This window comes from Sorex fumeus, unplaced genomic scaffold (genome assembly GCF_029834395.1).
Source record: "Sorex fumeus unplaced genomic scaffold, SorFum_2.1 ptg000008l, whole genome shotgun sequence".
NCBI classification, from domain to species: Eukaryota; Metazoa; Chordata; class Mammalia; order Eulipotyphla; family Soricidae; genus Sorex; species Sorex fumeus.
Genome location: NW_026606065.1, coordinates 20,653,601 through 20,725,689, shown reverse-complemented (window position 1 = coordinate 20,725,689; position 72,089 = coordinate 20,653,601). Strand labels below are relative to the sequence as shown.

The window sequence follows — 72,089 nt, the reverse complement described above, 5'->3', positions numbered from 1 at the left end:
ATCTTGGGCACATGGACACCACAGAGTGCTAAGGAGGAGGGCTAGAGAGAGAGAAATGATTAGATTAGATGGCAAATAACACAGGAACGTAAGTGCAAAGTCTGAAGCACAGTGAGTGGTGGCCAAGAGAGGTAATAGTTTGCACCTAAACCACGACTGTCAATCAGCAAATAATGGGAGGAATCGGGGAAAGGCAGAAGAGAAGGAAGTGAGAAGAAAGGGGACCAGAAATGACATAGGGATCAGGTGGCGGGAAATGGGCACTTTGGTGGTGATAGTGTTCAGTCATGGTCTATGTAAACTTGAATACCTTTGTAACCCTATCACCTGAATTATAAATTTAAAAAATTTAATAGCAAAAGTAAATAAATAAAAATAAGTGTGAGCACCATGGTCAGGAAATGTGACCCAACGAGCACATATATGACCACACCAGCGACCATCTGTAAGCACTTGAGTCAGGAAGTGTACAAACATGACATCTAGCGAGTTGCAAGCACTGCCAAGCACTTGCACATGTGTAGTACTACAAAAGGAATGTGACCCAAAGGAGGAGGTATACTGGGGATATTGGTGGTTGGCGAATGTGCACTGGTGGAGGGATGGGTGTTTGATCATGGTGTGATTGTAACTCAAACATGAAATCTTGTAACTATATCTCAACAAAATAAAAAAAATAATAAAATGAATTTTTAAAAAAGTAATGTGAACCTAAATATGCATTTTGACTAAGTTTGAGAGAACCACAACCTGATGTGGGACCTCCAGTGAGCACCACAGTTAAAATGTGCCAGTACCACAACCAGATGTGGGTGTCACCCTTGGTCATTACAATAACCATGACAGCAACAAAGAAAAGAGACAACAGGAAATGAATTCCATTAGGGTAAGTACACCTTCAAAAGAGTTATTGAATGTCTTGACAGGTGTCATCTCTCCTTGGGTACATTAAGGGCCAGCAAATGTTATAAGTATTTCTGGAAGACACTTTAGGGTTGCTTTTCACATTTGTCAAAATTTCATGACCAAGGAGTCATTTTGTACACCTGTCAGAAACTACCCAATTGTCTTTTGTAGGTTTTAACTATTTCCAACCATTATAGTAGTACTTAACCACTACTGAACTCATGTGATTTTATTTTAAATTATAACTCTGACAGTGAATAATTGTATAAACTGAGGGGGAAAACTGTAGTATTTGGACCTCAATTTCCTGATTTAAAGGATTTTTTTTTTCTTTTTGGGTCACATGCGGCAATGCACAGGGTCTACTCCTGGCTCTGCACTGAGAAATTACCCCTGGTGGTGCATATATGGGATGCTAGGAATCGAACCTGGGTTGGCCCTGTGCAAGGCAAACGCCCTAACCACTGTGCTATTGCTCCAGCCCCTGATTTAAAAGATTTAAATAATAATGATGGTTCTGGCACCTGATAACTACGTTTTTATACCAGCTCTGACATTTTCTTACTGTTGTGATTACAAATATGTTAAATAGTACTTCCAGTCTTCAATATGACCTCATCTGTGTGGTGAAATAATAATAATAATAATAGTAATTTCTAACTAATAATGTAGCTATAAAAACTAAATGGCACAAAATATCTAAAAATTATTTTATTAACTGGCATACAGTAAATTTTAGTCTTTATAATGGTACAGTCTCAACAAAATCTCAAAATGTAAGTGGCTATGACAATTGTTCTATTATAATTGTACCATTACAAACTGAGAAAAAATATATATATTTGTCAAAATGTTTTTATCTTTATAAATATTTTCTCAATCAAAAATAGGGCTCTTGGGGCTGGAGCAATAGCATAATGGGTAGGGCGTTTGCCTTGCATGTGGCCGACCCGGGTTTGATTCCCAGCATCCCATATGGTCCCCTGAGCACTGCCATGAGTAATTCCTAAGTACATGAGCCAGGAGCAACCCTTGTGCATCACCAGGTGTGAACCAAAAAGCCAAAAAAAAAAAAGTTTCTTTTTTATAAAATTGAAATAAAATCTCGAGGTGAATATGTGAATATTTAAGATGCCTCTAAACTCAGAGATATTTGAGCCCATTGGTTTTCAAACTTAGCAGCACACTCTTTTTTCCAATAAAATCTTAATGGTATATATTTATATAGATATATACATACAGAGAGATTCACATACGCACATATATAGTATATAAAGATATACACACATATATAGTATATAAAGCAAATAAAAGTTAATTTCCTTGGTTGAACTATAAGCCCACTAAGGCTAAGTTTTGGGAGCATTTGTAATACCAGTCTAATTCTAAAATTGTACCAATTCCTACGGTAGCTCTCAGATTTCTTAGAACCAGAAAGTGTGCTAAGCACAGTTTAAAGCCCACTTTTTTGTAACTGTAAGCTAATCAAAGGACAGAACCTGACAGTGTACATTTTAACCAAGTATCTGCTATAGTATTGAACAATTAGTGCTGAGTAAACATTGTTGGGTTTCTGGCGCAGAAGAATTTAGGGAAATCTTAGTGTAATTTCTCTCACACTATTTAATGTCTTGCTTCATGCTTCAAACACATCACTTTCTCAGTTCAAAGCCAGCTCTTTTATAAGTGCCAGGCAATATGGTTTAAAATAAACCTCATTCAACATCCACAATCCATCCTATGCCTTAGGATACTTATAAGCACAGACTGGGCCACATATAATTTACTATGAAACTACAGCCTAGAGTTATTCTGAGTGTTTCTCTGAATGACTTTAGGACCATAGAGTTACTCCAGGGAGCTCTTCCTGAAATGGACTAGAAAATTGGTCAGCTATCCAAGGAATAATATTGACTGTTCCAAAAACCTCCAGAGTTTTCTTAGTGAGAGTCTATGTTTATGACTTGGAATATACCCAAGTGCCAAGAATTATGGTGTGTGCTAACATTTACATAGGCATTCTACCAACAGATTTTAGTTTTCACTTTAATGATAGATATAAAAAAAGAGGAGAATAGTAGGTGAGAGGGAAAGTATTAAAGATAAGATTCACTAAGACATAGCCGTGACTTGGATTAATACCCTTCTAAATGTCTTATGTCTTTCATTATTAAATTTAAATATAAATTCTTAAAGATTAAAACTTTGATCTATAGTTCTATGGCATTGCATACACCAATAATGTCCCTACTAACAACAAAATTATTTTTATTGAGGCTTTATAAGATTCTCAGTTCTATGTTCAAATTATTGCCAGGTACGATTAAAGATACAAGTTCTCAATGAATAGTAACTATCAAAATTCTGAAGCAATGTTTATAGAAACACAGGAAAGTACACAAACAGAATAGTCAATAATAATGATTTTTTAAAGTAACCTAACAATAAAGGCAAAAAACCCAATAATTTTTTAGTATTGATTTTAGTGGTTTTAAATTAGTGCAATCTAGGAAGAAGTATTGATTAGAAAATACATTTCAAAGCCAGAGATAGTACAGGGGTAAGGCACTTGCCTTGCCTCCAGCCAACCCAGATTTGATCCTCAGCACTCAATATGGTCCCTAAGCACTACCAGGAGTAAATCCTAACTACTGCTGGGTGTGACCCAATTCCCCAGCCCCTCAAAAATAGAAAAGAAAAGTAGTTTATTTTGCTTAAATCAATGCAATAAGGATAAAAAAGTGTTAGAAGGTTATAAAAGCATTTTAAAAAATCTGAAAGCATGAGAAGAATTTCTGAATTCTGAATACTAGTGTCAAATATCCAGAGTAATAAATTATTATGCAGCATCATATTTCAGAGATACCTCTATTTCATATATTTCATATTTCAATATGTAGCATGGAGATATTTATGACAAATGATCTTCAATTGTTTTGAGATATAATACTATCTTTCATTGTTTTGAGATATAATACTTTGAGTAATCTTTGTGCCTTTACAAACTGAGCTCTGAATGTATTCTATGTTTCAACAAACATAAATGATAACAAAAAAATAGTTATGGAAGAGTTGAAGGAGGGACACTGAGTCAATGATTGAGGGAAGGGATATTTTGGTGGAAGGTATGGAGTTGGAATATTGTATGCATGAAATCCTATCATTATTTTTTGCCATATTATTTTTACAGTAATACTGTAAAAATAGTTGTATACCTTTTGATAACACATTCTTTTAAGAAATTGATAGACAATATTATAAAAATAGTTTCCAAAAAATCTTAGCATTTATTACATGAGTAATTCTCCTAGCATCTTATTTACTGCTCCCTTAATTAATTAGATTTATTTGTGACAAGTGACATCACATGGTGAATAATACAAGCCCAGTTTTCACTAAATAAATCATTGGACTCAGAAATAGAAATTTCTGTGCTGCATTTCTAGCTCTAAGTAGTTCTTTGACCTTAAGCAACCTTCTCAACAGGAATTTCACATCACCCTAATCAAAACAAAAAATGTCACTCTTTCGTCTACAGGATAAATTGCATAAGAGTTGTTAAATCATTATCTTCCTTTATATAAATATATTACTCCAGATAAAAGAAAAATGCCCTAAAATTATTTCTACATTAATGTCATATTTAATAAACTTCACTGATTTAGCATTAATAGGATAAGATAAAATAAGCTCAAACAGAATAGAATTCTGATTATCCTACAAAGGATAATCCTATAAAGTTAGTAATTATTGGGCCATGGGTACAGCTCAGAGATAGAATGGTGCTTCAGATGTGGAGTGGGTTTGATCTCTGGAACCTCAAAAAAATATACAAATAAGTGAAGTTAGTAACTCTTACAAAAATATGGTAGAACCACTAAATTATGTACTTTAATGGTATGATAAATGAACTAAGATAATTCATTTATACTATACAGATAACCATATTTTTATATTTATAACCATATTTACTATAAATATTAAATATTAGTACTTTGAGTCATCTCAAAGAGGTAAAAGGAGTTATTATTCTGGGTGGCTGTTACTTCGTAAAGTTCAAAATTGTCAACAGATTTTGCTTTCCTTAATTTCACCCCATGCTTCCATGGCTATTGGATAGGCAATGTTATTAAAGTGCTTTCTTTTTAGCATCACTTGGGCACTTTTTATATTTTTCATCCAAATTCATAAAAGACATATAGAATGTAACATTAGATAAGGCTTCTTATGACATCTGATAAACATCCCAAATCAGATTGTCCTAATTCCTTATCTTTATGACCACTGAGAGAAGAAGAAAGCTTCTAAGCCTAGAACTTTTTATCTTTAACATTTCATCTTCCCCTTCCATTTCCAAAGAAGATGAAATTTAGAAAAGCAAAGCTTTTAACTACAATTGGCTTCCATGCCACAACTCTGACAAAAATTACTGAGAAACAGCATGATTCATTGCCACTTCTCAAGAGTTCTTAAGCTAGAAAATCCTCTGCCAGTACAAGAATAACATGCTTGCATTAAAAGAACTCAATATTCCCTAGAGCACATGTGAGCCGTCAGTATCCCAAGGATATCTATTAAATGGCAGTAGACCAAGCTGAGAAAGAATTAATATATTTTTTCAGTACATTATGGCCGATTCTCTTTCAAATCACTTAATTCTGTTTTACAATGCTCCTTACTCTCTTCAGACTATCACTAGTAAGTGAACTTTTAAACTTTTTTATTTTGGGTTTTGGGCCACACCCTATGGTGCTCAGGGCTTACCCCTGGCTCTGTAAGAATGATCTCAGGGATCATTCTTAGTGGGGCTCAGGGGATCTTATGGAATTCTTTTAAGAAAATGACTCTAGCTTCTTAAAGAAATTTTATTAGCCAAATATGGTTAAAAATGAACTGAGTCGGAGGCAAGAGCAATAGTGTAACTGGTAAGGTACTTGCCTTGCACACAGTCTAACCCAGTTCTATCCTTGGCACCCATTATTGTCCCCTGAGTCCTCTCGGAGTGACGCTTGAGTGGAGAGCCAGTAGAAAGCCCTGAGCACAGTAAGGTGTGACCCAGAAACAAAAAGAATAAAGTGAACTGAGTCTCTTTCACAAAGAGAATCGTTTTTGTATTTTGTACTCACAAACTATGACATAAGGAAAGACTGTTTAGGGGGGCTGGAGAGATAATACAGGGATAATACAGATAATAAGGCACTTGCCTTGCTTCTTATCAACCAAAGTTTCATCTGTGGCACTTCATAGGGTCCCCTAGCACAGCCAGGGGTTCACATCTGACAATTGGGCCAGGAAAAGCTCCTAAGCCCCCCAAACCACCCGTCAAAAAAAGAAAAGAAAAGAAATATTTTTAAAGAAAAGTAGACTGGTAGAATCATATAGCCCTTGTCAAAAATACATCAAGTGTTGAGAACGAGTTCCAGGGACTCGAGCAGATTCAATTCCCAAGCACTGCATGGTGCTCCGAGCATGATCAGGAGCAACTCCCAAACACCAAACCCTGGGAGTCACTGGGTGTGACCCCCAAATAAGCAAACAAAGAATCAAGCAATATGAAAAAACTACCAAGTGACTGCTAGTACCAGTTATTCATTTGCCAACTCTTGGTCCCAGAGCATCCTATCTTATGGACTCTGCAGGCAGCATTGCTGCCGTTTCAGCTGCTGTGGGATCCTAGAAAAAGAAAGTAAGGGTAGAGAATTGCTTTCTCCACATTCCTGTGACCCTGCCCCCACTGATGTTTCTCCAGCTGCCAGTAATACTTCCTTCTCAAGGCTAGAACTGAATACAGCTTCCAGTTTCCCAATATTCATAGAACCAACCTCAGAACACTGACCCTTGACATCACAAAGTATTAGCACAGAGCTGAGCAGCCCCCTCCCCTTTGAAGTTTGAGTTTCTGGCCTGAGAGCAGGCAGGAAGTCTGGGCCCGATCGCTGGCATTGCTTTTCCTCCTGAGCTAGGTGTAACTCCCCCAGCATTGAGCCAGGAACAGCTCCTAAGCACCTCCAGGTGTGACCCAAAGAACAAAGCTCAAATAAATTCATCAAAGTAAAGTCCAAGTTTCTACTTTGCTGCACCTTTCCTTTAAGTTTTATTTTTTATGATAAAAAATTTTTAATACTGAGACATCATGAGGTACAGTTGCAGACTTACACATTTTTGTGCTTGGGTTTCAATCACACAATGATCAAATACCCATCCCTCCACCGGTGCCCATTTCCCACCACCACGGATCCCAGTATCCCTCCCACCCTCCATTCCCCCCATCCCACCACGCAATCCCTATTAGGATACCCATGACATTCTTCAAAGAAGTGGAGCAAACACTCCTGAAATTTATATGGAACAATAAGCCCCCACGAATAGCTAAAGTAATTCTTGGGAAAAAGAAAATGGGAGGAATCAACCTCCCTAACTTCAAACTCTACTACAAGGCAGGAATAATTAAAACAGCATGGTACTGGAACAAAGGCAGAGTTGCAGACCAATGGAACAGGGTTGAATATACTGACATCTTCCCCCAAGCATACGAGCATCTAATCTTCGATAAGGGAGCAAGAAATGTGAAGTGGAGCAGGGAAAGGCTCTTTAACAAATTGTGGTGGCAAAACTGGACGGCTACATGCAAAAAAATGGGCTCAGATCTCTTCCTTTAAGTTTTAGCATTTTTATTTACTCTGTCTTCCCTTTATTCTCTCAGTCCTGTGAGTGGTTGCTGCTTCCAATTTTTCCTACTTTTCCTCGGGATTACCAAATCGTCTTTTAGTTGTCTGGTGAAAAATTTTAAATGAAATTGAAAAATCTTCAAGTTCTCTTTGTTTGGTTAGCAGGTCTGATTTCTAACCCCTCTTTGAACCTTAACTAATATAGGATTTAACAGCTATAAAATGATCTTATATCAACTGAAATTATTCTAAAATAGAATTGTAAAGTAGAGCAGGGCAGAGTAATTACTGTGGGGCTGTCAGAGGTTGACAGATACAGCACAGAGGCAATGGAAAAGGAGAGAAAAGAGGGTTATTATTTCTTTACACAAAGAGAAAAATATTAGGGCTGAAGCAAGACTACAGTGGGAAGGGCACTTGCCTTGCATGTGTGTGACCTCAGTTCAATCATGGCACCACATATGATTCCCCCCAGCCCTGCCAGGAGTAATCCCTGAGTGTAGGATCACATTGCTTTGTCCTTTCTCCCTTGCCACGGGAGCTTAGGTTTATCAGGTTACACCCATCACAATGCTCCCGACTCATTCCCATTTCTTTGTTTATCTGTAACCATTCCTCTCTGCTCTCTTCCCCAACCAGTTAATCAGCTTTTTCCCCTAATCAGACTCTGTTAACTTTTAAGGTCAGATTCCTCAGAAATCTATGATTTTTATATGTATGAGTGAAATATTGCCTTTCTCCTCTCCTTATGTCTTATGAATAGTTTACTTTAAAGCAATGTGCTTTTTGTATAGATACAGGAAGACAGTTAATATTATGCTTTTGTAACTTAGAATTTAATTGGCTTTGACTATTATTCACTCCTGGGCATCTGTTTTCTCAACTTAAGCCTCAGTTGCCCTTGGTTCCTCATACCCCAAAAGCAGGGTTCCAACGAGGGACTGAATGGACCCAGGGCAAGCTGTGAGCTACCCTGGCATCGAAATGGGCCAGGCCAAAGTGCCATGATTCTTAACTTTAGATTAAGAGCTTGATCATGGACAGATGCTGTCATGATCCAAAAGTAACAACGAGACTAGGACCCTGCTAGGGATAGGAAAGACTATCTGGCCTGAGCACTGTAGTCTGAGATTGAGATGGCCCTAGGAGAGCAATTCTATAAACTTAAGGTATATCTTGCTGTTTCCATACAAAATGATTTATATTATGTATCCTTATATGTTTGTTAGACAAGAAGAGGAGAAACACACCCAGGGGATTCCGATCTAGGGTGGGTCGTCCAGCTGAGAGAGGATCTGTCCTAGAAGTGGCTTTCCCCGAGGGAAAGAACTTTACTCCAATTGTTGTGACCACACCTGTGTATAATTGTTACCCCAACCCCTCATGGTTTTGGTATTTAACTAGACTGTAGGAGTGGGCTGGGGGATCAGAATCCAGACTCTAGAAGGAGAAGGAGAAAGAGGATCCAGATCCAGATGCCAGAGCCAGAAGGAGAATGAAGGGAGATCTAGGAAGAGAATGAAGTAGCATGGAGGGGAGGCAGAGGAGAGAGACAGGAATGAATGGAGAGAGGATTGGAATAAACTGCAATTAAGACCAACCAGCCTGGCCCTGGTTCCTTCCTTTGCCTGCCCATCGCTATCGACCTCCCCACGGTGAGGGAAGCAGCCAGAGACTACAGAACGTGGGCAGCGGGGAGAGATAGAGCCGCTGCAGCTGTCTTTTTGAGTTTACACACATGAGCACAGAGCCAGGAGTAAACCCTGGGCACCACTGAGCATGCACTGACCCCTTCCAAAAAAATTCTTAGCTTTTTTCTATTCATGCCACTAATTATAATGTAAAACCCTAAAAATTATAGACAAAAGCAAACATAATAAAGTTCTAGAAGATGAAGAGGAGGCAGACTAAGAATACTGTGGTCCACTCTGATGAGATCCCTGAGTCTTTCTATTGCCAGATGTGTCCCAGACCTAGAAGTGATGACCACCATGGAGAGACCCTAAAGAGCACAAACTAAAAAAAGACCCAACAAAAAAGCCTCCCACTTCTGACCAAAGAACCAGGAATACTTCTGTCTAGTGAGAAATCTTCAGACAATGGCTGCTGTACCGTAGCAAGATTCCACAGAAAATACTGTGCCTTAGTTGCTTATCCACGACAAAAATAAAATCAAAACTTCTGCACTTGCAGTGCCCAGAAAGAATACACGTGGGACCTGAACTTTCACCCCTCAGTCCAACCGGAAGGAAGTATTCTTTCACCTGGGTTACAAGTCCACCCACAACACTACATGGGGAGCAATAGATAGTAAGACATCCAGCCAAAATCTGGTTCCTGGACAAAATCTTAGAGTTTGCAGACCCAAATTTGTGAGCTCTCTTGCCTTGCTTGTGTGAGGCCCTGAGTTTATTCCCATGTACCACCTGACACCCACAAATTTCACCTCAAACACAAAGCTACCAAGCAAGTGAGCAGTGCAGAACGGTGCAAGGAAATGGTAGGATCACCTGACACTGCAACAACAAAAAAACAAGAAGTGAAAACATTCAGATTCAAAATTAAGTCTTAATAAGTTCTCAATGAGGGGCTGGAGTAATAGCACAGCAGGTAGGGCGTTTGCCTTGCACACGTCCGACCCGGGTTCGATTCTCAGCATCCCATATGGTCCCCCAAGCAGCGCCAGGAGTAATTCCTGAGTGCAGAGCCAGGAGTAACCCTGAGCGTTGCAGGGTGTCATCCAAAAAAGAAAAAAAAAAGTTCTCAATGAAAGTCACACACAAAAGAATAAAAATTAAAAATCGTATGTGTGATTATTTAGGCCCATTTGATATTTTTTTCTTTTTTGGGTGACACCAGTGATGCTCAGGGGTTACTCCTGGCTCTGCACTCAGGAGTTACTCCTGGCAGTGCTGGGAAGACCATATGGGATGCCGGGGATCGAACCCGGGTCAGCTGTGTTCAAGGCAAATGCCCTACCTGCTGTACTATCGCTCCAGCCTCATTAGGCCCATTTGAAAGTGCTCTAGTTATCAGAACTCAGCAGGGAAAACCACATGACATGCTTCCCACATGAGATTTGGCATGGTCAATATATGAAAAATTCTGGAGGTAGTTAAGTATCATCCAGACATACTTCATAGTCCTTGTTAATATGAATAGCTGTATTCCTAGCATTTGGAAATATCCTTACTGGCACATTTGGAAATATCCTTACTGGCACTACTCAGAAATACCTTTTTCCATTCTGACACCACTCTTTACTCTTTGTCCTTCACTACACACTTTGTCCTACACACTACTTTGTCCTACACACTACACACTACTGTGTCCTACACAATACTACTTTACTTTTTGTCCTTCTCCTCCCTCTTCTTTGACACATTTTTCCTCCTCCTACTGACCTCCAAACCCATAAAATTTCAGGAAGCTTTTGTTCAGGATTCTCTCAATATTGAGATGACCCCACATCTATGTTAATCCATCTGACCCTCAATGGCTCCCAATTCCATGGGGTAAAACAGAAAATGGGTGAAGTCAACAGCCAGCACTTTCTGCAGCTTAGCGTCTTGCTTATACTATTCAGTAAGACACTAAAGGCTTGCCTGTTATTTTTTATTTGAACTTGTTGCTTTGGTATTCCTCTATAATGTAAGACTCAAAATGTCCAAATTTCTATAAAAATCACTCATCATGCCAAGAACCAACCAAGAAAAACATAAACTGAAAGAAAAAAGAGAGAAAGAATTGCCTAGTAATCATTTTAAAGCATTCATCATAAAAATGTTCCAATGAGCAATTATGAACATGCGCAAAATAAATTATATGACAGTGCCATTTTTTTAAATATCAGCAAAGACATAGAAGATTTTGAAAATTAAAACTTTTATTTATTCATTTATTTATTTTTGCTTTTTGGGTCACACCTGGCAATGCACAAGGGTTACTCCTGACTCATGCACTCAGGAATCACTCCTGGAGGTGCTCGGGGCACCATTTGGAATGAATCCAACTCGGGTCTGCCATGTGCAAGGCAAATGTCCTACCCACTGTGCTATCACTCCAGCCCCCCAAAATCAAAACTTTTAGAAATGGAAAATATAACAAGAAATAAAATACCCAGTGATCAGATTCAACGTTATGGAAGGCAGAAACACAATAAGTTAGAACATATACAGTAGAAATTATTTCATCTGCATAACAGAAAATTGGACTGAAAACTGCAGTTTCTCAGATTTTGAGATAATATAAAAGTTCAAACATTGTTCTTATGAGTCCCAGAGGTTGAGGAGAAAGATGGTGAGACGGGAAAAAGTACTTGAAGTAACAATAGCTGAAAATATTACCAAGTTTAGCAAAAGACATAAATCTAGAGATTATAGAAGCTGAGTGAATTCCAAACTGTTTACACAGAAAGAAGAAAATTCTACAAGATAAATTAGAGTATAACATCTGAACATTAAAGACAAAATTTTAAAACATCAGATGTAGTAAGGTTACTATTCTGATTTGAGGTAACCATGAGGGGATTGTATCTCCATATAGGGAATATATGTATTTTCATATTTTGGTTGTGCATGACATCTTTGGAAATTTTTTTTCTTTTGGTGTCACACCCAGCGATGCTCAGGGGTTACTTCTGGCTCTGCACTCAGGAATCACTCCTAGCAGTGCTGGGGGACCATGTGGGATTCTGGGGACGAACCTGGGTCCGCCACGTGCAAGGCAAACGCCCTACCTGCTGTACTATCGATCTGGCCCCATCTTCGGAGATTTTTGTTTGGTTGTTTTTGCTCAATTTGACTGTAAGCTTAAAACAGGTCTGAAAAACAAAGTGTTAAATTAACAGAGAGAAGGCCAGAAAGATAGTACAGGGCCTTAATTCCATTGATACTTCCACTGATGTGGCTGACCCTTGTTTAATCCCTAGCATCACACATGGTCCTTCAAGCTCCACCAGCAGTGACCTCTGAGCACAATGATGGGTAAGCCCTGAGCACTACCAGATGTGACCAAAAAATAAATTAAAAAATAGCAATAATTTTAAAGGAGAAAAATCCACCTTTCTTATGGAGTAAACAATCTGAATGACATCAGAATTCATAACGGCAGAAGAAAGTGGTAAGACAGGTATAAGTGTAAATTGCAAGTGAAGAGAAAAGAACTTTCCACCCCAAATTCTATATCTAGTAAAAATATTCTGGAAGAGAAACAGAAATCAAATCTTTATCAGATGCTGGACATAGAAATTTTAGTGCTAGTGCTAGAGAGACAGTACAGTGGGTAGGGGCCTTGCCTTGCAAGCAACTGACACAGGTTTGATCCCGGCACCCCATATGGTCCCTTGAACAACCACCAGAAGTGATTCATGAGTGCAGAGTGAGTAAGCCCCGAGTCCTGTGGCCAAAGAACAAAAAGGAAAATGAAAATGACCCATTCAACATCCATCAAAAGGGAGATCCCAGTTGAACAAGGACCCTGAACCTGACTGTTCTCATTCCCCCAAACTTTAAATGAAATGGTTTGTTCCTCAGAATGCAAAAATTAAAGTATGAGAAAGCTATATGTTTTCTCTAAGAAACCCCCTTCAAATAAACAGCTGGAAAGTAAAAGCATAGAAGAGAGATATCATGTATGCATTAATCATATGAAATAAGGAGTAAAGGTAAAGGTCCTCCCGTTGATCGTCGATTTGCTCGAGCGGGCCCAGTAACGTCTCCATTGGAGACTTTGTTGTTACTGTGTCTGGCATATCCAATACTCTCGGTAGCTTGCCGGGCTCTCCGAGAGGGGCGGAGGAATCGAACTCGGGTCGGCCATGTTGGCCGCTTGGAAGGCGAACGCCCTACCTGCTGTGCTATCGCTCCAGTAGTTAAACTAATATCAGGTAAAGTGGACTCAGAGCAAAAAATCATAATCTAAATTAAAAAGGAGTAATAAATATGATGTAGGAGTAATCCACTGAAAAGAAATAATGATCCAAAATGCAATAGTATCAAACAACAGAACTGCAAAATATATGCATCAAAAAATGGCTGAACTATATATGGAGAAACAGATTTGTACTTGAAAATTCAATATCTCTCAGCAAACGTATAGAACAATTATATAAGAAATCAGCATCAATAAGTTCTAATTAATATTTATAGAAAATTTTACACAACAACAGAAAAAAATGGACTTCTTTTTCAAATATTTATGGACCATATACCAAAACAGACCATCTCCTAAGTCATAAAATAAGCTACTACAAATTTAAATGAATTGAAATTATACTTAGTATGTTCTCTAACCACAATGTAATAAAATTAGAAATCATAAACAGAATGATACTATGAAAATATCCAGGCATTTTGAATTGAACAAATAAACTTTTTACATAACACATAGGTCAAAGAGAAAGTCTCAAAGGAAAATTTTAAACCTTTGAGCTGAATAAAAATGAATAAACAAATATTTGTAGCACTCATTGAAAGCAGTGCTGAGTGAGAAATTTATAGCTCTCTACATATATGTATAGATATGTATATGTGTACATACACACACATATATAAACATATTTATGGGAAAAACTGAAGGACCTTTAGTAACTTAGCTGGTAAAGAGCTTTCTTTGCAGTCCTGATGTCTTGAGTTCAATACCCAGCACTGCTTCACATGCTAAATGCAATCCTAGCAGTACTATCACTTGGCATCACATCAGAGGGTGTGATCTCCAACAAACCACACCAAGTATGGACTAGCATCACAACCAATCACCCAAAACAGCCTCAGAGTTATGAAAAGGGAAGAGTGAAATAAATTAAATTAAAACTAATTTCTCTTTTAAGAAACAAAAAAAAGGGAAAAATATAGATTAATAAAACTAAGTAATCATTTAAAGAACCTTAAAAACAAGGAGCCAATAAATAGTACAACAGGAAGGGCACTTGCCTAGCAGGTGGCAGACCCAGGTTCGATCCCCAAGCACCCCAAATTGTTCTCTGAGCCCCACCAGGAGATATTCCCTGAGCACAGAGCCAGGAGTAAACCCTGAGCAGCACTAGGTGTGACCCAAAAAATAAGCACAAGGTGAAACTAAAGACACAATGTGCATATGAGCGGCTCTCCAGCACGGCCACAGCCCCAGAAGCACAAGGACTTAATGCAGAACCCGGCAGCTTGGAGCAGAAAAGTGAATGGACTATGCGTTAATCCAGGCCATCATGTCTGCCCAGAGGGGAAAGGGTGTTGGTCCCTTTCGCCCTCCTCCCTCTGGAAAGAAAGATGGCGGCCACATGGGAGCCTTGTGGACAGCAGATATGAGCCGGGGATGTGGGGGCGACTAAAACCTCATGGGAAGGGGGACGTTTCGGTCCGTCCTTCACGCCCTACCGAGGTCACCAGTTGCCCCCCGCGAGTGGCTCTCCAGCACGGCCACGGCCCCAGAAGCACAAGGACTTAATGCAGAACCCGGCAGCTTGGAGCAGAAAAGTGAATGGACTATGCGTTAATCCAGGCCATCAGGTCTGTCCAGAGGGGAAAGGGTGTTGCCCCAGTCGCCTTCTCCTCTCTGGAAAGAAAGATGGTGGCCGCATGGGAGCCTTGTGGACAGCAGGTATGAGCCGGGGGACTGGGGGCGACTAAAACCTCATGGGAAGGGGGGCGTTTTGGTCCGCCCTTCACGCCCTACCGAGGCCACCAGTTGCCCCCCACTAGCGGCTCTCCAGCACGGCCACGTCTCCAGTGCACAGAAACCAATTTCTTAACTATCTGACTTTCAGTAGAAATACTTCCAGGGTCAATAAGTAAAATAGCAGAAATCCAAAACCAACATTTAATTCTTGAACCCAGCTGTAGAAAGCAAATCACTTCACAATGCTTTTTCAGCATGTCTGATTGGGGGGGGGGGGGGGTAAACTCTAAATAATAGTGGTGAATCTTTTATTGAAACAATGAATCTAATCAAAACAGATAGAGTGTTAACTAGAATTCATCTGCCCCACAGGGACTGGGAGGGGTGGGGGTGGGGTTTTATTGGGGTTCTTCATGGTAAAAAATAAGTTTTGGTAAAGGGAAATGTGTTTGATATTTGCATGACTGAGACCTAAACCTGAAAGCTTTGTAACCTTTCCCACGGTGATTCAATAAAGAAATAAAAAAAAAAAAGACACAATGTGCAAAATAGAACCAAAGAAACAGATTTGCTCGAAGTAAAGTAAAGGCCCTCCCGTTGATCATTGATTTGCTCGAGCAAGCCCAGTAACGTCTCCATTGGAGACTTTGTTGTTACTGTGTCTGGCATATCGAATACTCTCGGTAGCTTGCTGGGCTCTCCGAGAGGGGCGGAGGAATCGAACTCGGGTCGGCCATGTTGGCTGCGTGCAAGGCAAACGCCTTACCGCTGTGCTATCGCTCCAGCCCAAAGAAACAGAAGAAATAACAAAAATTAAATGACTGGTCCAAAAAGAAAGAGGAGGAGAAGGGAGGAGCGGGATGAGAAGAGGAAAGAAATTAATTCCCAATAGCAGATTACACATTCAATAAGAACTCATATCTAAAATATAACAACTCTGGAAATAGTTGCTAATAATAAAAGAATCCTATTTTTTAAAACTTACAAAAGATATGAAGGTTCACTTAATTGATTACTATAAAAACATTAAAAAACATTCAATATGATTAGCAATCAGGAAATTGCAAATTAAAAATCACAATATGGTATCACTACATACCTTTCAGAATGACTGCAATAAGAGTGACAATATTTTCTGTTGTAAACGTTAGTGAGGATGTGGAGAAAGTAGATGACTCACCTATTGCTGGAGTGAATATAACTGTGTAGTCACTCTGGACAGCTGATTGGTCATTTTTTAAAAAGATAACCTTGTGGGGTCATAGCAATAGTACATCAGGAAAGGTGCCTGCCTTGCATACGACTGACCTGAGTTCAATCCCCGGCATCCCATATGTCCCTCGAGCTTCTCCAGGAGTAATTCCTGAGTGCAGAGCCAGGAGTAACCCCTGAGCACCACCGGATGTGACCCAAACACCAAACAAAACAAAACAAAACCAAAAAACCCAACTTGTAGTAACTGCAGAATCCAGAAGTTGCATTCTTGGTCATTTGTCCCAGAAAAATGAATACTGATTGTCTACATTAAAAACCTAAACACGATTGTTGATTACCACTTAATTTATAATAGCCCCAAACTGAAAAGACCTTAGATATTTACCAGCAGATAAGTAATTAAACAAACTGGTGGAGTACCCATATCATAGAATGCTGTTCTATAATAAAAATGTTATAGATCTTTGATACGTGCCATAATTTGAATGACTCTCAGATGGTAATAATAGGGAAGAAAAAGCCAATTCCAAAAGACTGCATACTGATTCCATTTATAAAACATTTTTGGTTTGTGGTTTTTTTAATTTATTATTGTTATTTTAAAAAATTCTGATTGAGGTAATATGGTTTGAAATTGTGTTAAATTTTATGCTCTTGGTGTACAAACTTAATGCACGTATAACATTTTTAAGTGATAACTATAGAGATGACCTAAATATAGAACCGCTTAGTAACTGTCAGATGTTAAAAAATAGGGGTAAAGGTAGGAGGGAACTAGATGTTCATATAAAAGGCAACGAGAAAGATCCTGGCCATGAGGGAGATGTTCTGAACATTGGCTATACCTACTACTTCACAGTGAAGTGTGCTGTAGAGATTTGCAAGAAGTCGCTATTTTAGAATACTAGACCAAAAGGTATGCAAGTGCTCTCTGTTAATCCTTCCAACTGCTTGTGAATCTCCAGTTACTAGAAACTTTCATTCAAAAACATTTTAATTTTGTTTAGGTCAAGAGAAAAGATCAGAGTTCTCTGCAAGTTGATATGAAGGGGAATGACTTAGAAATAAAATGACAGCCCCTTGAGGTCATTAACAATAAAACTTTTTTCTCAAAATATAAATTAGTGATTTGACATTGTATTTTATTTTTTAAAAAGTGCATTAACTCCCAAGTATCTAATGTTTATGATCCTCTGGAATATGGGTCCCCCTTCTGAATTCTGCAGTTCAAATACAAATAAAATTTTAAGCAGCTCCAACTGGGAGTTGCTGAGCCCCATAAAAACAATTACAGTCATAAAGACATGCTGTAAAATCGATATTAGAACTTACTCAACCCACCACCTCCTCCTACCTCTCCACTCCTTCACACACATACACAAACAAAATGCTTGTCTTTTGTGCAGTGTATCCTAGGTAACTGTAGGCTGCATAAAGATATTGATTTAAAATTATTCTTTATTAAGTATATGTCAAGAACAAACCATTACCTTGACTTTCTGAATAATCACAGTATAAAGTAACTCATAAAACTCATATGCCTTGTTTTTCCATCTTTCATAGTTTTAGAAACTGCCCTTTTTGTATCCCTGACAAGGAACCAAAGCTTAAAAACAGCTTAGGACTAAGCAAGCTTTAAGAACTCAATCATTTTCTACCCTCCACACACCTTTATTTCCATCAAGATTATAAGTAACAGGACCAGACTAGGGAGATAGCTCAGAGTTGGAGAATGTGGTAGGCGTTTCAACTAGATACTGAGTTCAGTTCTTGTATGCCATTGCCCCCTATAGCACTGCTGGGTGTACCTTTGATGGTTCCTGAACACCTTAGGGGTGACCCCAGTGGTCCCAAGTCCACTGAGCCTGAGCATCTCTGAGTCAGGTCCAAGCAATGACCCATCCTCCCCTCTCAGGAGCACTGCTTTGGACCACTTCTACCCAACTACTCGCCAACTATCAAAATAAAAAAAAGTACCAAGGCCATTGTTCTGCAACAAACTTGTATTTTTCCTCACTCAATTTATGAAAAGCTAAAAATACCCGTCGAGGTAGATTACACTGAGGAAATGGAATATTCCTGACCTGCCGTCGCAACATAAAGCATCTCAACAGTTTGTTCAGTTTCAAATGTGCTCATTTAAAATACTTGGGAAACAATCATGCAGAGAATGAAGGTAAGACATAGTAGCCCGCCAGTCAAACAAGCCCTTTTTAAGTTTATGCTCCCTAATCCCTTTCCTAGCGTCTCCAAGTTTTGTTTTTTTATTTTTTTTAGTCACTAAATTGTTATAAGTGTGGTTTTATCTTTGTGGATAGCATGGTTAAAATAAAATTATAGAAAGGGACATTGTTCTCTTATGACCAGAATATAGAAAATTGTGATAATAAAATTATAGAACACCCATGCAGAGCTCTGTTCACATATAAAATCTATCTGAGGCATAGGACTAGATACAATTTGCACCAGTCTTTTAAAATATAGCTATTGCTAGAAAATGTTTTCCTCAAGTTATTGGTCTAAAATGCTGTTAACATGTACTGAATTATCTCTATGTTCCTAGCATTTAGCAATATAGCACAACAAATTCTAGCATAACTTTTAATTAAATATGTAAGTAAAAACATGATGGAAAATAGATTGTAGCATTTTTAATTATGTTGTTTTCATAACAAAAGTAAACCTCTAAAAAACAACACAGCTATTTTTGTGATTTTTTTTCCACCACACTTAGATCAACATTCTAGCTGGTCTAGGTGTTCACTTTTTTGGTAACCAAACACTACTATTAATAATACCTTAATATAAAATTAAAATGTTTTCACAATAAGGCAGTTCCTCCACCCACCTCCTTCCCCAATAAAATGATGCTTGTATACTAGCTTGCCTCCTCCTCCTTAAGTAAATCTGCTTTTAGTTTTGTGGCTTGGATCTGAGGTATTTATCTACAGGGTTGGACGAACTAATGAATAGGAGCATAATTCTTTTAAATAAGCAGAACATTCCAGAACAGCCTGCACAACAGCTTCTAGATATTCAATCTTGTGACCCAGAACGATCTGCAAATCGCTGCTTTTATTCATTTACTCACATTCAAGGGAATGTCCTCAAATATTCATGACTGGTAGAAAAATCAAATTCGCTGAAGTTTCAGCTCTTACAAGATGAAAATTTGTCTGAGAGGCTGTGACTGAGAAATTTTTTCAAGTATACAAATTCCTGACCTTAGAAAAGGTTGAGAAAGGTCACAAAGAAAGGTCAATGTTTGACCTTAGTGGTTCTGAATAGTTTTGACTTAAGTCAGCAATCAAGTGAGAGCTTTTCTTTGTGAGATGCCATAGACGACCCAGGAATAAATGATCAGAAAGACAGACAAAATCCTTGGCCTGGAGAGGTAATGCAGTGGGTAATGTATTTGCCTTGCTAGCAGTCTAGCCAAATACCATCCCCTGCACCTCATATGGTCCCTTAAGCCTGACAGGAGTGATCCCTGAGCCCAGAGCCAGGAGTAAGCATTGAATATTGCCAGGTATGGCTCAAAAACAAAAACAAAAAGACATCTTTCCAACAGTGAAAGCCTGCAGAAAGATAATTATTAAGCAGTTATTACAAATGGAAAAAAATGTGACAGAAATGGTAAAGAAATATTAGATGCAAGTTTTGCTGTTTGATGTTGGTATTATATAAAGTTAGATGTCATAGTTTATGCGATCTCATAATTGATTCCTCAATTATGATAACCACTTGCCCTATTTTGTTATTTTTTCATAAAATGTTTTATCATGGGGCTGGAGAGATAGCACAGCGGGTAGGGCATTTGCCTTGCACGCGGCTGACCCAGGTTCGATTCCCAGCATCCCATATGGCCCCCTGAGCACCGCCAGGAGTAACTCCTGAGTGCAGAGCCAGGAGTAACCCCGGTGCATCGCCAGGTGTGACGCAAAAAGCAAAAAAAATAAATAAATAAAAATAAAGGCAAATGTTTAAAAAAATGTTTTATCATAACTGCTCAGAACAACTAAAAATGGCATCTATTAAAAGGATATGTTGGGGGCTGGAGCAATAGCACGCAGTGGGTAGGGCATTTGCCTTGCATGTGGCCGACCCGGGTTCGATTTCCAGCATCCCGTAAGGTCCTCTGAGCACTGCCAGAAGTAATCCCGAGTTTATGAGCCAAGAGTAACCCCTGTGCATCACCGGATATGACCCAAAAAGCAAAAAAAAAAAAAAAAAAAAGGATATGTTAAGGGGTAGAGTTATAATATATTGAGGAAGGTGCTTGCTTTGCATGCAACTCACCTGGGTTCTAGGATATCTTATTATCCCCTCTGCCCTGCCAGGGGTGTCCATTGAATGTAGAACCAGGAGTAAGCCATGATCAAAGCCAATGTGGTCCCTCAAAAAAAAAAGAAAAAGAAAAAGAAAAAGAATATATAATCTCATGTAGGAAAAGCCAGATAAAGAGACCCAAAAATCACTTATTAAACAAGAAATCTGAAGGCAGTGATTGCAGGTGGATTCAACTCTTTAACCATGCCCTCAGAGATCAGGTTCCTCCTTCTACTGTCTGCTTTGAATCTTAGCATCTTGTCCTTCATCTTCATGCCTATTGCCCTCTAACCATCACGCTATCCTGCAAGGAGGGAAGGAAAAGAGGAATGAAGAGAACAGCCATCCCTGCCTGATCCCTTTTTATTAGGAAAGCCATTTTTTCCCCAGAAACAACACCCACAACAGCCTTCCCCTTGAATCTTATTCATCAGAATCAAATCACATGATCAGTTTCTTTGCCTTCTATTCTTTTATTTTCTTTTTGGGTCACACCCGGCAATGCACAGGGGTTACTTCTGGCTCTGCGCTCAGGAATTACCCCTGGCGGTGCTCAGGGGACCATATGGGATGCTGGGAATCGAACCCGGGTTGGCCGCGTACAAGGCAAACGCCCTACCCGCTGTGCTATTGCTCCAGTCCCTCTTTGCCTTCTATTCTTGATGAAATTGGGCAGAAACGAGATAAGAGCAAAGGCTAGAGGAGGAGAATTGACAGGTTGGGGATTTCTTCTCTCCTTTCTCTCGTGCCTTTTCAGCCCTACCATTCTGAACATTTGCTCCCCCACCCACCCAGTAAATGCTTCTGCTGGGCACCCTGCCCCATGACTCTTGCTTTCTTTAGGCTGTTAACCACATTTCACCGTTGCCTTTTCAGGATTTGGAATGATGTCTTACTTGGCAGGTCAGGGTGTCCTGTTGGTATCTTTCTCCCTGCCCACAGCTCTGGAAACGAACTTGTCATGAAAATGTTTTTACTCGACCATGTAAGTACAAGTCTGTCCAAAACCAGGGTTCCTACTGATACATATACAGACTTTTAACGGCAAAAGGAAGTTATTCCCTGCAAGTAGGAAATAAGGGAGACATAGACACAAACAAATTATGACCCATGCCACCCTGAACAAGCTGACAGTTAGACTAACAAAATAAAAAACAGTACTGCTGAGTCTTAAAAGGTCTCAACAACTGATGATTTACAACCAGGGACAGCTTTAAAAATGTTGGAAGGGACTGGAGACATAGTACAGTTTCTAGGTCACTTCCCTGGCATGCAGTCAGCCTGAGTTTGATCTCTAGTCCTCCTATGATCCCTTGAGCACTGCCAAGAGTCACGCTTGAGCACTGAGCCAGGAGTAAAACCTAAGAACCCCTACTTGTAGACCAAAAACATTAAACAATGACCAAAAAAGCAATGTGGGTGATCATTATCACTTTATACAGTCAGCAACTAATTCAGAGGCTTGTCCTTAGAGAAAGCTTTGCAATCTCCAATGTGCCTTCACATAAATTATCCCATCTTCATAAATGGCTCTGAATAAGAGGCCTGGGTTCATTCCCAGCACCACATGAATCCCCATAGACTGTAAAGAGTGACCCCAGGTACAGAACCTGGAGTAACCCAGAGAACTGCCAGGTGTGGCTCAAAAGCAAAGCAAACTGGGGCTGGAGCAATAGCACAGCGGGTAGGGCATTTTCCTTGCACACGGCTGACCCGGGTTCCATCCCAGCATCCCATATGGTCCCCCGAGCACCACCAGGAGTGATTCCTGAGTGCAAAACCAGGAGTAACCCCTGAGCATTGCTGAGTGTGGTACAAAAAAAGAAAAAACCCAAAGCAAACTAAAACAAAAAGAAAAGTCTTTTGCCTATGGCAAGACAGGTACTTATTTATTTATTTATTTATTTATAGGGATTAACCAAGAGATGTTCAAGAGGTCTCAGGGCCACTATGGAATACTCACCCAACAATAAGGACCTGAGAGTTTAGTGCTTAGACCAGAACAATGATGTTCAGCACAATACTGCTGCAGCTACCAGGATACTGCCTGAAGATGTTCAGAGGTCAAATGATGCCAGGGATCAAACTTGGGATTTTACACATGTTAGGCACATGCTCTACCCTTGGAGCCATATTTATGGCCCCCCAAAAGTATTTGCATCTTCATTTTAGAAATAGGTGACTAAAAATTCAGAAATAATATTTGCCTTTTTATGGATTGCACAGTCAAAAAATGGTAGAGGTAGAAAGTCAAGGGAGGGTTTCTGACTCCAAAATTAGTTCAAGAGTTCTTCCCAGTGCTTGACTGAGTTCAGGGCATAAAACCCCACCACCAAAGACTCAGTTTCCCTTCTGCCCCTTTTTCCGCATTCTAACTTTATGTCAGGCACCTCTGTCTGTCTGTCTGTCTGTCTGTCTGTCTGTCTCTCTCTCTCTCTCTCTCCTTCTCTCTTTCCTTATGGGCATTATGATTTGCAATCACTTTACTGAAAAGTTATCATGTTATCATGTTTGTCCTTTTACTTTCAGCCTATGTGTTCCCTTTAAAAATCCCCCATGTTGGATGGAACCCTGCAGACAAAAAATATCATTTATTCCCAGATGCCAACATCTACCATTAGAAGAATGGAAGACTTATGTGTTCCCTTTATTATTTATTTGTTTGTTTATTATTGAATCACCATGAGATGCACAGTTACAAAGTTGTTCAAGGTTGGGTTTCAGTCACACAATGTTCCAACACCCATCCCAATCCCTTCACAAGCATACATTTCCCACCACCAAAGACTCAGTTTCCCTTCTGCCCCTTTTTCCCCATTCTAACTTTATGTCAGGCACCTCTGTCTGTCTGTCTGTCTGTCTGTCTGTCTGTCTGTCTGTCTCTCTCTCTCTCTCTCCTTCTCTCTTTCCTTATGGGCATTATGATTTGCAATCACTTTACTGAAAAGTTATCATGTTATCATGTTTGTCCTTTTTCTTTCAGCCTATGTGTTCCCTTTAAAAATCACAGATAGCACAGCGGGTAGGGCATTTGCCTTGCACGCAACCAGGTTCTATTCCCAGCATCCCATATGGTCCCCCGAGCACCGCCAGGAGTGATTCCTGAATGCAGAGCCAGGAGTAGCCCCTGAGCATCACTGGGTATGACCCAAAAAGAAAAAAAAAATCACAGATTCTGCTTCCAGTGAAATCTGTAAAGAGAAGGAGTCAGATGAACATTAAAACTGTGGCTCTACCACTTACTAGTTGCATGACTGTGGGGCAAGTTACTTTGTGAACTTTGTTTTCCTATTTTATGAATTTCAGATATTAATATCTTAACATCTTAAGATATTGCCATGAAGTCTAAATTATGATTATGCATAGTGATTATTGTTATTGTAGTAGATATGATATCTTACATTCATGAGACTCGTGATTATAAATTATCCTGGATTCTATGACAAACTTTCAAAAGTTTCATATATCATTGATAAATAGCACCAATAACTTTATCAAACAACTTTCAGATAGGAACAAACCTCAAAAATCTGCTCAAATTTTTGTGTTTTTGATCATACCCAAGACCATGAGAGCTAATACTGAAATGATTGCTGTGTGCCAGGTATAAGGTAGTAAGTTATTAATGTTTCTGCACACTTAAGTATTTTTGGAATTTATTTTTAATTTTTGAGAACAAACCTTGAAACCAAAATTATTATTGAATAAAAAGTGAAAGATTTATCCACCAAGGCAATTATTTATACTTCTAGGGTCTGATGAAACTCCAGGTCATAGGGATTTTGCTCTAAAATGTAAACCAAGGGCCAGAGAAATAATATAGAATAATATAGAAGTAAAGTAATATAGGAGTAAAAAGTATAGGAGTACTGTCTTGTCATTAGGCACTTCAGTGGTGGTGCAGGTGCATTTTTGTATATAAAAGTCATAAATAATAGACTATCATAACTATTTCACCCAACCTATAATAATTTTTTTAGATTTTATTTTATTTTTTTGATTTACAATCCTATTAATAATGATTTCCCATGGACATAATTCCAACACCACGCTCAGTATGCTTGAAGATAAAATTAATTTTTTATGTAGGAGTATTGCTATTTATTTAGCCACTGATTAGGTTGATTGAATTTTGCATGAACTCCACCTTACTTTTTTCCCCCATTTTTTATATTATTTATTGAATCACCATGAGAGCAGTTACAAGGCTTTCAGGTTTAAGTCTAGATCATACAATGAAACACCCATACCTTCACCAGTGCCCACTCTCCACCACCAAAAACCCCAGTATACCCCCATCCCACACCCTCCCCCCACCTGTGGGGCAGATGATTTCCAAATCACTCTCTCTATACTTTGAACACATTCAACAGTTCGATACCACACCCACCATTATTATTTGGGATTTTACCCCAACACTCAGATCTGCCGAAAAGGCAACCATAGACAATTTGTTTTTTATTGCTGGTCATGAATAATATATGATGTCACGTGGCTGCAGTAGTGGCTGCGCAATTTTGAAATTCTGAAATTTTAACAATTAAATCTGGAGAGATTTCTTGCCAAAACCTGCTAGGTTCCAAGATCCGTTCCTGAGTCTCTGGGATCATGGCCATTAAGCAGCTTGATCAGGAGCCAGAGAGGCGGTTCATGGGCAGAAACTCACGGTCTTGTTGGGGTGGGGAGGAAATGGCCGGCTCCACTCCCATCTCATGAGGCCCCACGTGTCTCGTCACTACAGGCCCAAACCTGACTGTCCAATGGTCTCTGGCGGATGGTGGCCACTGAGTCGCCAAGAGGGAGCAGGCCAAGGCACAAAACCTATTCCCACCTGGAGTGGCCTGGAACTGGTAACCTACTCAGGGACCGGATGTATTTCTGCCAAAAGCCATTGGGTTTCGAGATTTGTTTCTGAGACTCTGGGATCATGGCTGTTACATAGCTTGATCAGGAGCCAGAGAGGCCATTTGTGGGTGGCGACTCAGGGTCTCATTTGGATGGGGAGGAAAGGGCCAGCTCCACCCCCATCCTGTGAGGCCCAATATGTCTCATCACTGCAGGCCCAAACCTCACTGTCCAATAGTCTCTGGAAGATGGCAGCACCGAGCTGCCTAGGGGGAGCAGGCAGAGGGACAATACCCTTTCCCCCCTGGGGTGGCCCGGCAACAGTAACCTACTGCGTGGCCCACACGCATTTCTGCCAAAAGCTGCTGGGTTTCAGGATTTGTTTCTGAGTCCCTGGGATCATGGCCGTTAAGCGACTTGATCAGGAGCCAGAGAGGCCATTCGTGGGTGGCGACTCGGATCTCGTTGGCACGGGGAGGAAAGGGCCGGCTCCACTCCCATCCCGCGAGGCCCCACGTGTCTCATTACTGCGGGCCCACACCTGACTTCCAGTGGCCTCTGGAGGATGACGGCCACTGGGCCTCCAGGGAAAACAGGCCAAGGCACAAAACCTATTCCCACCTGGGGTGGCCCAGCACTGGTAGCCCTCTGCAGGGATGGAACGCATTTCTGCCAAGAGCTGTTGTGTTTCGAGATTTGTTTCTGAGTCTCTGGGATCATGGTCGTTAAGTAGTTCAATCAGGAACCAGAGAGGCCAGGCCTCCAATTATATAGCTGAGCCAGAAGTGGTTTGTGGGTGTGTCTCCCACATATCTAACTTTTGGCCGTTTACTTTCTTGGTAAACTTTGCCCCAAGTTTTTGGGGTCTGGCCAAAGGCACAGCAGCAGTTTTGGGGTATCTGGAAGTCTGAAGGCGCCATCAGGCTGCTGATGCACTCACCTCACAGGTACAGATTGACCTGCTGGCGGCACCATACCCCAGATAAAATAATTTTAAAAGAAAAAAAAAATCAATTGTTTCTGCTATTACTTTAAGTATTTTCTCTACAAAGATTTTATACTTTCCCTCAGCTCCTCCTGTGGAGAAATCTCTTTGTATCAAGTCATAGAACCAGCAGGAAACAGATGGGACAATTGAGAGGACTTTAATAAAGGACTTATTTAAAAGTGAGTGAATTTCCTTGGACCAGAAACAATCAGGAACCATTACCTCCCCTAGATTTGACGAGTAAGTGAAACCACAGAGAGAAAAGCTATCATATTTTGTGTTGTTTTGTAGTCCATCTCCCCCACCCCCAGCCATCCCCACTCACACACACACACACACACACACACACACACACACACACACACACAAATCTGCCTTTTTCTTTATTGCTATTTCACCTTGACCAGTGCTCACACATAAGGTTATGGTTGCTGGGTGCTGTGGCAGACCACAGTGGGGCTTTCTCACCCTTTGGTTGTGATATTTGCACACATGCTTACTTAGTTGTAATAATCCTGCACGTTCCAATTGTGGTGCCACACAGGTGCGTGTCGGGATCTCACTACCTCTCAGTTTCAGTGCTTACTCACATCTGTTGTGTGCTGGAGATGACATACTTTATGGTGGCACAGGCAGCCCCAGACTAATCTCACAGGGAGCCTGGAGGCAGCACAGCCAATGGAACTCTTGTCCTCACACTGGCAATGCAAGTGTTTTTCGCCGCTGAGCCAGCCCTGAACCAAGAAGCTGTATTTTTAACACAGGGCTGATCCCAGGAGTCGTGGTCTTGTGACCTGAGCAAAGAGGACACGAAGGGACAGTCAATGACAACTTGTTAAAAAAAAAAAAAAAGGAAGAAGAAAGAAGAAGAAGAAGAAGAAGAAGAACAAAAAGAAGAACAAGAAGAAGAAAAAAAAGGTGGAGGAGTTAAGATCCCAAGCCTATATCCTGCCAGTCATCAGATCTCCACTGGCAATCCTGTTAGCCAGACTCAAGCAGAAGGAAGCCGACTTTAGTGTTGTTCGTCTACAAGGACACAAAGCAGGGTGAAGGAGAAGAGAAACAGAAAATATCAAACCAGTCCTGGTTGAAAAGCAAAAGTGCTTTTCAACCAGGAGTGAATGCATGAAAAGCATGAGCTTTTCCCCTGCTATGTCTTTGCAAAAAAGTTCCCTCCTTAAAAAAAAAAAAAAAAAAAAAGAGGGGCTGGAGCGATAGCACAGCTGGTGGGGCGTTTGCGTTGCACACAGCGGACCCGGGTTCAATTCCCAGCATCCCATATGGTCCCCCAAGCATCGCCAGGAGTAATTCCTGAGTGCATGAGCCAGGAGTAACCCCCGTGCAAAGCCGGGTGTGACCCAAAAAGCAAAAAAAAAGAAAGAAAGAAAGAAAGTCTCCTGAGGGTTTAGAGCATTCGCACAGTGGGTAGGACACTTGCCTTGCAGACAATTAACCTAGGTTCCATCCTAGCACCACTTAAGATCCCCTGAGCCAGGAGAGATCCCTGAACACAGAGCCAGGAGTCAGCCCCAAGAACTGCCAGGTGTGGTTCAAAAACTAAAACCAAAAACAACCAAACAAAGTCACTCTTAAACATTAGTTGAAGAGAGAATTGCAGGCAGCCAGGCCTTCTCAGCAATCAGTGGTAGCAACAAAGTTATCATGTGCCTCCAGCCATTTATCAAGGACAGAAAGCCCTGATCCAGCCTGGAGATGTCACTGAGTAAGAAACAAAACACTGGCTGCACAGGTTGAGATCTGGAAAAATCATCAGGGCCTTGTAGGAGACAACCAAGTGAGACTTTGTAGAAAAACTGGATGTTTATTCAGTAAACCTTTTTGGGGCACTGAGAAAATTCTATTTAGTCTGGAGTACAGAGAAAACTGACTATGTACCAACTCTGTCAAATTTTACCTGTTGTTTCATTTGAAGATCAAAGAGTTGAAGTTTCTATTTAAAAGTTATTATTTAGGGGCTGGAGCGATAGTACAGTGGGTAAGGCGTTTGCCTTGCATGTGGCTAACCCAGGTTAGATTCCCAGCATCCCATATGGTCCACCAAGCACCACCAGGAGTAATTCCTGAGTGCAGAGCCAGGAGTAACCCCTGAGCATCGCCAGGTATGACTCAAAAAAGCAAAAAAAAAAAAAAAAAAAAAAAAAAAGTTGATATTTAGCCATTCTGGCATATCTAATCAAGGAAATTTGTTGACTGACAGTGATAAGCCAATAAAGTTGTAACAAGCACTGAATGAACATGTCTCTCAGCTTCCACATTCCCACACAGACCCACCCACCCAACATTCATCATCCAACAGTTGAAGTGAGACTTTTGAAATACGTTAGGTCACGTTACTTTCTGATTAGAATTCTCGACTGATTTCTCATTTCATCTACAATAAAATCCAAAGCTTACCACATCAACAAAGCCCTTACAGAATTTCCCAAGCACTGCATCGTGGTTCATCAATGGGTCATGTCAGGTTTCCCCAGAAACCCATAAATAAACTCACTCCCTATTTTCTTCAGGTTCAAATGTCACATTCAGAAAGAACTTTCCTTTACCATGCCACATAAAGAAATCCATTCACTTTTCACTCTTTTTCCTTTAACTCAACTTCATATTCTTCAAATCTTTATTATCAATGAAAATAGAAAATTTTGTCCTTTGGCAGGGAGGGGGGTGGGCACAGGGATGGGCTACCACCCAGCACGCAACCCAGCAGTGCCCGTGGTGCTTCAGGGATCACAAGCAGATGTGCAGAGCTGGGGATCAAACCCAGGTGAGCCACATGCAAGGCTAGAGCCTTACCCACTGTACTATCACCTCAGCCACAATGCAAAGTGGGCCGAGAAAGAACTTGAATGGCAACCAAATAGCAGGTTGGAAGGTGCCTGGCTCTCAAGTCCTCAAAGCAGCCATCTAGTCTAAGTCACAAGAAGGAGCTTCTATACTGTAAGAACGGGGGGTGGGCGGGGGGAGTGCGGGCTGCAGACCAGTGGGTGCCAGAATGCATCATACAAGCCTTTCCTGGGTCAGTCCTCTGAGGTTCAGCCTCATCTGCCTCCCTAAACAAAGTGATCATAATTTCTGTCAGAGTCTTTTATTTGTAAGAAATAGAGATGCATCTAATTGACACAAAACAGTGCTAGTTGAGGAAGGGGTGTGGGGAATGGGGGGATCATGTCAGCTCCTACACAGGAGGAAGTCCACCCAGAAACTCAGGAACCATTTTAAACGGTTTTAGAGGGTGAGACTAGTCACTCTGATCCCAAAGCTGCAGACCTGCTATCAACTCATTTTTTTTTTCATTCCTTTCATTTCATTCCTTCATTCTTCTCATTCTTTCCATTCCTTGTAAATGCTTGAGCAGGATCTGGTTGAATCAGCTCAATACTGTTTAGAGAGCCTATTGTCTGAGGCCCACTCCTGGAGGATTAGTGAGCTGTGGATAGCTGCCCTTGAATCTAATTCTTCCTCTAGTCAACCAAGGATAGGCTGCGGGAAGAGACTCTGTCACTCCTCATGACTTTGTTTCCTATAATAATTAAAGACTTGTGGTGATTACCTTTATTGTAAGGGTAAAGAAGAGAAAGATGTTTTTCATGATACTTGAAATGGAAGTTTGATGACCTTCACCTAAATCGTTGCAATTGCTTGTTGATTATTATCTTTCCACCAATAATCCCATTATCTCTTCACACAGCAGCCCTAGCAATTCTTTGAAAATAAGTCACATTATCTCCAACACCATGCGGCCTTCTTGTCTCATTTCTATGAAAGGAGAAGTTCAGGGAGGAGAGACAACACAGGGGTTAGGGCATTTGCCTTGCACACAGATGGCCTGGGTTCCGTCCCTGACACTGCATAGGGTGCCTTGAACTCTGCTGTCAGGAGTGATCCCTGAGCACAGAGCAAAGAGTAAGCCCTGAGCATCACTGTGTGTAGCCCCTGATCCCAGCATTGAAAGAATTAATAAAAATAAAAGTGTAATTTCTGAGAAGCAAACATAGGGGATCCCCTCCTCCCACCCCCCACCCCGCCTTTACTCTGCCCAGCAATCTGATCTTGTTGGTTGTGTTAGGACAGAAAGCTCACTGCCACCCGAAAGTTTTCATTACACTTACCCTGCCTTCTGTCTGAAATGCTATTATCAGAGAGTCCAAGCTAGTGTAATCTTTGTGCTAAACACATCCCTTAATACAATGTCTTGACCCCACACCAGGCTGTCTTCACCAGGGCACCTTGGAGGGGGGCGGGTTGAGTTTCCCTCGCTGCCCCAGCAGAACCCTGACAGGCAAAAACCTCCAGAACCCAACCATAGCCATGGTCAATTCCACTCTCCACATGCTTGGATGAGCCTCACGCGTGAAGGAACCAGCAGAGGAACCCAGGTATGCAAGACCCGGAGCTGAGATCTCCAAACTTGCTCCTCCCCCCAGACCCCCTTTTTCCAGTAACTTGGCAGCCACACCCACAAACTGCCCTCCCCCACCTGTATAATCTTATCAACTGCCAAGATCCAGAGACTATGAAATAAAGCTTCCCACACATATGTGGTGGGAAGGTGCATGGTGGTGGAATTGGTGTTTGAATATTATCTGCAATGAACTATTGTAAACAATGTTATGAAAATAAAATAAAAACATTTTAAAATCCCTTGAGTAATACCTAGCCCTACCAGCCCTTTACAAACTGCAAGCAGAGCCAGACAGATCAATCAGCAGTTAGAGCATTTGCCTTGCACCCAGCTGACCTAGTTCGATGCTCTGCATTGCATATGAACTCCCGAGCACTGCGAAGAGTGATCCCTGAGCACAGGGTCAGGAGTAAGTTCTGAGCAATGCTGCCTGTGATCCCAAACCAAAAATAAATCACAGTATCACTGTCATTCTGAAATTCATCAATTTGCTCAAGCAGGTGCCAGTAACATCTCCATTTGTCCCAGCCCTGAGATTTTAGCAGCCTCTTCTTACTCGTCCTTCCCAACGATGCCATATTAGAGGTTTTTTCAGGGTCAGGGGAATGAGACCATTATTGTTACTGTTTTTGGCATATTGAATACACCACAGGGAGCTTGCCAGGCTCTGCCCTGTGGGCGAGATACTCCAGTTAGCTTGCCAGGGTCTCTGAGAGGGACAGAGAGTATATATAAGAGAATACAAGCAAGTATGTTAAAACCAAACACATGTGTGTTGCTTTAGGTACCTTAGTGGGCTAGACTATGAGAGGTCGCTCTTCCGGAAGCTTTGTTTTATAGTCTCTGGATCTTGGCCATTGATGGGATTACATATTACAGGAGGCAGTTTGTGGGTGTGACTGCCAAGCTACTGGAAGATGGGGGATCTGGGTGGAGGAGGCCCAGTCCCTATCCGAGCAGGCTTGGAGATCTCAGTCCCGGGTCCCGCATACCTGGGTTCCTCTGCCAGTTCCTTCATGTGTGAGATTCACTGGAGTATGTGAAGAGTGGCCTTGAGCATGGCTGGGTTCTGGAGGTTTTCGGCTGCCAGGGTATTACTTGCAGCGGGAAGGGAAACTCAACCCGCCCCCCTCCGAGGGGCCCCAGTGAAGACAGTCTGGCTCGGGGGCAGGATTAATTAATTAATTAAAAATAAATAAGCAAATAAATAAAAATTGCAAATATGTACTGAAGCTTAAGACACTAACCTTGCATCCCACCAGCCTCAGTTCTATCCCTGCATGGATGGTCCCTGAACAACACAAGGAGTGACCCCAAAATGCAGAGCCATGAGTAAGCTTCATGTTTCCCAATCTCCCTAATCCCCTTATCCTTCTGTATTTTTTTCTCATACTTCTTTCTGGCTTCCAGCACACATTATCATTTATTAGGTTATATTGTCTCCCCGTTTCCGACAGAAATTCCACAGGTCAAGGATTTTGTCTCTTTTGTTGACTTTATAAAAATAAATAAACAAATCTAGCACTTAGAGTCTGTACTAATAAAATGCCTGCTGAAAAATAAATAAAATTTCTGTGAATTATGTGAAGTATTTTCCGTCCTATTTTTTTTCTACTTAAGAATTTTGGTGCATTCTTTCATATAACGTTGAATTTTCTTCCATTCATCATGCTTTTTTATTCTTCAAGGGCCACACTCATTAGTGCTCAGTTCTTACTGCTGGTGGTGCTCAAAGAAACAAATGAAGAGCTGGGGAGTCAAAGCAGGTCAGCCACATTGAGGCAAGCATCCTACTTGCTGTACTAGCCCTCTGGACCTAATGGTGTATTTTAAATTGATATGTGTTGAAAATTCCATTTGACCTATGAGAATGTCAGTATAGTTTCAAAATGTGAAATTTAATAACTTTTACAGTTAATGAAAGTTAGCAACAAAATAGGTATATTTGTTCATTTGGGGAAGCATTGTAGCACGGTCCCGTTTTCATCGATTTGCTCAGGCGGACACCAGTAACATATCCATTGTGAGACTTGTTGTTACTTGTTGGGCATATCAAATATGCCATGGGGAGCTTGCCAGGCTCTGCCATGCAGGCTGGATACTCCTGGTAGCTTGCCGGGCTCTCCAAGAGAGACGGAGGAATCGAACCCGGATCAGCCCCGTGCAAAGCAAACACCCTACCTGCTGTGCTATCGCTCCAGGCCAGTCTTGGGGAAATCTTTTTAAAACAGTGTTAACTGTTTCAATGCACCTATGTATAGCAGCCTCACCTTTTTTTTTCCTTTGTTTTTTCGATAAGCATTTGTGGAATTGAATATCTGCTAAATGTGAGGGCTGGCAAGTTTCTGTCACAAATGAAGTGTTGACTTTTTGGCATATTTTGTGACCACTCAGGGTTTTTTTTTTTTTTTATTGTTTATGTTCAGATTTTCAGCTGCAGGTTTGGGTTGGGGTTGCCAGAAGTCAGATTGCTAAACAAGCAGTGTCACTATATTTAGAATTTAAATGTTAGACTACAAAATAGAGTATCTGGTTTTGCCACCTTACTTGACTCTGTGTGCAAGGATTAATTTGCAGTTAAAAAAAATTTGAGATGGTTCTGGGGATGTAGTTCAGTGGTAGAGACTGCTTCCATATCTGGGTTCAATTCTCGGGATCTAAAAAAACAAGTAAGACATGTATATGAATATTTTTGGTATGATTCAAAGGTTTTATTACTTTAGAAACTATATTCTTTTTCTGTCAAAACCTTTTATGTATGCCTCTAAGTTAGTTTGTATATGCTTTTTTGCTAGGGGACTGCTATAAAGCACATTATTGATAATTAAATAATGACATTTTCTATTCCTAAATCAAGGTAAGAAGTCCAACTAAATTGTGCAGTAACATTTAGATACAATTTTGTAAGAAAGTAAAAGAGCCTGGTGAGGTATGATTATTGAAAAATGTTGTCGGTAATAGTCATCTGATTATGTGTCTTTTACTGCAATATTATTCTGTAGAGCTGTTCCTCATAAAATAATAATATTTCATCCCAGAATGAGATGTTTTTAAATTAAGAACAAAACAATCTCTTCCTCAGGTTATAAAGTTCTTGGCAAGCCTTCCGGCACTGTACAAATGTAGAACATTACTATCTCATTATGTTATTTCACAATGTCCTAAATACTTTTTTGTTGTGGGGAAAAAAATAAAACTTAGAAAAGACCCACAAAGTACAGAGAGAACTTAACATCTTTAATGAACAACTCAGATTTGTTACAAAAACTGAAAATTAGTTTCTCCTTAAATCTCTAATGCTTTCATTTTCATTTATTGAATTTTTTTATAAGGGATTGTGATCCTATAGGATTATAATCCTCTATAATCTCTAGATGAAGTGAAATTTTCTGAGGTATTTCACATCAGATAAGTAGAAAATAATAAGTTTCAGTCCAGTTATATAAAATAAAGAACCCAGATTTTTAAAAAAATTTTTATTAGTGAGACACCATGAGGTACAGTTGTAGACTTACAAATTTTTGTGCTTGGGTTTCAATTATACAATGATCAAATGCCCATCCCTCCACCAGTGCCCATTTCCCACCACCACGAATCCAAGTATTCCTCCCATCCTCCATCCCCCCATCCCACCCTGCATCTGTGGCAGGGCATTCCCTTTTGTTCTCTCTCTCCTTTTGGGTGTTGTGGTCTGCAAAAGAGGCAATTAGTGGCAATCATGTTTGGTCTATAGTCTACTTTCAGCATGCTTCTCCCATCATGGGAGGATCCTCCCAACACCCTTTATTTGGTGCTCCCTTCTCTATCTGAGCTCCCTTTTCCCCTAGCATGTGTGGCTGGCCTCCAAGCCATGGAGCAAAATTCCTGGTACTAATCTCGGCCATTCTTGGGTGTTAGTCTCCTATTTTGTTACTTTATGTTCCCCAGATGAATGCAATCTTTCTATGTCTATCCCTCTCTTTCTGACTCATTTCTCTTAACATGATACTTTCCATGTAGTACCACTTGTATGTAAATTTTATGACTTCATCTTTTCTAACAGCTACATATTACTCCATTGTGTAAATGTACCAAAGTTTCTTTAATCAGTCATCTGTTCTCGGGCACTCAGGTTTTTTCCAAATTCTGGCTATTGTAAATAGTGCTGCAATGAACAAACAAGTGCACATGTCTCTTTGATCAGACATCTTTGCCTCTCTGGGATATATTCCCAGGAGTGGTATTGCTGGGTGAAATGGGAGCTCGATTTCTAATTTTTTGAGAATTGTCCATACTGTTTTCCAGAAGGGCTGAACCAGTCGGCATTCCCACCAACAGTGAAGTAGGGTCCCTTTTTTCGCTGCCACATCTGCGCCAGCACCGGTTGTTTTTGTTCTTGTGGATGTGGGCCAGTCTCTGTGGTGTGAAATGATATCTCATTGTGGGAACCCAGATTTTTATCTTCATTTCCACGACTATAACATTACAGTTAAATTTTTTTAATGAATAAACCCACAAATATTGCAAAAAATTGGAAATATAATAAAATAGAGGATGGGGAAACAAAAGAGAAACAAAATGGAAAAGCAGAAAGGAGAGATATGGGAGAAAATACCAAAGATAATGGCAACTAGAAACCCCAAGATAACAACTATTCAAAATTTCTGAAAGCAACCAGGACAAATTCGATCAAGAAAACGAAAGGGTATCTATAATAGAGAGAAAAAAATGCCTGATGTCAGCTATTCAGAAAAGTATTGGGGTTGTTTTGCTTTGTTTTGTTTTGTTCTCTATAGGTAGAATTTGGGGTCTATTGGTGGTTGAGTGACAGAAAACAACAGAACCAAAAGACTAACCCTGCACAATGCTAACTCCAGGAATTATAAGAAGAACAAAAAAGGCAAGCATAGTACACTATGAGCTTAGGTCCAAATAGCATCCTTGTAATTATATAACACAGATTATTGATTGAACTAACATAGTAATACTATGCTTTTTTTCGGGGGGGGGGGTGTTACACCCAGGAATGCTCAGTGGTTACTCCTGGCTCTGCACTCAGGTGCTTGGGGGACCATATGGGATGCTGGGGTTTGAACCCAAGTCGGCCTCATGCAAGGCAAACGCCCTACCTGCTATACTATCTGTCGCTCCAGCCCCAAACATAGTAATACTACGTTTTTTATGTGATGTGAGAGATGGAAAATATCTATTTGAATGTGTTTATGTCTGTGAAAGAAAAAAAAAGAAAAGAAGTGAACAATATTATCACCTTCCTTGGTAGAAAAGCTACAGATAATGTCTAAAACTAAAAAATTACTGGGCAGAAGGTATGGTGTTGCCAGCAGGTCAATCTGTACCTGTGAGGAGAGTGCATCAGCAGCCTGATGGTGCCTTCAGACTTCTAGACACCCCAAAATTGCTGCTGTGGCTTTAGCCAGACCCTAACAAACTGGGGCCAAGTTAACAAAGAAAGTAAGCAGCCAAAAGTTAGGTATGTAGGAGACACACCCACAAACCACCTCCAGGTCAGCTATATAATTGGAGACATGGCCTCTCTGTTTCCTGATGAAATTGCTTAACGACCATGATCCCAGAGACTCAGAAGCAAATCTCAAACCCAGTGACTTTTGGCAGAAATGCGTCTGGTCCCTGCAGTAGGTTACCCTCGCTGGGCCACCCCAGTTGGGAATAGGTTTCATGCCTTGGCCTGTTCCCTCTGGCAACTCAGTGGCCGTCACCCTCCAGAGGACAGTCAGGTTTAGGCCCGCAATGACGAGACACGTGGGGCCTCATGGGATGGGGTTGAGCTGGCCCTTTCCTCCCAACCACAACAAGACTCCGAGTTGCTGCCCACTAACAGCCTCTCTGGCTCCTGATCAAGCTGCTTAATGGCCATGATCCCAGAGACTCAGGAACAAATCTCAGTACCCAGCGGCTTTTGGCAGAGATGCATCTGGTCCCCACAAGAGATTACTGGCACTAGGCCACCCCAGATGGGAATAGGTTTTGTGCCTTGGCCTGTTCCCCCTGGCGGCTCAGTGCCACCATGCTCCAGAGGCCATTGGACAGTCAGGTTTGGCCCCACAGTGACAAGACATGCAGAGCCTCACAGGATGGGGGTGGAGCCAGTTCTTTCCTCCCCACCCCAACGAGACCCCAAGTTGCCACCCATGAACGCCCTCTCTGGCTCCTGATCAAGCTGCTTAATTGGGGCAAAAAAAAAGAAGAAAACTAAAAATCATAAAGTAATATCAAAAATTTAGAATTTTCAAAAGAATATTTGAGCAATCTCAGTGTTCATTATTAAATCTTTGATTTGAGCTTTTTTAAAATAACACTGTGTCTAATATTAACATTTTTTCAGCATGTATACTATATTCACAAATCTTAGTGCACTATATTTTCACATTATTGAGTTCAAATATTTTGTAATTTGGGGATTTATTTGGGAGGAACATTCATGCTGGTACTCAGGTTTCACTTCTGGCTCTGTGCTCAGTCACTCAGGGTGGTACTCAGGCGACTGTAAGTGGTGCCAGGGATTAAATCAGGGATAGCTGAATACAACGCAAGCACCAAACTCCCTGTGTTATCTCTCCAGCCCCATAAGTTACCACCTTGATTGTGTTGTCTTCTTTGTTAGATGTTTTACTTAAAGTTTATAGCTTGAATTTTCAAATATTTGATTTTCTTCTTTTTTCTGTTAACTATTTTTATTTTAATTTCATGAAGTCATAGAACATATTTTATTTTATTTTATTTCAGTCTAAGTAAATTTACTGATTTTTTTTGTACCTAGTATAAAGTCTGTCTTAGTGAATGTTACATGTGAACTTGAATGGATTATAGATTTTATCACTGTTGCCTGGAGTTTATCATAAATACTAAGTAGGTCAAGTTTCGGATGTGCTGCTCAAGCTTACATATCATTACCAATTTTCAACGACTTTCCAAGAAAAGAAAGTTTGATATTTCCAACTGAAGTTGTGAATTTATGTGTTTCCTCTTTTAATTTGGATATTTAGAAACTTTTTAGGTACAATTTAAGATTGTTCAATCTTGTAAATGAATTGGCCTTTTTCTATTTTTAGAGAAAAAAAAAAACCATGGAGATGGAGTGGGCCATGTTGTGTTTCTTACCTGAAATGGGGTTGTCCAAGGCCAAGCAGTTCTCAGAGGCTCAGGGTACTCACCAGTATGTGCTCTACCACTTGAGCCTATCTCAGGCACACTACTGAACTGATCTTTTAACTCTACATATCTTTTTTTTTTCCCTTTATTTTATTTTATTTTTTTTAAAGTTGTAGATTTACAATTTTTTGTGCTTTGGTTTCAATTATACAATGATCAGATACCCATCCCTCCACCAGTGCCCATTTTCCACCACCATGGATAATATCCCTCCCACCCCCATCCCCCCATCCCCCCTGCCTCTGTGGCAGGGCAATCCCCTGTGTTCTCTCTCTCCTTTTGGGTGTTGTGGTCTGCAAAAGAGGCATTGAGTGGCAAACATGTTCAGTCCATAGTCTACTTTCGACATGCATCTCCCCTCCTGGGAGGATCCTCCAAACATCCTTTATTTGGTGCTCCCTTCTCTATCTGAACTGCCCTTTCCTCTAGGATACCCGGCTGGCCTCTAAGTTATGGAGTAATCCTCCTGGTGCTGATCTCAGCTATTCTTGGGTATTAATCTCATACTTTGTTACTTTATATCCCCCAGATGAATGCAATCTTTCTATGTCTGTCCCTCTCTTTCTGACTCATTTCGCTTAGCATGATACTTTCCATGTTGTACCACTTGTATGTAAATTTCATGACTTCATCTTTTCTAAGAGCTACATAGTACTCCATTGTGTAGATGTACCAAAGTTTCTTTAACCAGTCATCTGTTCTTGGGCATTCAGGTTTCTTCCAGTTTCTGGCTATTGTAAAGAGTGCTGCAATGAACAAACAAGTGCAGATGTCACTTTGACTATACTTTATTTGCCTCTCTGGGATATATTCCCAGGAGTGGTATTGCTGGGTCAAATGGGAGCTCAATTTCTAATTTTTTGAGAATCGTCCATACTGTTTTCCAGAAGGGCTGAACCAGTGGACATTCCCACCAACAGTGAAGGAGTGTCCCTTTCTCGCCACATCCACGCCAGCATCGGTTGCTTTTGTTCTTTTGAATGTGGGCCAGTCTCTGAGGTAACTCTACATATCTTTATCCCTGGTAATATACTCGTCATAATTTCTGGTCTTTCTGACAGTAAGAAAACCAACCTAATTTTATTTTTTCTTTATTGTGTTATTTTTTTGTATCAGACAGGTAATATCCTTTTTTAAATTTTTTAATTCAGATAGCCCATTACAAAGCTGTTCATGGTCGAGTTTCAGTCACTCAGTGTTCTAACACTCACACCTCCACCAGTGTACATTTCCCACCCCAATGTCCCCAGTTCCCCTGTCCCCAGAAATCTGCCTCTATGGCAGACACTTTTCTTCTCTCTCTCTCTCTCTCTCTCTCTCTCTCTCTCTCTCTCTCTCTCTCTCTCTCTCCACCCCCTCTCTTTCTCTCTCCTGCCTCTCCTCTCTCTTTGTCTCTTTCCTTTCTCTGTCTCTCTCTCCTCTCTCTGTGTCTCTCTCCCCTCTCTCTGTCTCTCCTCTCTCTGTCTCTCTTTCTCTCTGTCTCTCTTTCCTCTCTCTCTCTCCCATCTCTTTCTGTCTTCATTCTCTCTCTCTTCTCTCTCTCTCTCTCTCTCTCTCTCTCTCTCTCTCTCTCTCTCTCTCTCTCTCGGCATTGTAGTTTGCAATACAGACACTGAAAATTTTTCATGTATATCCCTTTACCTACATTTTTTTAAAAATCCCTTCAGTACAGAGAAGGGAAGAAATCATTATGCTGTCATTGAGTCGGGTCACAGCACAGTATTGCTAGTTTCTCTGAAGGAGTTATTTGAAGAGTTCTGTAGGCTTTTCTCTAAGCATGAATTTTCTACAAAACAATTTAGAATTCCAGCAAATTGCCCAAAAGGTCATACTACTTCTACAATTTTGTCAAAAACCAGCATTAATGTAAGTATGTATGCAGTAGTCAAAATACTTTACTGAGGAATGTTACTCAGACTTTATATTCCTCACTCTCACTCAATCAGCCAGATGAAGTCACAGATATGTAAATTCCCAGTAGGTAGTAGTTGAATCCACACTAAATCAAAGTCTGATTTAACTGGTTTCTTTTTATTTAACAGAGTATTCTTTTTTTTCCTGCTTTTTGGTCATGCCCAGCAATGCACAGGGGTCACTCCTGGCTCTGCACTCTGGAATTACCCTTGGCAGTGCTCAGGGTACCATATGGGATGCTGGGAATCGAACCTGGCTCGGCCGCGTGCAAGGCAAACTCCCTACCACTGTGCTACTGCTCCAGCCCCTTAACAGAGTATTTTGACGACCAAATTACTTGCCTTCTGGTGGTATACATTTATACTTTCTAAAACTATCTGCTGGGAATTAAGTAATTCATGTATTTTCAGATATGATTTTTTATTTTTCTGGTAGCTAAACTTATAACTAACACTTTTTAAGTTAGTTAAACTCTAACACTTTTAGATACTGGCCATAATGCCTGCCATATGCCTGGCATAGGTTGGGAAACTTTATTTATGTCGTATTTTTAAAATGTCACACTAAGAGTCTCACAATTATCTCTATAGATGCTATCATTTTATTTTATGAAGTGACCACATACAAAAGCATTGTAAGCAAAGGCCGTGTCTCCTCCTCTTTTCTAACTTTCTTAACTCGAATTTCAACAATTGTGACATGTTATTTCTATATGTATTTCTTCAGAACAATGGATGACTAGTAATTCTTTCAGTATTTTACAAAGATCGCTGAGCTGGTGGTCTGAACATCTTGATCTTAAGAATCAGCTAAGTTTAGAAGACTTTGTGAAACTCCCACAAATGTCCAACTTTAGTTGGGCCACTATTTAAAAATCAGATTGGGAGACAGAGGGATAATATAGCGGATTAAGTGCTTGACTTGGCTCAACTGACCATCGTATGAATTCCTGGCACCCCTGAGACCCACAAGGAGTGATCGCTGAGCACAGGTCCAGGCATAAGCACTGAGCATTAGAGGATGTGCTCAAAAAGCAAACCAAAAAATTGTCTCTCCAACAACTTCTCCAAGACTCAAAAAATCCTCAAAGAGAGAATGTACTTTAGAAATAACTTAGCCAGGTATATGCTTTTGAAGTGTTAATGATTGATAGGTTGTGACACAGAAATCAGTAAAACACGAATCAAATATTTACACATACCTCCCATGCAGTGTATTTTCCATTATGGTAAGGTATTGAGCAATGGAAAATTTCTTAAATACTTTTACTGGAAGAGACTAATTAGGCTCAGTTTTTTGTTACCATTATGTAAAGTTTGTACTAGAGCAATAATGGTATTTGAAATGCTCTGTTTATTTCATAGGCTAAAATACCACATTAAGAATTATTTAGCAAGTTGCTCTCAGACTCAGAGGTTTATAATTTGTCTAGAACAGAGTACTTTTCTTTACAAAAGATGGTTGTTTTACCTAAAAGACCCCTTCTGTCGTTGTTAATATTATTCATAAATTATAACTCAAAATATCAACACTGTTCTCATTAATTATAGGCACTCTTCCCTGAAGTTGTCCTGAAATAGGAGTCAGGGACAAGGTTCATATTTTTAACTTAGCCAATGACTTAGAGACAGTGAAATGTCAAACCATTTTAGTTCTCTCAAAATATGGGAAAATGTACCATTCAACCAAATACCCTGATTCTGTCTGTGAGCACATAGAGACCATCATATGTTTTTCAGTTCTCTCTTCAGTGTGTTAAGATAGAAAGCTTTGGAAAACTCCCCATTTATTTACGTAACACTTTCAAATACTGACATATAGCAGGCATTAGGTTGGGAACTTTCATTTATTTTATATCACGGTTTTATAGTATCAAACTAGTATTCTTACAATTCTCTGTAAATATTTATGAAAAAAATACAAAACGTTTATTACACTCTCGAATTTCCTCTTTTCCTTTTAAATGTTCAGTGTGTTCCTTCTTTCATAATTAATTCCACATATTTCTCAGGTCCAGGCATAAGCACTGAGCACCATTTTTAAAAAGTCCTGACCTCCCTAAAGTAAGCCACTTGCCCTGCATGTGAACAATATGGGTTCAATCCCCAGAATCCCATATGGTCTCCTGACCACTGCCAGGAGTAATTCCTGAGTGCAGAGTCAAGAGTAACTCCCTGAACATCACTGGATGTGGCCAAAAAAAGCAAAGCAAAACAAAATAAAATAGCTTTTCTTTTTTGAAGTTTCAATGATGACTTTAAAATGCTGGAACTTAAACATTTAATGATCAAGTCGGTATTTCCCCCAACACACCATTTACTGTGACTCTGATCCTACCTCCTTCTTGGCCTTTTCCTCTTCAGAATCCTGGTCTTTCAAACCTACCTCCACATGGAAGTTTGACATCCCTAATTTCTGTTACCTTTCTATTACTGCCTTTTATTTGTCAATATTTAGCTCTATCGCCTTTCTTCAGTCTACTATACAAAGCACCCCATGGTTTTTTAGTGAAAAACTAATCTAAGTCAGGGCTGTAGCTCCATGTGAAAAGGCATGCCTTGCATGAGTGAGCCATGAGTTTAATCTCTGGGACCACAAGAAAAAAAAATAAGAAGAAAAAATAATTTATATATATAATAAGCTTTCTGACATCCAATATTTTATTTGAATACATTTCTTGTATAGAAATTAGTCATTAAATGAAAATCTCTATCCTAAATTCATACTGATATTTCAGAGTGGGCTGGAGCGATAGCACAGTGGTAGGGCGTTTGCCTTACAAGCGGTCAACATGGCCAACTTGAGTTCGATTCCTCCGCCCCTCTCGGAGAGCCTGGCAAGCTATACGGAGAGTATCTCGCCCGCAGGGGAGAGCCTGGCAAGCTACCCGTGATGTATTCGATATGCCAAACACAGTAACAAGTCTCACGATGGAGACGTTACTGGGCCCGCTTGAGCAAATCGGTGAACAACGGGAGTACTGTGACCGTGATTTCAGAGTGCTTTATCTTCAAACCATACTTACTATTATTCTTTAGTGGATTTTGATTCATAAAACTTGCTCATATGGAATATTATTTGACACTTTCTTATCCATTTTTCCGCTATTAGGAGAATTTCCATTAAGATTTTTCTTTTACACTTTTTTTTTAATGGAAATTGTGTTTTACAGAACACAAGAGCTCCAGAAAATAAATAATTCCATTGGCATTGTATAATCACAGCATTTTTCTGCTTCTGTCCTCTCTGCCCTGTGAAGAAATGAACATATCCCAAATTAAGAATATATTCTTTGCCTTTTCCAGGTGGAATCCTGACGACCATGAGCTTCCACAAGCATGGCTCCGGTATGCAGGCACCAGGACTATTCTTTTGAACTGCATGGGGATGCTGGGCCAGGCAGTTCCATCCTGGCTCCCAGTCATTCCCTGATCCCAGAAGTCACGCCCTCAACCAGCCCCCAGAGCCATCTTGCCTCACACAGCAGTGAAGAAACCTGGCCATTGGGCACAACACCCGGAGAGTTCTCTGGGCCCCATACCAAGCCGATATCACTGGGAGGTCCCAGATGGGATAGGTGCTGTCTCTCCGGCTTCTTCAGATGGAGTCCTGGAGACCATGAGCTTCTACAAACATGGCTCCAGTATGTGGGCACCAGGACTATTCTTCCAAACCGGACATAAGGACTGTTCTTTCCTGATAGGCAAAGTGAGCAATGGAAAGTAAATGATCTAGCATCTGTCCCTGGAAGGCAGGCTTGAATGGTGGTGGGAGAATTTAAGCAAAATATAATGCCCAACTGAAATGCATCTGGACTGTGCATTAAACTATGGTGCTATGCCGCTCCTGGGAGGGGAAGGGTGTTTGTCCCTCCACCTTTCTCCCCTGATGGCAGCGGCATGGTGGGCGCCATCTTTTAGAGCCTAATGGACAGCCAGGTATGAGACTGCGTTGATGAGGAATGCGGGACCTCATGGGATGGGGGCTGGAACATGCTCTGCTCCCCACACTGACAAGGTCCCAGGTTGCAACCCACAAATGCCTCCTCCGGTTCCTGAGCGACCATGATCCCAGAGGCACACAAACCAATCTCAGAACCCAGTGGCTTTTGGCAGTAATCCCTCTAGACTTATTACTAAAATATCAGAAATCCAAAATCACGTGGCCGCAATAGCGGCCGCGTGACATCATATGTTCTTTGTAATCAGCAATAGAAAACAAATTATCTAATGATGTCTTTTTGGTAGGTCTGAATGTTGGGGAAAATTCCAAATAATAATGTTGGGTCTTTTGTCATAATATTGAGTGTTATCATCGTAGAGAGAGAGAGAGTAAAGTGGAAATCTGCCACACAGGTAGGGGGAGGTGTGGGGGATATACTGGTGTTCTTGGTGGTGGAAAATGTGCACTGGTGAAGGGATGGGTATTTGATCATTGTATGACCAACCGAGACTTAAACTGAAAGGCTTTGTGACTGTTCTCGCGGTGATTCAATAAATAAAAATTTAAAATAAAATAAAATAAATAATAAAATATAATTAAATTTCAAAAAAGGTTATATTCTTTTGAATATTCTTCTGGCTTGTCTCTTCTGTTCTAGCTCACTGAAGTAAAGCTTCTCTGGCCATGTCTTTGGAGGAGGGGGCGGGGGGAGGTCTCTACTGCCCCTAGCAAAGCGTTCACACTATTTACACACACATCTATTTTTTTTCTTTTTTTTTATTTGGGGTAGGGGGTATACCCAGCTGTGCTCATGAATGACTCACCCTACCAGACTTGGGAAACTATATAGGGTGCTAGGGATCAAGCTTGGGTTTGCCAAATGAAAAGCAAGCACCCTACCAGCTGTACTATCTCTCTGCCGCCACCATTTCTAAAACCTACACACTATAAGTATTTTCTGATTCTCCTAGGCAGCTCATAAACTCTCCTTACCTGATCACCTTGTAAACTGATCTTCTTGCACAAACCTCTCTATCATATTTCATAGGTATGTCTACAGGTCTGGCTTACTCTGTGAGGTACTTGAGAACAAGGATTGTATCTTACTCAAGGAGTACCTAGAATTATGGGGAATCATGTCTGCCATGGAGGCAGGGGGAGGGTGGGAAAGGGGGGGTATACTGGGGATATTGGTGGTAGGGAATGTGCACTGGGGAGGGATGGGTGTTTGACCATTGTGTGATTGTAACCCAAACATGAAAGCTTGTAACTATCTTTTTATTAAAAAAAAAAAAGGAGGAGGACTTAGAGATGGGAATTAATTAAAAACTCCAGGAAGAGCCTAGGACTATTATTTGCTATTTATGTATAATTGCATACCTATATTTTGTTTTGTGTTTCTAAGTCTCATTTCCTAAGAAGAAAATTTCAATCATCTTACTTATATGTTTCTGACCACAAAAGTGTATGTCTAGTATGTCCAGACACCTAATTTACTATAACACCCATGTCATTAAATTCAAATTTTGACATCTTGGAGCCAGAGAGAGTATAAAAGTCAAGACTTTTATCAACGTTGTGGTTATGATCATGACAATAGTTCTAATCCTGATGCTGAATATGGTCCCCAAGCACGATTAAAAAAAGAAAAATTAAATTTTTGCATCTTGATTATCAATTTGTTTCAGCTTTGCTACAGTCAATACCATAACCCAATGTGTCTAAGAGCACCATAAATAAGATTGTTTAGGGGCTGGAGCGATAGCACAGCGGGTAGGGCATTTGCCTTGCACGCGGCCGACCCGGGTTGGATTCCCAGCAACCCATATGGTCCCCTGAGCACCGCCAGGGGTAATTCCTGAGTGCAGAGCCAGGAGTAACCCCTGTGCATTGCCAGGTGTGACCCAAAAAGCAAAAAAAAAAAATAATAAAAACTAAAAAATAAGATTGTTTATAATAAAATACAGAGAAATGTATCTTTCTTTTTATTTCATAAATATAAATTTATTTTCCTGAATGTTCTGAAAGGAAAAATGCTCAGCTGAACGAAGTCTTCATTCCATATTAAGAAATTATTTTTAAATGGCATAATGCAAAAATGGATAGAGGTGGTCAAAAGATTTAATAGATAAACAAGTTCTGGGAATAAAATGCATATTGTGGTAACAATTACCAGTACTGTTCTATATATTTGAAAGTTACTAAGAGAGGAGAGTAGATATTTAAAGTTCTGATCACAAGAAAAACGTTCTAATTCCATGTAGTTATAGATTAGTTAAACTTATTGTCATGATCATTTCAGAACATATAATTACAGCAAATAATTTTCTTGGACTTAAACAGGCTTCCATATTAATGTCAATAATGTAATGTCAGACAATGACATAAAATTACAAATGGGCTCTTGAGTAGCTAGATGTTGGAAAGACATTTATATATTAAAGCTGGAGAGATAGTTCAGGGGTTGAGGAGTTTATATTCATCCAACACCCAGGACACATGGTCCCAAAAACATGAAACCAGGAGTAGATTCTGAGCACCACGGGGTGCCATACAACTTCCTCCCCCTCCAACAAAAACTTTAAAATACTAATTCTTTTTTTTCTGGGGAGAGATAGCCTGGTGACAGGAGCATAGACTCTGAAGCCATTTTTATTTTTTATTTTTTTAATTTATTTTTTATTTTTTTATTAGTGAAACACCATGAGGTACAGTTATAGACTTATAAATTTTTGTGCTTGGGTTTCAGTTATACAATGGTCAAGTACCCATCCCTCCACCAGTGCCCATCCTCCCCCACCACGGGTCCTAGCATCCCTCCCACCCCTCATTCCCCCCGTCCCACCCTGCTGCTGTGGCAGGGCATTCCCCCTTGTTCTCTCTCTCTTCTTTTGGGTACTGTGTTTTGCAAGAGAGGCATTGAGTGGCAATCATGTTTGGTCTATAGACTACTTTTAGCATGCTTCTCCCACCCTGGGAGGGTCCTCACAACACCCTTTATTTGGTGCTCTCTTCTCTATCTGAGCTTCCTTTTCACCTAGCACATGTGGCTGGCCTCCAAGCCATGGAGCAAAATTCCAGATACTAATCTCAGCCATTCCTGGGTGTTAGTCTCCCTTTTTGTTGCTTTATGTTCCCCAGATGAATGCAATCTTTCTGTGTCTATCCCACTCTTTCTGACTCATTTCGCTTAACATGATACTTTCCATGTAGTACCACTTGTATGTAAATTTCATGACTTCATCTTTTCTAACAGCTACATAGTACTCCATTGTGTAAATGTACCAAAGTTTCTTTAACCAGTCATCTGTTCTTGGGCACTCAGGTTTTTTCCAGATTCTGGCTATTGTAAAGAGTGCTGCAATGAACAAACAATTGCAGATGTCACTTCGACTATACCTTTTTGCCTCTCTGGGATATATTCCCAGGAGTGCTATAGCTGGGTCAAATGGGAGATCAAATTTTAATTTTTTGAGAATCGTCCATACTGTTTTCCAAAATGAAGCCATTTTTAAGCCATGGGATAGCCACTAGTTGTGACACAATTCTGGCAAATTTCTTGCACTCTCTGGGCCTCCTTATTCCTACCTTCCAGGTAGGGACGATGATCACATTTACCTCACAGAGTTGTTGTGAGGACTAACTGTTTTAATATAATGCACGCATTCAGAACGGTTCCTAACACATATTAAGGACTCTGTCAGGTCAGGAAAATAGCTCCAAGGGTAGGCACACATGCCAAGCATACACAGGGTTCTGGGCTGGATTCTCAGAGATGCATGTGCTGGGGAGATCAAAAGAAAGAATATCCACACCCAAAAATGCTGAATCATTTTGTTTAGGATCAAAGGAGGTGACTCAGTGGGTAGAGTGTACTCGGTTGCCTTGCTTGTGTGAGGCCTCGGATTTGCTCCCCAGCACAGCACACAAAAGTAAAAAAAAAGCAAAACTATGTAATGTGTAAAAATCTCATGTGTGCACTGTGCAGCTGTGTAAGACCCTACTCGGGCGGTGTAAGACCCTCACACATGCAAGGATTACACATGAAAAGGATGTTCTTGGCCTCCCCAGGTGGCTCTCTCCTTCCGCCTGCATTCGGTGCTCTCAAGCCGCTTCTCCACCCAGGACGGCTGTTGCCTTGAACGGACAGAGGAAGAACAAGGGCTAAGCTGGTTGCTGATTAGTTGCCTTTTAGTCAATCTCTAGTCTCTTCCAGCTATCTCCAACTCTCTCCCTCTCTCTCTCTCTCTCTCTCTCTCTCTCTCTCTCTCTCTATCTCTATCTCTCTCTAACCATGCACTTCTTTCTTCTCGCTGTATCTGTCTCCTCTATCTTTCTCTCTCTGCTGTCTCTCTCCTGTCTCTGTAATGGTCTCTCCTTCTATCAATCAATCCATCAATCCAACCATCCAACCATCCAACCATCAATCCATTTCTCCAATCCATTTCTAACCCTTTCTCCCCTGTAGCTGCTCTGTTTTATCCTCTCACCACGCCTCCCTACTGGAAGCGTAATCAAAAAGGTTTTTCCAGACTTTCCGACCACCTGCAGCCCACAACGGCAAAACAGCCTTTAGATGTGTTTCTCCTCTCCTAAGACCTGCAACTTAACTAGCATCTTTCACTCTCCTAATGTTTACAATTCTGTATGGACACAGTTTTAGGCTTCTAAGGTGACTCTCCTGGGGGACATCTTACCATTCAGTCTACAGTGCAGTGCTCAGATCGGATCAATCATTCCTAACCCCAGCAGGGTCCAAATCATGTCTTGGATCATGACAAAATTTGTCTGTGACCAAGCTCTTAACTTATAGTTAAGAATTGGGGCACTTTGCCCAGGCCCATTTTAATGCCAGGGTAGCTCATAGCTCACCGCTTGCCCTGGGTCCATCCAGCCCCTCGTCAGGACCCTGCTTTTGGGAATCTAGGAAGTAAAGGCAACTGAGGCTTCGGTCTAGAGAGCAGATGCGCAGGAGGTAATATTATCTGGAGTCAACTCCCAAGCCACTTCCTGTATCCATACAAAAAGCAATTGCTCTGAAATAATAATCATGCAAAGGACATTAAGGAGAAGAGGAAAAACAATATTTACAAGTCAAGAGTCTGATCAGGAGACAAAGGTAATTGACTGGTTGGGGGGAAATCAACAAATACAAGCTCCCAGAAGCCAGCCAGGAAGGGCAAACCAAAGTTGTCCTATACAATGTAAGTATTGTCTGATGTTAATATTAACAGTAATTTGTTTTAAAGTCTCCCCTTTCCTCCCGTTCCCCCCCTTTTTAAAAATTGTTGCTTCTGCAAGGACCAGAGATCACTTGTACTTGGTTGCAGTACTCACACACTGGATTGTGGCACTGAAGATGCTAAATAGCGGAGACACTGGACACCCCCTCATTGCCTGAGACCTGAAGGGTGATGCCAGGGATTGAACCCACAGATTCATCATCTACTTAATATGGACCCCGGGATCCATATTAGTTAAAGAAGAGGCAGAGAGGTGGTGCAGTGGTTAGGGCATTTGCTTTGTATGCGGTTAGCCGGGGTCCTATCGGTCCTATCCTTAGTACTACATAAGGTCTCCTGAATCTCACAGGGATTGCAGAGCATAGAGCCAGGAGTAAGCCTTGAGCACTGTTGGGTGTGGCCCAAAATAATGAAAACAAGAGCATTTACCTACTCCATATTATAAATGGTACAGGCCCTATTAAGGAGTTGCAGGAATCCTATCAACTCACTTTGTTTCATCTCACTCTGGGTATACTTCTAGAAGTGCTTAGATTACTGTTTGAGAAGTTGTGAACGATTCTTGTAAATATGTATGATGCTCAATAGCTCCACTTTACAACAATATAAAAGTATTAACTTTGTCCTCTTTTAAGATTTTACAATCTTTCAAAGGCTCACACATGTAACTGCTGACTCTGTGAAAACTCTGACTTACTTATAAGGCTTGATGTTATTGGGGAAAGCAGATCAATGGGACAAGCAGGTCACGTGCTGCACCAAAGTAGACTTTGATGTAAAGCCTTTAACTGTGTCAATGGCACAATGTGAGTAATAAGATGTGAGTTGAAAACTCACCTTCTAAGAGTCTTTTGTAGTTTAACTACAGTGTTTTGAATGTGTTGTCTTAATTTGTACTCAAGAAAAAAAAACTGATAAAAAAATAGATAATAATAGATGAAAATTTCTATTTTTCATGTTGGAGCTTTTTGAAAAAATTGAAAAACTGACAAACAATCACTAGACCAAAAGGAGACAGTATCAAATTTTCAACCAAAAAGTTGCCATCAACAAAAATAAATATTTTAATATTAGTAGAATTATTTGGGTCTCTTCAAAATAACCCAGTTAGGGAAGGAGATAAAGAGAAAAGAAGTCGACTGGTTGTTGATAAATGGTGAAATTAGATAATGGACATTTAGAGTTAATTAGACACTTTTCTCTACTTATGTGCATTTTAATTTTTTTCACAATTAAAAAAAGCTCTCTATTTATTAAGGTATTTTTTCTGAAACCAAAATGTAGTTGTAAATTATGTCTATTCTTTCACTGCCGTCTGTGCAAGTGTGCGCCAAATTTGTTCCTAGGTAAAATGGTAATAATAATACCTCCTTCAGAGAGAAGATATAAAAATCAGGTGAGCCATAGGTAACTGCTACATAAAATGATTGCAAAGTGCATTATTCTGACTCCCAGCTGTTTCCATTTCCACAAAAAGCAAATGTCCTTTCAGAACAAAGTATTAATAAATTGCCTTGATCCTTCAATAAGTAAAAGATGCCAAACCATGTTCTAAGCATAGAATACAGAAGTGAACAAAATGAAGAAGCTAGCCTTATTTTGCTTAAATTCTAGTGGAAAGAAAATATGTATGTATGTGTGTGTGTGCGCGCACACACACACACATGTGTGTATACAAACAAATACCACAACTAAAAGAGTGCTTGTTAGGGAGCCCCTTGGCTGAGTGTGCAAGCATTGCAGCTCAGTTTCGTCCCCAATAAGTGCCACATCAGGCATATGGGTGAACTCCAGTAATAGCAACAACTTCAACAGTGAAGGGAGGTTATTTTAATGACTTAATTTAATAAATATATTAAATGCTAACATAGAAAAATCTTGCAGGATCAGGGGAGTGAAGAATAACTGGAAGGGGATAGCTATTGTACGAAGGATGGTCATGGAAGTGGTCAGAGATGTATAGTTGAGGCTCTCCACTGCCCCTGAAAACCAAATAAGATTCCAAGAGTTCCAGAAATAGAACATTGACTTTTGTAAGTCATTGGTAAAACATATGCACTTAAAAATTAAATTACATAAGCTTAAAATGAAATAGATTTGGTAAAGAACAAAAGTAAAAAATGCATAGACACATCACTTCCTATTTTAGTACATTAACTATTATCAACGTGCTTGAGGTTAGTCTTGTCTGTTGTGTCTTCATTGCAGAAATCACAAACCCAGGAAGGATGTCTTGAGCAGAGAAGTGAATGTCATTTACATCTTAGTAGTACGATCTGTCTGCTCTGGAGACTGGACTGGCTACAAGAGGGAACCACAGAAGCAGAAAGATCACATGGGAGGCAATAATCCAAGCGAGAGAAGATTGTGACTATCAACTTGATGTTAAAGGAGATGTTTAAAATGGTCAGCTCTGGGAACAAAGAGATTGTGCAGCACCTATAGCTGAGGTAGGTTTGATCCCTGACATCCCATATGGTCCCCTGAGCCTGCAAGGAGTGATCCCCAAACACAAAGCAGGAGTAAGCTCAGAGCACTGCTGGGTGTGGCCCCCAAACCCTCCTCCCCTCAAAAAATAATAATGAACAGCTCTTATATATATTTTGTTGTACAAGTCAACAAGACTTGCCAAAAGATTGAAAATTATAAAATAAGAAAAAGAAAAGATAGGATGAATCCAAGGTTTGGGGTCTGGGCAATTGGAACACTAGCTCGGCTGTTACTGAGACAAAAGATCAAAATGGCACTTATGAAGACTTTATGAAGGGGAGAAAAGAATTGGTTAGCACGGTTGGACATATTAACTATAAGATATCTATTAGACAGTCAAATGAATTAACAGAGTTGAATGTTAATATGATGAATTCTGGGGGAAAGTTTGGACTATCTGTATAGATCAGGTTAAAACCTTGAGTCTGACCTGAATCATGATTCTGTTAAAGAATTTACATAAGAGGGGCTGGAGTGATAGTGCAGTGGGTAGGGCATTTGCCTTGCACGAGGCCGACCTGAGTTTGATCCCCGGCATCCCATGTGGTCCCCCAAGCACCGCCAGGAGTAATTCCTGAGTGCAGAGCCAGGAGTAACCCCTGAGCATCTCTGGGTGTGACCCCCCCCCCCGCAAAAAAAAAGAATTTACATAAGAGGAGCCAGAGTGATAGTATAGCTGGGAGGGCATTTGCCTTGCACGCAGCTCATCAGGGTTCAATACCCAAAATCCCATATGCCCCCCCCCCCGCACTCCAGCACCGACAGGAGTAATTCCTGAGTGCAGAGGCTGGAGTAACAGGTAGAGTGCTTGCCTTGCACCCAACCAATCCAGTTCAATCTCTAGCACCCATATGAGCTTCATCAGGAGTGATCCTTGACACAGCCAGATGTCCCCTCATCCATTCACCGCCCTCCTCCGCCCCCCCAAAAAAAAGAGAGAGGGGAAACAGTAAATAAATAGATTAAGCCTGGAATGATAGTACAGCAGGGAGGGCATTTGCCTTGTTCTCTGCAGACCCAGGTTCAATCCTCTGCACTACATTTGGTTGCCCAAACTTGTCAGAAGTGGTCCATTGAGTACAGAGCCAGGAATAAACACTGAGCACTTCTGAGTGTGGCCCCAACGTCAAAATAAATAGCACTATAGCACTATCCTCCCGTTGTTCATAGAGCGGGCACCAGTAATGTCTCCATTGTTACTGTGTTTGGCATATTCAATGCCTCGGGGAGCTTGCCAGGCTCTGCTGTGTGGGCCGGATACTCTCGGTAGCTTGCCAGTCTCTCCGAGAGGGACTGAGGAATCGAACCTGGGTTGGCCAGGTGCAAGGCAAATGCCCTACCCGCTGTGCTATCACTCCAGCCCCCTGGAAGTCATAAGGGGACACAAAGATGTTGACCTTTGACATGTGGTTGGTCTGGAAGGAGCGGTCCAGGTATTCGGACGTGTCCAACCTCCAGCGTCTGCGGTCCTTCCAGGGGCTGAATGAGGATCAGCTCTCCCGTCTGCCGGTCCGAGCACTGCATCACGGTCTGCTGTCCATGGGGCAGGGGTTTTGCTCACACTGGAAGGGAGAAGTCTTCAAGTAGTTGACATTGCTACTGCCCTCGGGACACTGTGGGCTGACGCACTGGAAGCCTCCTCCAGTGGTGATGCGCGTGGTCCCTGAGGGGCACACCTGCTGTGGACTCATACACTCATGGATATCTTCACAGCTCTTCTCGTCCCCCAGGATGCGGTACCCAGAAGGGTAGCTGCAGCGGGAGGATCCAGGGGCGGTCACGTAGGTATCATGCATGCAGAGCCCAAGCAGGCCTCCTGTCCACAGAGCTCGCACTCGTTCACATCCTGGCAGACGCCTTTGCGGGTGGAGGCGCAGCTCAGGTGGAATCCCGCCTCACAGCTGAATAAAAGGAGAGAATGAACAAAAGTGAAAGAGAGAGAGAGAGAGAGAGAGAGAGAGAGAGAGAGAGAGAGAGAGAGAGAGAGAGAGAGATCTTAACCCTATAAAAACAAGAACAACGGGTGCAAAATGGAGTCACTTGTGCTAAGGATCATAGCATCAGTCATAAAGCTTAATGTCCAGCTTAACTGGCTAGAAATTCTATCCAGTCTGGAATTTCCCTGTCAACGTTGCAGCTGCAAGATAATCTACCTGGTAGGTCCCTCTTGTGCCTCAAGGGAAGGTTATGCCCTACAATAATCCACACCCTCCCTTATCTTGTCCCCCCTATGCATAAAACATTTTATTCAAAAATGCTTTTTAAATGATCAGCTTTGTAGTCCGAGGTCAAGGGTTAGTCACTGCTGATACTATCTTTTTCCTTGTTTTGTCCTCTAAAGACCACAGATAAATGAGATCATTTGATAATTTCATATGCTCCCTTGGACTTCTTTTGCATTTGTCATACCCTTTAGTTTCTTTATCTTCTTATTTTTTAAATTTTTATTAATGAGACATCATGAGTTGTAGACTTACAAATTTTTGTGCTTGGGTTTCAATTATACAATGATCAAATACCCATCCCTCCACCAGTGCCCATTTTATCTTTTTAAAAAAATTTTTTATTAGTCAATTACCATGGGGTACAGTTACAGACTTACAAACTTTCATGCTTGCATGTCAGTAGTACCCTTCAGTTTCATCACGTTGCCCAGAACAGTATAATTTCATCTTTCTGCATAGTTTTCCACTGTGTGTATATACCACAACTCCTTTATCCTTTCCCCTTTTTCCTTTCATTTCACATTCAAGCAGTTGGGTCAAGATAGGAGATTCTGAAGATCAGAGTAGAGGTGACATAGACACAGTGGCCGAGAATTCTTGGGCATTTTAGAGATGGCAGAGTGTAGTAACTGGGCATCAATCCCCATGACCTTTAACGTCATTATAACCATATTACCTAAGCTATCCTAAAATATAATTTTTATAGAGCCATTAAAAAAAACGTAAATGCTAGCAGTATTTTAGCAATGTTATCTAAACTACAATACAAACAATGTTTTAAATTTCCTGACCTCCAACTGCTTTCTAAACCCAGCCCTCTATCTTATCCCAAATCCCTATCTCTCTGGGGCAGCACATCAGGTATCCTCATGGCCTCACCTTGAAAGCATGGGAGGGTAAGGGGGTGCACACCGTGGTGCTTAGGGCTTACTCCTGGTTCTGTGCTCAGAGAACACACCTGGCAATGCTTTGGAAATTAAGTCTCTCAGATGTTAAAATGGGGCCAGGAGGGGCTGGAGTGATAGCACAGTGGGTAGGGTGTTTGCCTTGCACGCAGCAGACCTGGGTTCGATTCCCAGCATCCCATATGGTCCCCCTAGCACCACCAGGAGTAATTCCTGAGCGCAGAGCCAGGAATAACCACTGTGCATCGCCGGGTGTGACCCAAAAAGCAAAAATAAATAAATAAATAAATCGATATGTTCAACCGGGCCCAGTAACGTCTCCATCATGAGACTTCTTGTTACTGTGTTTGGCATATCCAATACGTCACAGGGAGCTTGCCAGGCTCTGCCGTGTGGGCGAGATACTCTCGGTAGCTTCCCTGGCTCTCCAAGAGGGGCGGAGGAATCGAACTCAGGTCAGCCATGTTGGCCACTTGTAAGGCAAACGCCCTACCGCTGTGCTATCGCTCTAGCCACAGTAAATAAATAAATAAATAAATAAATAAATAAAATGGGGCCAGGAGTTGAAACATTGTCTCTGCTACAGGCACATGCAAAGCAAGCACCATACTCTGTATTATCTCTTCTGCCATGAATTTTTTTTTTAACAATCCTTAAGTCAAATAAGATGTTTCATTTGCTCTGATATCACTACTAATAACTTTTTTGAAATCACTTATGAGGAAGTGGCTAAAAGGGAATATTCCTGAGCTGTAAGATCAACAAAACTGTTATTTATGCCCCAGTTTGTTGTTTTTCAGAAACGCAAATGTCCTCTCTAAGAAATAAAAGTTGCTAAAAAAAAAAAAAAAGAAAATTTGCTGTTATTCTGCTCTGATTGCATCTTTATGATTCAGTAGCATAATTGGTAAGGGAAAATTCTATTATAACCCTTACTAAATGCCAAGTCAGATGTTGGAGAGGCAATAATATAAATAACACAATATCATCCTAAAAATAAAAGAAAAGCACAAAAGTCCAAAAGAAAAGTCTGAAAAGTCTGCGACTGAAGAGATAATACAAGGGTTAGGCCCTTACCTTACATGCTGCCAACCCCAGTTGAATACCTTGCACCACATGCAAGGCCCTGAGCAACTCCAGGAGTGACCTCTGAGCACAGAGCCAATAGTAAGCCTCGGACACCACCAGGTTTGGCCCAAAATAATTTTTTTTTAAAAAGGGGAAAGGAATTTTGTTTCTTGTGGGAAGATGGGAGGGGAGTAGGAATATCACTGTAGACTATGACTACTTTGAGATTATACTTAATCAGAGCATAAAAAGATGATTCTCAATGATATTTCTAAAGAAAAACATGTCAGTAGCACCCCTACACAGAAACACAGTACTACCCAGAGAAAATTAAATGAGGAGAGTGATTACCTGATCTTAGTGACACTCTACTCCAAAAATTTCAAATGGAGTCTAGAAATTGTTCTTTCGATGCAGAGGGTAATGTATAATAATGTCGGTGGGCAGAGCTTAGGAATTTGTTGAAGATAACAATTCATTGAAAATCACTAAATTAACATAATGCTTTGCCTTCATTTTATTAGCTATCCTGGGTTCCATAACACTAGATTCATGAAACACTCAGCACCGAGCAAATAAAAAGAAAAGATCCTGATCAAATAAACTAGAAGAAATATTGCAGTCTTTGTATCTAACATAATTTCCCTTTCTTTCTTTGGTGGGGAAGGGAAGAGTGCACATCAGGTGGTGTTTAGGGCTATTGCTGGTTCTGTGCTCAGGGCCCACTCTTAGCGGTGCTCGGGGATCCATATAAGATGCCCAGGGATTGAACCTGGGTCAGCCCCATGCAAAGCAGGAGCCCTACCTGCTAACTATCACTCCAGCCCAACTTCACAATTTTCTCTGATATATTTATTGCCTTATACCCCACTTTACTTCAATTTTTTTAAGGTTATTAATTTTTTAAAAAAATTTTTTTAAATTTTTATTTTTTGCTTTTTGGGTTATGCCCAGTGATGCACAGGGGTTGCTCCTGGCTCTGCACTCAGGAATTACCCCTGGCGGTGTTCAGGGGACAATATGGGATGCTGGGAATCAAACCCGGGTCAGCTGCGTGCAAGGCAAACACCCTACCCACTGTGCTATTGTTGCAGCCCCGGTTATTAACTTTTAAAAAGTCAAATTTACTTGACCAAAGGGCACTTCTTTTACAATGATCTCATTGGAAAAGATCTATTAAGATCCTGATTAATTTTTTAAAATGTAGAATATGGACAAATTTGAGCACAATCACAATAAATTCATTTTTACATCATTAGACACTGAATTCTCCTAAATATAATAAAAGTTCACAAAATAAGTAGGAAAAGAATTTTCAACTTAATTCTTTTTTCTCCTCTTCCTTTACTTCTATGGAAGTTGTTGCTAGACCAGGAGTCTCTCTCTCTCTCTCTCTCTCTCTCTCTCTCTCTCTCTCTCACACACACACACACACACACACACACACACATTCTTTATTTTCATGCTCAACAGGGGTCACACCCCTTATTCATGGTGTTTGCATATGTGCTCAGCAGAGATCTGATGCTTTAGTTTTGATGCCACCCACACCCACACCCAGGTGCTCTACAGCCAGAATCACTTATAGTGCCATGCACAGAACTGACAGGTAACACAGAAGAGCTGCCAGGAACATGTTTGACGTATGGGCAACACCTGGGGTCAAACTCATAATATCAAGCTTTCAAGATGCTTTAGCCAACGAGTTATTTCACAGTCCCTTTACGTTTATTTTCAAAACATGAACAACAAACTCACTAAATTTATTGTATGTCCTGCTAAAAAATTATAACATACTAAAAAACCACAGACAAACAAACAAACAATAAAACCTTTAATGGTTTTATATCCTCAGTAGTTGATATAGGCAAGAAACTGAGGTGATAGTGCAGTGGATTTACAGGGTAAATAAGTGTCTGAGCACCAACACCAAGTGTGTATTATCTATTCATCAAAATAGAAAAAGAAAGGGAAGAAGGGGTAATCAAATAAGAAAACAAATTAAAAAAGGCTATACAGGAAGTTGTATTTCTAGTCCTTTAATTCATCTGATCCATCCATGTGATCAAGTACCCGTTGAAGCCTTAAAGCTATCTCAGGCTCTTCCTTTTCAGGGGTTGACGGTGGCCTCCCAATCAGTACTCAGGAAACCTGAGAACCAAACTGATGATCCTTGGCCAGTTGGACCATTGTTTCCATGCAAGGCCAGAAGATGCGATGCTGCTCAGATCTTGCAGAACCAACAATATCCAGGCCATCCAGGAGGTGCTAGAGACTCCCAGGGCTGCACCCAGAAATGCTCAGATGTCCATGTGATGCCAGGAATCAAACCCCAGCCAGGTGGGTGCTAGGCATGTGCCCCCTAAGGATTCAAAGATCAACTTAGAGCATACCTGTTTTCTCTGATATTAGTACAAGTTTATACATACTTTTAAAATCAATTGTGTTGGGAAGATCCTGTAATCCAACAAACACAAAACAGCAGCCTCCATAAAAATTATTCTCAATTCAAGGTTATCCTTCAAAAGTTTTGGATTTCTACCAATTAGGATGTGGTGAAGGATGAATCCTTCCAGTTTAGTTAGTGCCAAGCTCACCAATTAACTCTGCCCCAGAAAGGGAATTTGACACACTTTCCCTGACTCAGGGAATGCTACAGGAGGTTTCGTCTAAGAAATCTCTAATTGATCCACTTTTAACTCCAGCCCATGTTTCAGTTCAGACATTGAGCAACATCTTAGCTGCTGCAGCCCTAATCCCCTGCCCCTACTACATTTCTCCTACATACATAGTTACCAGCAGAATATGGAGGAGATCATTATAGATTTGATATGAATGTAAACTCCATATAACACCAAATGGGTGATATATGACCATTGGCCAGTATGATTTTCTTATTGTTGAATCACTATGAGATAGAGCATCACAAAACTGTTCATGATTGCATTTCAGTCATGCAATGTTCCAACACCCATCCCCCCACCAGAGTCATTTCCCAGCACCAGTGTCCCCAGTTCCCCCCCCACCCCTTAAAGACCCCCACCCCCACCCCAGCCTGCCTCTATGGCAGGCACCTCTCTTCTCTCATTCTCTTTCTCTTTCTCTCTCTCATTTTAGGCATTATGGTTTGCGATACAGATGCTAAAGGTTACTGTGTATCTCCTTTTGCCTGCTTTCAAGGCTTAGTTCTTGTCCAGAGTGATCATTTCCAATTAGGGTTGTCATAATGGACCCTCTAAGAGTTCTGCCATCTTACAGACTAAGGTTTAAATAGTCCTTATTCCGGTTATTTTTATCAGTAGATCCATATTAAATTTGTTTTACACAAAACCTGGCCATGTTACTTCCTTCTTTAAGGTTCATCTTATCTCTAGAAAATAGGCATGGATTATACTTGCCTATAAAAATATTGATTATATTTACATTTAGTGTTAATAGACTAAAGAATAATAAACACCAAAATTATGTAGAAAATTCAGAACTTCTGTATTACTCGTAATCCTACAAATTTAAATACAGGTAGATACTCTAAAGTCAAGGCCCCAAGTAGGTAACCACTAGGCCCTGTATTGCTTAGGATGCCCTTTGCTTGATCCCACATATGTTCTTAAGTTGACAGGGTTGTCAATATGAGAATGTCAAAAGATTTTTTTGCTCACATATCTAACTTTTTATGGAAAATCACAACACCCAACTGATCCCTGATCCCTATCACTATCCCTAAAAAGATCCAACGTACTAGCATTTTCCACATAAATAGTATTACAAATCCTGGCATGTGATATGGATATACATAGAGATACCTCAGAACATTCAATGACTTCCCGGGTTTGTTTGTTTGTTTGTTTGTTTAAGTGGCATTTGTACAACTGAACATTGCAGACAGTTTGGTAGTAAATTTTATCTCCTGTCCTCAACCATTGTGAAGCCATGTGCAAATAAGCATTAAAATGTGCTTTAAATTCAATACAGAATATTCCAGACAAAGGATCAGGCTAACTGACCTGGACGGAACATATTCTGAATATTTAGGTTAATGGCTATTGAATAAGTCTCCCAAGCACTGATCAAGCAAAGAGGAAAAGGTGAAAGAAGAGGTTGGGGAGAGGGAAGAAGAGAAAACTAAAGAGGTGGCCGAGGTTCAGTGGCCTAGGCTAAAGTCAAAATATTTTGAGCAGATCAGCATTTAGTCACACACAGGTTGTGATGTCAGCAGGTCATGCACAGGACAGTCTGCCCTGAAACAACTCTGACCAGGGCTGCTGAAATCCTGGCAGGCCTGGGAATGCTGTAATCAAAAGCAGCCCTTCTCAGGAAGAGGAAAAAAACCGGTGTCTGGAGCAAAGTTCAGGTAGGTAGAATACGGATGCCTTTATTGCAACATCATTCTGATACAGAACAGAGTAGAGATATAGGCCATTAAATTAGATTTTTTTTATTGCTAGCTATAAATAAAGACATGAAATAGAGGCTTAAGGAGTTTCTTCACTAAGCAATAAAATCATTAAAAGTTCACCTTGGTGTTTATAGTGTTTATAATATTACCTCATAATTACACGACTTGTTTGTTACAAGCTCTCAGACTGGGTTGTCCCAACCATGAAAATTCAACAGCTTCATCATAGAGAATCTGTTTGACAGAAGTTGCTAGATTAGCTTAATAAAACTATGGCTATTCTGACTAATTCTTGTAACGTAACAAACTATCCCAAAATGCAGCATTGGGGGTGGGGGTGGGCAGGTAGGGCTTTTTTGTGTTTGGGGCCACACCAGGCTGTGCTGAAAACCAGGACTAAATCCTGAGCACTACTGCATATTGCATGAAAACGACAGCAGCAGCAATAAAAATCCTATCGTTTGTTTACAATGTCAGATTTCAGTAATGCAAGAAGGGCTCAACTGAATAGTTCTACTTACAGTCCCATATACATCTGCAGTCAGATTATAGGCTCAACAGAAATTATTTGAAGGTTTATTTGGGAAGACCGTGACAGTGACAGTTATTTGGATTGACTAGCCAAGAAAGCCAGTTATTCTGCTGGTTAAGAACTCAGCTGGGACTGATGATCCAAGCGCCTACCCATATGGTTCTTTCTCTCAAGAAAGACTGGGTCTGTTACTGGGTCTTCTCACTGAACAGTAGCTGAATTTGAAGATTAAGTGTCTTAGGAGAGACCTAGGAATGTAGGGAGCAAACATTCTCAGAGACTAAAAACCAGCAGAGGATTTTCTGTCCTAGCCTTGAAATTCAGTGAATATCACTGAGACTGTCACTGTCACTGTCCTCCCATTGTTCATCGGTTCGCTCGAGTGAGCAGCACTAACGTCTCTATTGTGAGACTTAGTCTCTATTGTGAGAGTTAGTTGTTACTGTTTTTGGTGTATCGAATACATCATGGGGGAGCTTGCCAGGCTTTGCCATGCGGGTGCAATACTCTTGATAGCTTGCCGGTCTCTCTGAGAGGGGCGGAGGAATCGAACCAGGGTCGACCCTGGTTGGCCTCGTGCAAGGCAAATGCCCTACTGCTGTGCTATCGCTCCAGCTCCCTTACTGAGACTAAACTTTAGTCATCTTGGTCTTGTAGTTGGCAAAGGACAGGAGGGCATTGCAAATGCTTTTCCTGGCTTCTGCCACATTTGTCAGCACTGCTGCTCTTCTCTCTTTGAGGTCTTGCTTTATCACTTCTCTCCACTGCTTTGCGAGCTCAGACATTCGCTTGTGGCTGCCTGAGGCTCGCACAGAATCACGTTGGCGAATGAGCAGCTCGAGCATTTTCGAAAACAGATGCCTTTTTTTTTGCTTTTTGGGTCACACCCGGCGATGCACAGGAGTTACTCCTGGCAGTTTTCAGGAGACCATGTGGGATGCTGGGAATCAAACCTGGGTCGGCCACATGCAAGGCAAACGCCCTATCCGCTGTGCTATCTCTCCAGCCCCGACAGGTGTCTTTTTGTGGTTATCTCTCTCTCAGCATTCCTCACACAATCATGGAGGTGCTGAACCAGTCGATCGTATTCTTGGTCAATGTTGTCAACAACGGCATCTTCCCATGTTGCCTCAATAGTGCCAAAGAACTCCCAGTTGGTGTTCGTTCTGGGAATTCTCTTCTTAAACTTTGGCTGATCTTCTCGGTTTTATCTTGGCATTAAAATCACCGACAATGATCTTGTAGAAGGTGTGGTCTTCTTTATAGAACTTCTCCAGCTCCATGTAGAACTTCTCAATTTCTTCTTCTTCATAATTGGATGTTGGTGTGTAGAAAACGAAGATAGAAACTGCCGGCAGTGAGCCACATCTATTCAAGTGTAATTGTCCAATTCAGGTTGTTAGGCATTCTAATGAATCAATGCTCATGGCCAAGTTCATGTTGACAAGGACACCAACACATCATAAGACACTTAATACCCATCTACCAAGATTACTGCACCATATTCGATGGGATTCAAATATTGTTTGAACCATGGGAACACCTGCAAGGCTGATTAGAGGCCACTCTAAAAGCCTCTATCTCTCTCAGAGAGTCTGGCAAACTATCGAGAGTATCCTGCCCGCACAGCAGAGCCTGGCAAGCTATCTGTGGTGTATTCGATGTGCCAAAAATAGTAAATACAATGGGTCTCATTTTTCTGACCCTGAAAGAGCCACCAATACGGCAGTGTTAAGAAGGATGAGGAGAGACTGATAAAATCTCAAGGCCTAACTAGGCTGCCAGAACTAAGAACTAAAATGACTATCTGTACTTTCAATGCACATACGCTGGCATGAGATGCATCCATCAAGGACCTGGTGTTGCAAGTGTGAAAGATCAAGTACGACATCATTCGTCTGACCAAGACGAGAAGGCATCAACCACATTATGCCATTTTTGACACCAGAGAAGAAATGATCCTCGGAACATGTGACAAAAGAGGCATCGGTGTTGTTGATGTTCTCTTCTCTGAATCTTCCTAAATTAAAAGAGTTTCTGGCTGAGAGAGAGAGAGAGAGTCATGCAACTTAAACTGAAAGGCTATTTAGACTGAAGACAAAGGACTTTAGAAGATTGGAAAATTATTGGGACCAAGAGATAGTACAATGAGAAAGCACTTACCTTGCACATGGCTGACCTACGTTCAATTCCCAGCACTCCAAATGGTCCCCTGAACCCTTCAGGAGTGATCCCTGAACACAGACCAGAAATAAATCCTGAGTACTGCCAGATGTGGCCCAAAGGGAAAAAAGGAGAAAAAATAGTTTGTGGGGAATGGGGGGTTGGGGAGGGACATTATTAAGATGAAAGCTATTTAAAACATGTAATGGGCTTTAAGCATACCCATGTGATAGAAAGTAGATACGTGTGTGTGTGTGTGTGTGTGTGTGTGTGTGTGTGTGTGTGTGTGTGTGTGTGTTGTCAGGAACTTGGGGAAGACCAATAGACGAAGACTGCTAATGGGTACAGATTTCTTTGGGCAGTGATGAAAATGTCCTAGTAATGAAGGTTCAATTCCTCAACTATTGTTTTATCCCATGGGCCCTAGGGCCTGTTTTTATTCTGAAATATTTCTAAGATCCCATAATTGGGCTTTATGAAGTTATATTACACCATCCTTGTGGGGTTGAGAGATGTAAGCAGGAAAGAATTGTTCTGAGGAACAAAGAACCAAAAATAAATCTGGAGCTGAAAGTTCCGCTTCTCCACCCCCATGTATGGCTCATTCTAGTCACACAGATGATCAGAGTTCATTCTACTTTAAATATTTAAGAATTTAAACTTATGTTCTCACACGAAATTTCAAAAATCGAAAGCCATCTTGAGTAAGCCACTAAGAGACGTAAAAAGGTAAAGGTAAAGGCCCTCCTGTTGTTCGTCGATTTGCTCGAGCGGGCCCAGTAACGTCTCCACTGGAGACTTTGTTGTTACTGTGTCTGGCATATCGAATACGTCACGGGGAGCTTGCCAGGCTCTGCCGTGCGGGCGAGATACTCTCGGTAGCTTGCCGGGGTCTCCGAGAGGGGCGGAGGAATCGAACTCGGGTCGTGCAAGGCATACGCCCTACCGCTGTGCTATCGCTCCAGGGCTGGAGCACAGCGGTAAGGCGTTTGCCTTACAAGCTGCCAACATGGCTGACTAAGAGACGTATTGATTTATAAACCATACTCTCTAATCAGTAGAGTGAAAAGTAATAGTGATTTAAAAATAGAATACACGGGGTAGTGTTTTGTTTAGTCAAGTGTTTAGTCAAGTGTTTTGTTTAGTCATACGACAAGTCAAGGTGTGTCCAGTTTTTATGTGTACCTTCTTCCCTCTGGTCTATGAAAATAAAGACACTTGTATTATTCCTTTGTTTAAAAAAAAAGGTTTTATAAACATCTCTTTGAGTTTGCTTCAAGGTATTGTTCTTTATTTAGTTGTTTGGTGGAATGGAGCTGGGAACAATTGAGTTGAAAGAAGGTTATTTATTTCCTATGTTTAACTTCCTTAATCTCCTTAGAGCTAGCAGTGGTTTTGAAGTTCTAATAAGTCAATTAGTGCCTTAGGCTAAACAAAGTTGTTTCCTTCCCTCTGGGATGCTTCAATATGAAAATGAAGATGTGTGAAGGGATTATCATCAAGGACAGGAAAGGAGGGGAAAGGGGGAAAGAAGCTTAGAGAGAATCCGATAAGTGACAGGAATTTGGGAGTGGAAACTGGTCCAGCATGTTCTTATAATTAGCAATTCATCCTTAGCAGTGCTGTAAATTTCACACTGATGTGAAACAGTGAAAAACCAAGCAACATGCTCCAAAAGTTGGGAGACAACTCAGACTTATTACACTCGAGAGGCTGGGTGGGTCCCTGACAAGATCTGGGGTCCAGGATGATAGGGTATCTGGTGGCAGATGTAGTGCTTACAGGCAGCTGGCAGGAGAGTACAGAGCAGAACGTCTCAAACATGCTATTTGCAGAGCAAGATTAAAACTATGTCAAGGACACTAATCATTTTCTGGATACATTCTGTGGTTACAAAGCAAGCCCAAGACTATCTCAAGAATATCCCAAGCACAGCCTGTGGTCATCTCTTGTAGCCCAGGCTTAAAAGTCCTTGGCATTCCTCGCTCTATCAGTGGTTGGTTTGTTTGAGATGAGGGCAGGAGCTTACTTCACTCTTCAGGAGAAACTGTTGAATTTCAAGTCCTAGGAATCTCAAACAGGCTTGTTGGATTTATGTTGTATAACAAAGTCAAAACGACCACCATTTATTTTTTATTTTGGTTTGTTTTGTTTTGGTTTTGGGACCACACCCAGTGATGCTCAGGGATTACTCTTGTCTCTGTGCCCAGGAATTAGTCCTGGGGGTGCTTGGAGCACCATATGGCGTGCCGGGGATTGAATCTGGGTCAGTCATGAGCAAGGCAAGATCCCTATCTGCTGTACTGTCTATCCAGTCCCGAGTCACCTCCATTTCTCTATTTCGGAGGAGGAGGGAGACTCACACCTGGCAATGCTCAGGGGCTACTCCTGCTTCTGTGCTCAGGAATTACCCCGGCAGTGCTGAGGGGAACATATGGGATGCTGGGGATTGAACCAGGTGGGTCTTGTGCAAGGCAAACACCCTCCCTGCGGTACTATCACTCTGGCCCCACCTGCATTTCTATGTTTCTTTGTTTAACTCCCCCCTACCTAATAGGTTCCCGATTACATCCTGCAAGTTAGTTTTTTTTAAAATTTTTTTAATGAGTCACCCTGAGATACAGTTACAGATTTACGAACTTTACTGATTATGTTTCAGTCATACAATGATCCCTCCACCAGTACCCATTCTCCACCACCAATTTTCCCAGAATCCCTCCCATCTCTGCCCCCTCAACCCACCACCACCCAGCCTCTGTGGCAGGCACATTCCCTTTTACTCTCTCTCTCCTTTTGGGTGTTATGCTTTGCAATATGGGTACTAAGTGGCCATCATGTTTCGTCCATAGTCTACTTTCAGCACACATCTCCCATCCCTCCAAGCATCGTTTACTTAGTGGTCTCTTCTCCATCCCACCTGCCTTTTCCCCCAGCAAGTTAGTTTCTAATGGTGTCTCCAGTGTCAGCTCTGTATCCCCTGAGCTGGTCTCTCTGGGTCACAGACATATGATTACCATATGTGTTGTCATTTTGATGTACGCAGGATAGGGAAGGCCCCCTTCAAAGGCAATGGAGAAATTTCCCGGCAGAAATAGCCCCAAAGTTGCTGCAAGAGCCTGATAAGACCCTCAGAAGAAAACACGAAAAAAACAGGAAGTAAGGCCCGATAAGACCCTCACCCATCTACAGCAACAGACCCAGAGAAGCTCCTGAGGAAATAAAAGACCAGGAAAGGAATTTCAAAGAAGACCACCACTACTCCCAATACCCTTGGTAACCGCCTTAGCAACAGAGTTTGACTTAGGTAAGAGCCCCACATATGGGCAGGTTGGAGAAACCTTATAAAGGTCACCTTGAACAAAGGAAGGGTGCGCATCTGCTGCCCGAGCCCATGTGCTACTTGCGCCCATATGGCTGAGCACATGTGGTGCCTGAGCACATGTGTTACCCGCATCGCCCCGCTTAAGATGTGTACTTTCATGTTTTCCTGTCTAATGCTGGGATGTGTGTAGGGGCTCTCTTCGCCCTTGGAGAAGTCCAGGTTCTCTCTTGAGCATGTTACTCTCCACTCTCTTCCACTTTCTCTCCCTCTCTCCCTTCAAAACCTCCAAATAAAAACTATTTAATTTCACTGCTTGTCTACTCCTGCGGCTGGAGCCATAGCACAGCTGGTAGGGCGTTTGCCTTGCACGCAGCCAACCTGGCCAACCTGCGTTCGATTCCTCCGCCCCTCTCCGAGAGCCCGGCAAGCTACCGAGAGTATCTCGCCCGCACGGCAGAGCCTGGCAAGATCTCCGTGACGTATTCCATATGCCAAACACAGTAACAAGAAGTCTCACAATTTGTTGTGAGATGTTACTGGTGCCCGCTCGAGCAAATTGATGAACAAGGAGAGGAGAGTGACAGGACAGTCTATTCCTGAAATTCCTTTCTGCAAGGTGAGACAAGAACCCAGTAACCCTGGGTCCGAGGTGGCAAAGGCAGGTTGGGAAAAAGTGGCCATCTTTCTCCTCCCCACTTCACATGAGTCACCGACATCAATCTGAGGGTCTTTGTTCTTTTTGCTTCTTCTGTGGGGAAATGTTCTTTCTCACATGTCCACAGGGCTCCCTCACAATCACAGACTGGATTCTCCAGGAAGTCTACCCTCAAATAATATTGCTATGGGGAAAATTGTTGATAAGAGTGGTCTTAGAAAAAGAAATTCATCCTAGGTTCGCCAAGACTTAATACCTAACATGATTTGAGCCTCTTCCAAAAAGTGGAACTTTAAACCAGTAGCACTGTAGCACAGTCCTCCTGTTGTTCATCGATTTGTTCAAGCAGGCACCAGTAATGTCTCCATTGTGAGACTTTACTTGCTGTTACCATTTTTGGCATATCGAATACGCCATGGGAAGCTTGCCAGACTCCGCCTTGCAGACAGGATACTCTCCGTAGCTTGCCATGTTCTCCGAGAGGGACGAAGGAATCGAACCCGGGTCTGCCGAGTGCAAGGCAAAAGATCTACCTGCTGTGCTATCGCTCCAGCCCCCCAAACCAGTAAATTTGGATTTTCCTGGTTAGCACTGGTGGGGAAAGTTTAGGTGATAATAAAACCCCTTACATTCTCATTGGGGAAGAAAGTCTTGCCTGAAGCCTTCTTGCCTCCTTTTCTCCTGCACCCCCTCACTGATGACCTTTGCTTTTGCTAATGACCTTTACTTGGGGGGTGGGGTTTAAGCTGGTCACACCCAGTTGTGCTCAAGGCTTACTCATGGTTCTGTGCTCAGGGGTAATTCCTGGAGGGTTCAGGGAAACATCTATGAAGCCAGAGATTGAACCCAGGTCACAGCCAAAGGAACCACAAGCAAGACAAGTGCCTTACAGCCTACACTATCTCTCTGCCTTGCCTCCATTCTCCTTTTTCACTCCATCGGGGGCAGAGGATAGAGTTAGTGGTAGAGCACATGCTTCATTTGTGGGACTGGAGAGAAGAAAAGATATATTCATTTGCTAGTTGCTGCAATAAAACACGACAGACCATACACGTAAAATGTATTTTTTCACAGTTCTGGAGCCTGGAAGCCCTGGAATAGGATGTCAGCTGGATTGGTTTCTCCTGACAGCTCAGTCTCTTTGACTTGGAGATGTCTGCTTTCTTCCTGTGTCTTCATACATTCTTCCTGATGTATGGTTATACCCAAATTTCCTCTTCTGTTTTTGGAGAGGAGGAAAATTGAGTCACACCCTGTGAAAGCCAGAGCCTCTTCCTGACTCTCTGCTCAAAAGTGATCCTGGTGGTGCTTGGTGGACCATATATATTACTGGGAGATCAAACTAGGATGGACTGCATGCAATGCAAGTGCCTTGCCTCTCATGTTCTCTCTCCTGAACTTCATCTCTGTATAAGGACTGTATCTGCACATGCCTAGCCTCACTGAGACTCTACATACAGGTTACCTTCTCCAGGAAGCCCTCCTCACCATCCTGAATAAAATAGCATATATATATATATATATATATATATATATATATATATGTTTTTGAGTCACACCCAGCAATACACAGGGGTTACTCCTGGCTCTGCAGTCAGGAATTACTCCTGGTGGTGCTTGGGGGATCATATGAGATGCTGGGGATCGAACCTGGGTCAACTGCATGCAAAGCAAATGCCCAATCTGCTGTAATATTGCTCGAGTCTAGCATCCCCATTCTTAACCCTCAAACACAGTCTTTAGCCTTATTTGCCTTTAGATTAACTACTATCATGTCTTCATCTTAACTTATTTCTTTTCTTTTTTTTTTAAATTTATTTATTGAATCACCGTGAGAACAGTTACAAAGCTTTCAGGTTTAAGTCTCGGTCATACAATGATCAAACACCCATCCCTTTACCAGTGTATATTTTCCATCACCAAAAACCCCAATCTACTCCCCATCCCACCCCTCCCGATGCCTGTGAGGCAGATGATTTCCACATTATACTTTGATTACATTCATTATTTCAACAAAAGATGCACCATTATTATTTGGAATTTCCCCCAACAATCAGACCTGCTGAAAAGGCATTGTGAAATAATTTGTTTTCTTTTGCTGGTTATGAAGACCATATGATGTTGTGGCTGCGCGATTTTGGATTTCCAATATTTTACCAATTAAGTCTGGAGGGATATCTGCCAAAAGCTGCATAGTTCCGAGATTGGTTTGTGTGCCTCTGGGTCCATGGCCATGCTGGAGAGCTGCTCATGAGGGGCAACTCATGGTCTTGGCTGGGCAGGAAGGATGTACCGATTCTGTCCCCCATCCCATGAGGCCGCAGATGCCCCGTCATTGCCGGCTCATACCTGGCTGTCCAATAAGCTCTGAGAAGGCAGCCACAGTGCTGCAGGGGGCGGGGGAAGCGGAAGAGACAGACACCCTTACTCTCCCGGGGGCAGGGGGGGCGGGGGGCATGGAGCTGTAGCTTAATGCATAGTCCATTCACATTTCTGCCAAAAGCTGCTGGGTTCCGAATTAGGTCCGTGTGCCTCTGGGGCCATGGCCTTGGTGGAGAGCTGCTCTTGGGGGTCAACTTGTGGTCTCGGCGGGGCAGGAAGCTTAACTCATTTCTTGAAAGACTTTCTGTCTAAATACTGGCATATTCTTTGGTATTGTGGGTTAGATCTTATGAACTGGCGGCAGGGAGTAGAAGGCTAGAAGGGCCAAGCAATTCCATCTGTAGTCTAACCAACTAGGTCTCAGAGTTAACAGCAAAGTACATGTCAAAGTTATCACAAGCTCACCATAAAATAAGTGAGCATCAGCCCCACGGAAACTGCAGCAGGCTGTTCAGAGTGAACGCTATTTGACAGCATATAAGAAAAGGAACGAGAACCTTACAGGCGTGCTTTCAGTATTCTGGCCAGTTGGCAGACTTAGTCTTGTTTCAGTAGGCACTGCAAGCTTACATTCTAACTACCCTCTTACCACCACCAGAAAGCCCAGAAGCCCCTGCCCACAACCAACATCTTCTGTCAAAGAAATGGTCCAGCCCCTAGTTCCCAGTATCACAAAAATACATAATACTGCTGAACCTTCCCAGATAGACCTGTCTGGGCTAAAAACTCTCGGTTCTTCTCAATATCGGGGTGGGCAGATTCCCCTTTCTGTCTGAAGGCACAGCAGCCCCCAGCCACAACCAACACTCTTCAGCATAGCAACAGCCAAACAGCCAAGCTCCACAACTCAACTTCAGTAAGCCGCCAAACCTCCAAATTGTTTCAGCTCCTTAGCTCCTGGGGCACATGGCTATGGCACCTCCCAGTTTCGTAGTACTGTCCACCCAAGAGGATCCCATCCTGATGGGAATGTTGCACACAATTCCACCAATCCCAGTGAGTGAAAACAATAACAAAGAAGGTTCAATTAGCACAAGCCAGTTCATTAAATCCTCAATGACTTTAGAAATACCATTGTGAGATATAACAATGATCACAAATGGAAACTCATTGATTATATTTTGATAATTCCATTTGTCGTTGTGTTGTAAGAGCAATATGGAATATTGCTTTTTTGTGTGCACTTGCTAAGGAGGAAATTGAGCTGTGGGTGGGAAACTGGAGACCTTGGTGGAAGGAAGTTCACATTGGTGATGGGATTGGTATTGGAACACTGAATGCCTGAAACAACTGTATTATGAACAGCTTCATAGATCATGATAATATAACACAGACACACACACATACTCAGAGAGACAGGGGTAGAGAGAGAGGAAGAGAGAGGGAGAGAGAGAAGAAGAGAGAGGGAGAGGGAAAGGGAGAGAGAGAGAGGAAGAGAGAGAGAGAGAGAGAGAGAGAGAGAGAGAGAGAGAGAGAGAGAGAGGACACTGAAGAGTGAAGTGCTGAATTAGTGGACCAAGTGTGGGCATCCTGATTCACTCTGTCTCCCCACATCAAACCTGGAGGAGTTAAATAAATAAGTAATTTTCACGAACTTTTTCTTTCCATACATGTTTTCTTTTCATATACTTATGTGATTAAGAACACATTCACATTCACTGTCACTGTCCTCCCGTTGTTCATTGATTTGCTCCAGCGGGTCTAGTAACGCCTCCCTTGTGACAATTGTTACTGTGTTTGGCATATCGAATATGTCACGGGGAGCTTGCCAGGCTCTGCCGTGCGGGCGAGATACTCTCGGTAGCTTGCCAGGCTCTCCGACAGGGGCAGAGGAATTGAATTCGGGTCAGCCATGTTGGCTGCGTGCAAGACAAACTCCCTGCCCGCTGTGCTATCACTCCAGCCCAAGAACACATTACTCTTTTTAAATTTTTGTTTCTTTAAGGGTGACCCTTTCTAGCGAGATGAGAATCACCTAGAGTAAGACATGTATCTTCAGACCCACTGAATATGATTCCCTCAGATTAGGATTCAGTAATCGGGAGGTGAAGGGGGGTGACTGTGTGCATTTTGTTGTTATTGTTGTTGCTGATTTGTGAAAGGCCTTCAACAGGTGTTTTCCTGGGAGCTACTTCCTATGGCACCCAGTCAATAGGAGCCTCAAGAGTTACACCCTATGAATTTCTGGAGGCCACATGTATGGTGCTAGGGATCAAACCCAAGTCAACTACTATGTATCCTAACCTCTGTTGCATATTCTGGTCCCACTAAACTGTTTTTAAAACAAACTTTCCCCACCATCCTGTGTGTAGTAAAACCTGAAGAACATTGTTTTAAGAACTGAACCAGGACCTCCTATCGGAAAGATTTATTTTGGTAGAGAGAGTAAAACAAAAACGTTTCTTAAGATAGCAGAAAGAAAAAGGTTAACAACAATGACAGTTTTGTTTTGTACCTGGATGTATTGTTGTACCCAGGGCACATATTAACCTGAAAGTCATAAATACCCAACGTCATCATGAATAAGTACTCTTACGAAAGCCCGACACGTGACCGACAACCCTCCTACCAAGTGAAAAGCCAGATAAGAGTGAAGTTTGTCTGTGCTGAAATTCTCCTGGTCAAGATGATGGGGTGGGTGCTGGAGTGATAGCACACCGGGTAGGGTGTTTGCCTTGCATGCGGTCAACCCGGGTT

General features: G+C 41.4%; 1 pseudogene; it reads right to left on the bottom strand.

Moving 5' to 3' along the window:
• Window positions 1-51,510: 51,510 nt before the first annotated feature.
• On the bottom strand, window positions 51,511-71,876 carry LOC130019331 (fibulin-7-like; annotated as a pseudogene).
• Between the last annotated feature and the right edge of the window lie 213 nt (window positions 71,877-72,089).